The sequence below is a fragment of the Macrotis lagotis genome, chromosome 2 (genome assembly GCF_037893015.1).
Source record: "Macrotis lagotis isolate mMagLag1 chromosome 2, bilby.v1.9.chrom.fasta, whole genome shotgun sequence".
Lineage (NCBI taxonomy): Eukaryota > Metazoa > Chordata > Mammalia > Peramelemorphia > Peramelidae > Macrotis > Macrotis lagotis.
Genome location: NC_133659.1, coordinates 233,267,286 through 233,339,374, shown reverse-complemented (window position 1 = coordinate 233,339,374; position 72,089 = coordinate 233,267,286). Strand labels below are relative to the sequence as shown.

Here is a 72,089-nt window from a genome sequence, read left to right as displayed (position 1 = left end):
CAAACCACTTCAATATTTTTGCCAAGAAAATCTCAAATGGGGTCACAAAGAATCACGAACATGACTGAACAACTGTAAAACAAAAGAAATATTTGATGAGACAGACAGAGGACCCCAAGGGTTTTGAGAAAATGAATCCATAGTACACTGTTCCTCACTGGATTAAAAGAAAAATGAAAACTATGAGAGCAGGATTTATGGCCTGCCTTCCAGAAATAATTGACAGAATATAAAAACTAAAATCTTTCATGCAAGTCAAAAGAAAGAAAAGAAATAAGTAGTAATGCAAATACTTAGAAGTGAAGAAAATCCTGAAGAAACAAAAAGCAGCAACATTAAAAGGAAGCTCTACTTTGAAGAAAAATATATTAATCTCAAAGACAAGATACACAGAGACAAACTAAGGATTATAGGAATCCCTGAAGAACATGAATTATTTTTAAAATTTATTTACACATTACTAAAATATTCTTGTTTAAGAGTAAACATAATATAGAACATGATCATCCTCATCTCCTTCCCCTGTTTTACTCCACTAGTCAAAGTTTCAAAGTATGTTTTAAAATAAATATTCTGTTAAAGATTGTAAAAAGAGTAAACATAATATTCCTCCCCCACAAAAAAATAAAACCTCATGAGAAATAAAGTAAAAGAAAGAGAAAAAAAATGTGTTTCAGTCTGTATTCTGATACCATCCATTCTGTCTTGGGTAGATCACTTTCTTTATCATAAGTCCATCAGAGTAGTTACTTCCATATTTTTCCATAGTTGTTGCTGATTGTAATTCCCCACATCCATTCCTCCCTACTACCATCTATTATATTTTTTCCTCACCTTTCACTTTGTCCCTTTTCAAAAATGTGCTGTGGGGCAGCTGAGTGGCCCAGCAGACACAGCACCAGCCCTGGAGTCAAGAGGCCCCAAGTCTGCATCCCACCCCTAAGGTCCAGCAACCACCTAAACCCATGGTCCCAGACAGGCCACCCAATCCTAGCACCTTGCAAAAAGTAGGAAAAGAAAATGTCTTGTATCTAACTATCCTCTCCTATGATCTACGCTCTCCACTATCATCCACATTCCCCCTCCCCTCCCCCGTCCCTCTTCTTTCCTTTTTTCTAGGTGTCTATACCCTATTGAGTGTGTATGCTGTTTCCTCTCTGAGCCACTTCTGATGAGAATGAAGGCTCACCTCATTCCCCCCTTGCCTTTCTTCCTTCCATACCATTGCAAAAGCTATAAGAAATATCTTTTATATGAAATATCTTAGCCTATTCTACCTCTCTTTTCTTTTACTCCCAGTACATTTCCCTTTCACCCATTAACTCCATTTTTACCATATATCTTCAAAGTCAGTTCTCTCCTGTACCTCATCTATAAAAGCTCCTTCTCCCTACTCTAATAAATGAGGAGGTTCACATGAGTATTATCAGTATCATTTTTCCATGCAGGAATACATGCAGTTCATCATCATTAAGTTCCTCATAATCTACCCTTCTCCTCCACTCTCTATGCTTCACCTGAGTCCTGTACTTGAAGGTCAAACTTTCTGTTCAGCTCTGGTCATTTCAACAGGAACATGAAATTCCTGTTTCACTGAAAGTCCATCTTTCCCCCTGGTAGAGAATGTTCAGTTTTGCTGGGTAGTTGATTCTAGGTTGTATCCCAAGCTCTTTTGCCTTTTGGAATATTATATTCCAAGCCCTACAAGCGCTCAAGTAGTTGCTGCTAAGTCCTGTGTGATCCAGACTGCAGTTCCATTATATCACCAAGAAACAATAAAACAAAATAAAAGGAATGAAAAGATTGACATGTCATTGGAAAAACAACTGACCTAGAAAATAGATCCAGAAGAGATCATTTAAAAGCTATTGGACAACTTGAAAACCATGATAACAAAAAGAGTCTAGGCATCAACTTTAAAGAAATAATTGAGGAAAACTGTCCTGAAAAGCTCAAACCAGAGTGTAAAATAGAAATTGAAAGAATCTACTGAATACTTCCTGAAAGAGATCCCCAAAGGAAAACTCTGAGGAATGTAACTGTTAAATTCCAGAGTTTCCAGGTCAAGGAGAAAATATTATTATAAATCATCAAACAGAAACAATTCAAGGATCATGGAACCACCATAAGGAATACATAAGATTTAGTAGTTTCTCCATTAAGGGATCAGAGGGCTTAGAATATGATATTCTAGATAAGTGAATTAGGATGCAATCTTTAGGGGCAAAAAAATGGATATTTAATGAAAAAGAGAACTTTCAAGCATTACTGATAAAAAGACCAGAGAAGAATAAAAAATTTGACTTTCAAATACAAGGCTCAAGAGAAGCATGAAAACATTCTCATTATTAGTATAGTTGAGAGTGTCTATCACAGAGGGCATAAAAATGAGTTGAATAGGGGTGGCTAGGTGGCGCAATAGATAAAGCACCAGCCCTGGAGTCAGGAGTACCTGGGTTCAAATCTGGTCTCAGACACTTAATAGTCACCTAGCTGTGTGGCCTTGGGCAAGCCACTTAACCCCATTTGCCTTGCAAAAAAAAAATGAGTTGAATAAAATTACATAGTTATATTCCCGAAAAAAATGAAATTAAGGAATGAGGAAAAATAATGCACTGGGAGAAGGGGAAAGGGCAAGATAAAATGGGTTAAATTATCTGATATAAAGAATAAAAAGATTTTACAGTGGGGCATAAGTGGGAAGGAAGGACATGAACCTTAATCTCATCAGAATTAGCTCAAAGAGGGAATAACATACACACTCAATTAGGTATAGAAATCTATTTTACCCTATAGGGAAATAAAAAGGAGAGGGAATAAGGGGAGGAAGAACTGAACTAAGGATTGGGGGAGGCAATGGTTAGAAGAAAAATATTTTTGAGAAAGGATGGCATAAAAAGAAAGAGAAGGATAAGAGATGTATAACATAAAACTGAATGCCTTCTTGATGAGGGGTCAAAAGAGGGAATGAGGGAGGAAGAAATTTGGAACTCAAAATATTAAAAAATAAATGTTAATTGTTTTTACTTGTAATTAGAAAAATGTTTAAGAAATAAAATCTTAAAAGAGTAATGTTTCCACTAGAAGAGGTGCAAAATAAGGATAATTACTTTCAGCATTTTCATTTGATAGTATTACAAAGTCTAGCAATTGTAATGACAGAAAAAATATATTAACAATGGAAAGATAAAATAAAAAGACCATTATTTGCAGATGATATGACAATATGTCTAGAGAAATGAATCTACCTATTTCAACAAAAGTATTAGAGATTATGTCACAAAAATGAGAATGGTCTAAACAATCCAATAAAATGAAAAAAAAAAGAATGACAAATTGGACTAGAAAACAAAATCCTACTATCTGTTGTTTACAAGACATACATTAAAAAACAAAACCAGGGAAGGGGGTGTAGTGAAAATGACAGAGTAACAACAGGAATTCCCAGGAGCTCTCCCCCAGACCACTCCAAATACCTTTACATAATGATTCTAACCAATTCTAGAGTGGCAAAACCCACAAAAAGACTGAGTGAAATAATTTTTTAGTCCAAGACAAATTGGAACATCCATGGATAGTGTCTATTATGCTGGGGTTAGAGAGGGCCCTCAGGGCAACCCAGGCCATTCTAGAGAGAATCAGTTTCAGGCATCCATGAACAGCCTGAGGGGCACCTGGGTCCCTGGAAGTAGTGATGATTTCCAGACCTCTCAGTCCAGGGACTGCCAAGGACAATTTAGAAGATCAGCAGGAATACTCTGCTGTACTAGAATAAGAGCAGAACCCAGTCCAGCACAGGCCTCAATGCAGTCCCAGCTCTAGGAGAAGGTGTGTGGAACTACAAGTGCTTAGTCCATAGATTATGGGGTTGGGGGAGATTGCAGAGGTTTCTCTACTGTCTCTGAGGCAGGACTATATTACTTTGTCCATACTCAGTTCCAGGTCACAGCCTGGGGTCCCAGTCCCAGGAAAAGGAGTTTACTGCCAAAGCAGAGCAGGGACTCTCCTAAAGTTCTAGAGCAGAAGAAAGTTCTTAGGGTCATCCACAAATCACAGCACAGAGCAGGAGAGCAGTCAGAGTCTCTCATAAGACCTTGAAGGAATTGAAGTCACTGGAGAGTGTCCCTGAAAACAACTGCAAAACACTCAAAAGCTTGGGACAGCTTTTGTTCTCCACCCTGGAAGCAGAGTCCCATATTAACAGAGAGTTAAAAATCAGGTTGGGGAAATGAGCAAAGGACAGAAGAAAAAAATCCAACCAAAGATAATTTCTTTGGTCCTAAGGAGGATCAAAATACACACTCAAAATATAAACAAAATCAAAGCTTCTAAATCCAAAGCCTCCAAGAAAAATATCAACTGGTCTCAGGCTATGGAAGATCTCAAAAAAAAGATTTTTGAAAATCAAGTAAAGAAGGTAGAAGAAAAATTGGTAAGAGAAAAGAGAGAGCTGCAGGAAAATCATGAAAACCAAGTCAGAGGGGTGGCTAAGTGGCGTAGCAGATAAAGCATCGGCCCTGGAGTCAGAAGTACCTGAGTTCAAATCCGGTCTCAGACACTTAATAATTACCTAGCTGTGTGGCCTTAGGCAAGCCACTTAACCCTGTTTGTCTTGCAAAAGGAATTGCAAAAAAATACAAAGAAAATAACACCTTAAAAATAGGTTTGGGTTAAAGACAAATGATGAGAAGAATTGGCCATATGCAAAAGGAAATATTAAAACTCTTGGAAGAAAATAATCCCTTCATATATAGAATGGAGCTGAGGAAGCTGATAACACTGTGAGAAATCAAGAAACAATAAAACAAAACCAAAAAATGAAAATAACTAGAAGAAAATGTGAAATACCTCAATGAAAAAACAACTGATCTGGGAAACAGAAGAGATAATTTAAAATTTTTTGTATTACCTGAAAGACATGACCAAAAACAAAACCTAGACTTCATTTTTCAAGAAATAATGCAGGAAAACTACCCTGATATCATAGAAATGGAGGGTAAAAGAGAAATTGAAAGAATTCACAACAAAATATAGCATCCACTCCTATTAAAAACACTAGAGAGTGTAGGAATAAATGGACTGTTCCTAAAAATAATTAGCAGTATCTATTTGAAACCATCAACAAGCATTATATTCAATGGGGAGAGGCTAGAGGCATTCCCAATAAGATCAGGGTTGAAACAAGGGTGCCCATTATCAGCACTACTATTCAATATTATATTAGAAATGTTAGCATCAGCAATTAGAGAAGAAAAAGAAATTGAAGGAATTAGAATTGGGAAGAAGAGACAAAACTCTCACTCTTTGCAGATGATATGATGGTCTACCTAGAGAATCCCAAGAAATCATCTAAAAAACTACTGGAAACAATTAGCAATTTCAGCAAAGTTGCAGGATATAAAATAAACCCTCATAAATCCTCAACTTTTCTATATATGTCTAGCAAGAAATAGCAGGAAGAACTAGAAAGAGAAATCCCATTCAAAGTAATCTCAGACAATATAAAATATCTGGGAGTCTATTTGCCAAGACAGACTCAGAATCTTTTTGAAAACAATTATAAAACACTTCTCACAAAAACTAAATCAGATTTAAATAACTGGGAAAATATCAACTGCTCATCGATAGGGAGAGCTAATATAATAAAAATGACAATTCTACCAAAACTAAACTATCTGTTTAGTGCCCTACCAATCAACATTCCAAAAAATTACTTTAACAAGTTAGAAAAAATTGTAAGTAAATTCATATGGAGAAATAAAAAGTCAAGGATTGCCAGGAGCTTAATGGAAAAAAAAAGTACAAAAGAAGGTGGCTTAGCCCTACCTGATCTAAAATTATATTATAAAGCATCAGTCATCAAAACTGTTTGGGATTGGCTAAGAAATAGAGTGGTGGACCAGTGAAATAGACTAGGTGTAAAAGCAGGAGATGATTATAGTAATCTGCTGTTTGATAAACCCAGAGTCCAGCCATTGGGATAAAAACTCCCTCTTTGATAAAAATTGCTGGGATAATTGGAAGTTAGTACGGAAGAAACTTAGATTAGACCAACACCTCACACCCTTTACCAAGATAATATCCAAATGCTTACAGGACATAGACATAAAAAACAATACTATAAGCAAATTAGAAGATCAAGGATTAGTCTACCTGTCAGATGTATGGAAAGGGGAGCAGTTTATGACTAAGGAAGAGTTGGAGAACATCACCAAAAACCAACTAGATGATTTCTATTACATTAAATTAAAAAGCTTTTGCACAGATAAAATCAATGTAACCAAGATCAAAAGAAATGTAGTAAATTGGAAAACAATCTTTACAACTAAAGATTCTGACAAAGGACTCATTTCTAAAATATACAGAGAACTGAGTCATATTTTAAAAAAAAAAGCCATTCCCCAATTGACAAATGGTCAAAGGATATGCAAAGGCAATTTACAGATGAGGAGACCAAGCAATCCATAGCTATATGAAAAAATGCTCTAAATCATTAATTATTAGAGAAATGCAAATTAAAGCTTCTCTGAGGTAGCACCTCACACCTCTCAGATTGGCCAATATGACCAGGAAGGATAATGATCATTGTTGGAAGGGTTGTGGGAAATCTGGGACACTATTACACTGTTGGTGGAGCTGTGAACTCATCCAACCCTTCTGGAGAACTATTTGGAACTATGCCCAAAGGGCAACAAAAATGTGCATACCCTTTGACCCAGCAATACCACTACTGGGTCTATACCCTGAAGAGATGAGGAAAAAGGGTAAAAACATTACTTGTACAAAAATACTTATAGCAGCCCTGTTTGTGGTGGCAAAGAATTGGAAATTCAGTAAATGTCCTTCAATTGGGGAATGGCTTAGCAAACTGTGGTATATGTATGGCATGGAACACTATTGTTCTATTAGAAACCAGGAGGGATTGGATTTCAGGGAAGCCTGGAGGGATTTGCATGAACTGATGCTGAGTGAGATGAGCAGAACCAGAAAAACACTGTACACCCTAACAGCAACATGGGAGTGGTGTTCAACCTTGAAGGACTTGCTCATTCCATCAATGCAACAATCAGGAACAATATTGGGCTGTCTGCAAAGGAGAGTGCCATCTGTATCCAAATAAGGAGCTATGGAGTTTGAACAAAGTGCAAGGACTATTCCCTTTAATTTAGAAAAAAAAAACATATATCTTATTGTCTGATCTTGTTACCTCTTATTCTCTTCTCTTCTTTAAGGATATGATTTCTCTCTCATCACACCCAATTTGGATCAAGGTACAACATGGAAACAAAGTAAAGACTGACAGATTGCTTTCTGTCGAGGGGTGGGGGGAGGGAAGCAAGATTGGGGGGGAATTGTAAAACTCAAATAATATCTTCAATAAAAATAAATTTTTTAAAAAAAGAAAGAATCCACCTATCACCTCCTAAAAGAGATTCCAAAATGAAAACTGCCAAATTTCAGAACTCCCAAATCAAGGAGAAACAAGTTGCCAGAAGGAAACAATTCAAATATCATGGAGGTCTAGTAAATCACAAGATTTATCAGCTTCTACATTAAGGGCTCATAGCCCTCATAGACCATATATTCTGGAAGGCAAAAAAAAGGACTTGGATTTACAGTCAAGAATCAGCTACCCAGCAAACTTAACATCCTCTTTTGGGGAAAACGATGGACATTCAAACTTTCCTGATAAAATGACCAGAGTTGAACAGAAAGTTTGATTTTCAAGTCAGGACTCAGGTGAAGCATAGAGAAGATGGATAGGAAGGACAAAATATGAGGGACTTGATGTTGAACTGCTTGTATTTCCACATGGGAAGATGATACTGATAACTCAAAACCTTCTCATTTATTAGGACAGTTAGAAGTAACATATATATATATATACATATATGTGTATATATATATATATATACATCTCGACAATGCATAGTCGGAAGTTAAATTTGAAGGTATAATATATTAAAAAGATGAAGCTAATGGGTGAGAAAGGAATATACTGGGAGAAAAGGAAAGGAGAGGTAGAATGGGGTAAGTTATTTCACATAAAAGAGGAAAGAAAAAGTTTTTGCAGTGGAGTGGAAGAGGGGGAAGGTGAGGGAAAGTGAATGAACCCTTACTCTCATTGGAAGTGGCTCAGAGAGGAAATAACATACATATTCTTTAGGATATTGAAATCCATCTTCCTAGAGGAAAATAGGAGAGGAAAGGGATGGGAGAAAAAAAAGGACTCAGAAAGAAGAAAAGGAGTATAGGTAATAGAAGAGAGGAAAGGTTATGGGAGAGGGCAGTCAGAAACAACACACTTTTGAGGAGGGACAGGGTGTAAGAAAAGAGAATAGAATAAATGAGGGAGGGGAATAAGGTGCTAGCAATAGCAATTGTGGGGGAAAAATATTGAAGCAATCTCTTTGATGGACTTATAAAAAGGAATGCTATCCATCCCAAAGAAATAGCTGATGATATCTGATAAAGTACACTCTTTTTTTCTCATTTTATATTTCTTGAAGTGTTTCTTTCTTTGTGTAGGGGAGGAGATTATGTTTACTTTTACATGACTATTGTAGTAATGTGTTTCATAGATACACATTTTTAACCTACACCAAGTAACTTGCTTTCTCAATGTGGGAATGGGGTGGCAGGAAGGGAAAGAAATTGGAACTAAGGGTTTTGGAAGTAAAGAAGTAAAGGGTCAAGGAATAAAAAAATGGAAGAAGTTTGGGTTTGCATAAACACATTGTTTATTCTGTTTGAGTTGAGAAGACACCTTTTTGAAGACCATACCAAGACCATAAGGAATGCCTGTTACTTCACACCACTTCCAATTCATATTTACTCCATACCAGCTCACAGATTTGACTTCATTATGGCCATTCTTGTTAGGTTATTATAAGTTGGGTGGAAAAAACTATCCCTTTTAAATCGTTTTTGCATTTTATCCTAGCACCAGTTTCAAAAATGTCAAATGGGGAAATTCATAAACTTTTATATAAAGATAGATGATCAGGGTGGCTAGGTGGTGCAGTGGATTAAAGCACCAGTCCTGGAGTCAGGAGTACCTGGGTTCAAATCTGTTCTCAAACACTTAATAATTACCTAGTTGTGTGGCCTTGGGCAAGCCACTTAACCCCATTTGCCTTGCAAAAACCTAAAAAAAAAAGATAGATGATCTAAAATACATGTTGCAAATTAAAACAAATGAATTATTCCCCCCTCACACCTATCAGATAGGCTAATACTAGCAAAAATAGAAACTGAGAAATGTTGGAGGGGTTGTGGAAAAATTGGAATACAGTTAGTGGAGTTGTTAACTGATCCAACCCTTCTAGAGAGCAAAACTGTGCATAATCTTTGATCCCATAATACACTACTTTTTGTTGTGATTCTTCTTTCACAACATGTCTAATGTGGAAATATGTTAAATGTGATACATGTATAACTTAGATTACTTGCTGTCGTGGGGAGGGAGATGGAAGGGAAGGAAGTAGACAAATGTAGAACTCAAAATCTTACAAAAAGTGAATGTTATAAACTATCTTTACATGTAATTGGAAAAAATAATATTAAAATAAAAAACAGGTATACACAAAATAAAACTGAGAGTCTGGAAAAAAAGTTAATATGTACCAAGTGAATCCAAAAAGGCATAAGTTGCAACTATGGCATCCGACAAAGCAAACCCAAACTTTGAAAAAAATTTTTTAAAAAGATTTAAAAGGTAAATCACACTAAGCTGAAAGTAATGATTAAGCAGAAATATCTTCAATTGCCTTGGAATTCAATTTTAAAAAAAACTTAGCTACAAAAATATCTAGACAATGGCAAATTAGAAATAAAATATATAGATAAGCCTAAAAAGGTGAAAAAGAGGAGTTATTAAAAATCAGAGGAAAATGATCAAACTGGAAATCAAAAAATAATTCAAAGAAATGATTAAAAAATTAAAAGTTGTTTTTGAAAAGAATACTAAAACTTAACTAGCTTATCTTTTATAATTTAGCTTATCTAATTAAAAAGAAGGCAAAAACATCAAATCAATAAAATAGCAAATGAGAAACGTTAAATCACAAAAAAGAAACTCAATAATCAGAAACTATTATAACAATCACATACTAACAAATTGAAAATACAAAGAAGTAAAATAATTTCAGAAATATAAAATACAAAAGCTATCAGATTAACCAGACATCTTTAACAATCCTTCATCAGAAACTTAAATTGAATGACTTACAAGATAAAACCAAAGGAGGCAGAAAGCTCTTGTTTCTAATGGATTAACAGAAGAGTTCTATCAAATGTTTAAAGTACAATTAGGACCAATCCTATACAAATTATTCTCAGAAAGCACCATATTCTTTTTATGAAACAATTATAATCTTAATACATAGAGAGAAGAATAAAATATGGAAGGGAAATTCTAACTCAATATAATTCATGTATATTGATCCAAAAATTCTAAGCAAAATCAGTGAGACTATAAAGATTCATTCAAGAAATCATTGATTATGAATAAGTTAGATTTATACTAGGAAGATAAAGGATGGTTAATAGCAAAACCATCGATAAAATTAATCTTTAAAAATGAACCCCCAAGCCACATGATTATATCATTTTATGCAGAAAAAAGCCTGTGACTAAGCATTCATTAATAAAAAATAAAAAGTATAGACAGAAAACAGGCCTTTTTGATATAATAAAAATGATTTTAATACTAAAGTATATGAAATGAAGATGCACTAGAACCTTTTCCAATAAATATGGAATTAAAGCAAAGATTCCACACTATAATTTGATATCACTCTGGAAATAGCAGCAACTCACAAGAAAAAAGAAAGAAATTAAAGAAAAAAGAAAAGAAATTGGGGAGGCTAGGTGGCATAGTGGATAAAGCACTGGCCCTGGAGTCGGGAATACCTGGGTTCAAATCCGGTCTCAGACTCTTAATAATTAGCTAGTTGTGTGGCCTTGGGCAAGCCACTTAACCCTGTTTGCCTTGCAAAAACCTAAAAAAAAAATTAAGAAAAATAGATAAGAAAAAAAGAAAGTAATTAAAGACACAGCAATAAGAAGAGAGGAGATAAAACTGTCCCACTCTGTTGTTAGGATCACACACTTCAAAAAACTGAGGAAATCAGCAAGTGTACTGAGACAATAGCTTTAGCAAAATTAAGACCATGAAATTAATCCTTTAAAATTAACTTCATTTCTATATAATAAATTAAAGAAGCAATGATAGGGAAATTCCATTCAAAAATCAGTACAAAATTCTTCATGTATCAGGACATCATTCAGTCAGAACACACAAAAGTTTTATATAGATTAAAAAGTGCTGGGGTAGCTAGATGGTACAGTGGATAGAGCACCAGCCCTGGAGTCAGGAGTACCTGAGTTCAAATCGGACCTCAAACACTTAATAATTACCTAGCTGTGTAGCCTTGGGCAAGTCACTTAACTCCATTGCCTTGTGAAAACCTTAAAAAAAGTACTGCTTAAAGAAGTAATACTGCTAGGGGAAAAATGCTAGAGTAATATTCACTTCCCATGATTGAATTATGATAATATAATAAGAATTATAATATTTAAAAATCAATTTATACTTTTCATCCTATACCAATCAAATACCGAGTACATAGGCTCTATAACTTGATAAAATAATAAAATTGATTTGGAAAAAAAGAAAAGATCTAAAATATAGGAATAAAGGAAGACTATGTTGAAAACATTTTATAAAGCTGTATTTATATAAAACACTTATATTAAGTTAAAAAGAGAGCTATACCAATGAAACAGACAATGAAAAGGGTGAACTAGAAGCAACAGAACTTAATAACTCAGTATTTGATAAAGTAGAAAACAAAAATTATCAAGGAAAAACTCATTTGATAGAAATTGCCTGAAAAAGTAGAAAGGAGTCTGGCATAAATTAAACTTAGAACAACACTTTGCTCCAAATTCCAAAAATTATTAATAAAGAAGCAGACCATATTCCTTTCCCAATTGGTAGCTTATTCTTATATAATCATACAATAATATAATAAATAATTGTATAATATATATAATTATATATAATACACATATTATATATAATTATATAATAATATATTCTTATATAAAATATAGAAGCAATTACAAAAGAAAAATAGACAACTTTTATTATGTGAAGCTGAAAAACTTTTGCACAAACAAAATTAATGCATCTAGAATTAGAATGGAAGTGGTCAATTGGGAAAAATATTTGCTACGAATTTCTCTGATTTGGGTTGTTTCCATATACATGTAAATGTATAGGTGCATATATATCTACACATTTAAATGTGTATATGTGTATGTGTTTATAAATTTAATTATATATACATAAATTATTTTATACATGTATATGCATGTCAGTACATAAAATTGTTTCTACTGGGAATTGTGCATTTATATATGTATGAATGTGTATATATGTGTGTATCCATACATACATAGGCTTATATATAGTCACATTTATTTATGTATATATACATATATATATATATATTTATATCTGTATATATGTCTGTATGTGTATATATTTTTATATATACTCATATTTAAAAAGCAAATCCCAAACAGATAAGTGCTCAAAGGCTATAAACATACATTTCTAAAAAGAAGAATTGCAAAATATTGACAACCATATGAAACAATGCAATGACATTTGAGATATTCAGTAGAAAGACAAAGAGGTCAGAAGAGAGGTTAGAACTGGAGAAGTAGATTTGAGAATCAGCAGCACACAGATGATATTTGGATTATGAGGGCTGATAAGATTTACAAGCACAATAGTATAGAGAAGACAAAAGAAAAGAGGAAAAAGTCCAGGGAAGTCCCTCTTGGGACATTCATGGTTAGTGGGCATGACCTGGATGAAGATATAGTAAAAAAGCCTGAGGAAAGGTCAAATAAATAGGTAGAATGAGAACCAGAAAAGAATGGTGTCACAAAAAACCTAGAAATATGCAGATATTAAGAAGAGAGCAATCAATTGTGTCAAAGGTTGAGAAAAGTCAAGAAGGATGAAGATTGAGAAAATTCATTAGATTTGGAAGTTAGATCATAAATAAATATGAAAAGAGAAGTTTTGTTTAAATGAATAAAGAGTACTACAAAGAGTTAAAATGAAAGAAAGTGATGGTATCTGCTGTAGATAGCCTTCTCAAGAGTTTAGTCACAGAGATATAGGAATTTAGCTGGTAGTGATGGATGGATGGATGGATCAGACAAGGGTTTTTTGTTTTGGGGAGGATGGGAATGTTTGTAGGCAATATACTGGAAAAGATTGAAGTGAGAGAAAATGGATAATACAGAAAGGAATCTACTGGAGAAAATAAGATGGAAATGGATCACTTATGATGCAGAAAGATTTACCTTAGTAAGGAAAAGGTTCTCTTCTTCATATAAGACAGAAGTGAAAGGTGATAGTAGCAGAAGGCATAATGATGATTTGAAGTGAGAAGGAAAAGAGAAGCGAATTCTCTCTCTCTCTCTCTCTCTCTCTCTCTCTCTCTCTCTCTCTCTCTCTCTCTCTTTCTCTCTCTCTCTCTTCTTTTTCACTAAGACACTGGTGTAAGAGGGAACTATGGGAGTTGTGAGGCAGCTGAAATGGTTTGGAAGAGTCATTGTGCTTACTGGGGTAAAGAATTAAGATTTTTTTAAATTTTATTTATTTAGGGCAAGGGGGTTAAGAGTGGCTTGCCCAAGGTCACACAGCTAGGCAATTATTATTATTAAATGTCTAAGATCAGATTTAAACTCAGGTCCTCCTGACTCCAGGGCTGGTGCTCTATCCACTGTGCCACCTAGCTGTCCCTAATTAAGAACTGTCTTTTAGTAGTAAGAACCCAATTGAGGTTATATTGTATAAATTTGAATTGGGTCCAATCAGCAAATTTTCATGATTTTCTAAGGCTTTTTTTCAGCAGCAAATGAATAGGGTCAAGGTGATAGAGGATGAGAGTGATAAAAGGTTGAAGGTTGGTATGGCAAGATCATCAATATGATAAAGTGCTCAAAGGGACCATGTAGAGCCAAGAGATCAAGATGAGGAAAAGAGAAAATTATACATAGTGAAGGAGCCCGAGGGTTCCAAAGATTGAAAGTTAAAAGGAAGACAAAGAACAGCATTTGGTCCTGGAAAGCAAAGAGAGAGGTGGAATAAAAATAGGTTGCACTCAAATATGGGAATTTCAGGATTCAAGAAAACAGATGTGGAACATTTTGTGCATGATGGAAAGTTAAAGGGCAAGACTGTCTGGGTATGGTTGAGGTGAATAGAAGAGTAGGTCATGGAGAATGGATGATTTGAGGAGCTATAAGGTCAGGGTGCTTAAGGGAGTATCAATATATATGTTGAAGCCCCTTTCATGTAAGTTTAAGTCCCTTAGAAAACAGTTAATAGACTTTTTATTCAGTAGTGAATGGATTGCCTGAACCAGTAGAAAGGGTGAAGGAACTTTAGGGAAAGGAAATGATAGTGGAGACAATCTACTAAAAAAAGATTATGGAAGATCTGGGTGGAGATCTTGGTGAAGAGAAAGACTAGAATGAAGGAGAAAATAGTAGATGACTTAAAGGGATGGTAAAATAGATGGGGCATAAAAGACCCTCAGGATGAATACCTCGAATTTTGCAATTTTCTGAATAAAGTATGTCTTTGTCTTCAGCTAAGTTGATACTAGACTTGGATTAAAGAGAAGAAAATTCATGGAAGACTTAAGAATTTGAATTTGATTAAGCACTTGTGGTGAGTGGTATGGTAGAGAGAGTCAAATAGAATGAAATGAGAATATAGACAAGATCAAATAATATGAAATTTTAGCGGATCAAGTCTTCATTATTGAATGTCTTTCTCCAGGTTTACTCTTCAATATATGAATTTAGCAGTGAAGAAATTGGATAGTGGAAGTAAACTATGGTTGGGGGTTAAAAAGCTATGACTAGCAACAGTCCCTATTTCTCTTAGATAGGGACTCAAGAGCATGTAGCAGGGAAGAATTGAATTTGTGCACTAAGGAATGATGATTGGGAAGGGAGGAGAGTAGAGCAAGAGTAAAAATGAGAGAAAAGACATAAAGATAATAGCTACAGAACCAAAATTAAACCCAAGACCTTTAACTACAAATCTAGCATACTTCTTACAGAAAAATCCAAGTGTCTATGATCTATCTAAATTTTTTACCTTTTAGTCCATGGCAGAGAAACATAGCAGTAAAATTCAAATTGATCCAAACATCCTTCTTTCCATTGTCATTTACCAGAATGGTGGTTTCCTTTGCATTAAAAGGAAAATTGGATGTCACACCTTATTCTACTCTCCATATTCTTGATACTATACTGGTCTGTTCCTCACACAAATTTCCCAATTCCATGCATTTTGTTATTGTTCACTGTGCTTAGTAATTTTGTCCTCATTTCTGTATCCCAGCATTCCTGACTTCTTATAGGCCCACCTCCTACAAGACCTTTTTCTTCTTCCTTAATTTATAAATATTATTAATTTATAATGTATAAATAAATAAACCAATATAATGTTTGTACATTGTTGCTTGTTTGCATGTTGTTTTTCCTATTAGACAATTAGTTCCTTGAGAACAAGATTTATTTTGGTTTAATGTGAATGGCTGCTTCTTTTCAGTTTCAACATAACCTTAATTACTCATTCCCACTCATCTTAAATTTCCAAACATTTATGAAGAATTTTCAATTCTACCTTCAATGATATCAACTGAGTTTATCCCTTTATCTCCATTTAAAAGGTCACCCACAAACCCAGTTCATGACATTTTTGCCTTTCATCCTTTTGTTATGTAGTTATTTTGGTTTCTGAAAGGGTCAGCAAAAGACAGTTGTATAAATAACACTGACAAAATCAGCTTGACAAGAAACAGCCCCTCAGACAAAAATGTTGAAGAGACACAGAATGTTCTGAGGACTTAAGAGAAAACTTCCTATCTGATAAATGTACTGAGAATATCTATTTCAAGACAGAATACTAAATTAAAGATAGTTACAGTGAATTGTGGTCCTTTGGTTCATTAACAGAGGACTATTTTAAATTACATATCTGGTAAAATATAAATAAAATAATTGCTTGGGGAGTTATAGGAAAATTATAACTTTGGATTTTACCTGGCTACAAAACAACTTGAGTTTCATTTTCTAAGAGATAAGTCATTGCTTATATAGGGCTCTTGATTTTAAGGCTTCAGAAACAAAGGGATAAGATATGAGCAGATGAAAAAGGAAATAGGGGAGCAAGCTAAGCACAAAAGGAGCAGAAGAATTAGGAAAAGAAGAAAAAAGAGGTGAAGAGAGGCAGCTTAGGTAAATCAGAATACTGAATCTGAAAGTGGCTAACTTGTTAGTCAAGCTGCATTTGATTTGCTCATTGTTCTATAAAAAAATGATTCCCTGAAACCAGTATTGCCCTCTTAATATCTTCAGAAAGAGGAAACCTTTAACTTCCAGTCTGGAAAAGAAAAGGAAACATGATCTTTGAATTTACTCTACTGTAAACTGGGTTAAAGAGGTGAGACTGGGCTGAGATATAATAAGAGAAAATAGAATCATTTTCTATTTTACAAGCTAACTGGGGAAAGAAATATAGCATGACCATATCACTTTTTTCAGTTTGTAAGAGAAATTCCTCAGAGAAACAGCAGATCTGAGGAACTTTGCAGTTATCCAATTTGAGGGAACTACTTATCACTAAAATAACTTAAGACTCTCTCAGTGTCCTGCCAAAAACAGCTATGTAAATAAGTAAATGTTATGATTATACTTGTTTTTATTTTTTCATTTAGTAAATATTTTATAGTTAAGTTTCAATGATATTATTGTGATTGAGTTTGTGTAAATGGGAGCATACCAATAGGGGCACGTGAGCTCAAGTGATGAGTAGTAGGAATATATGCCTCCTGTATCAGACTTATCCCTAGTACTTCTAGAGGATTTGAGATTTAACTATATAGTCATTGCTGAAGTTGGGCTCCTGATAGGGAAAAATAGCATGACCTGCCAAAGAGAATGCATGTGGGGTAATCAAACTAAGCCTGTCCAGAGAGTGAGAATGAGATTTGAATGCCATGTTGGATATGCAACACTGTCATAATGGAATGACTTTGTACCCTGACATTTCAGAATGTACTGATAAATGTCTCTCTGAGAGAGAGAGGGAGAATAAGGTACCCAGAACATACTTAAGTTTTATTTGTATTATTTATTCATTCTTAAGTGTAGACAATCAACAAAACAATAAATCAACCCAGGTGGAACTTTTGCCGGTGCCTGAGATCTAAATGTACATACTGCAATTTTAACAATCAGAGATTTCAAGATACCAGCAGACATAAAGATCAGGCAGGTTCTGAATTCAAAGCTGGCTTTGAATATAATCTTGGTGACAATGTGGATCTGTTGGCAAAGAACTATCCTAGCTCAATGTGAACAATCTTAATAAAAGATTGCCTACAGGTGAATTTTTTGGTAACATCAACTCATGAAGATAATCTATTATACCAAAGTATACTCCGTAAGTCTTAGAGATTATATAAGTTGTAGTTGTTTTTCTCCATTAAAGTCTTACTCTTCATATAACTTCATTGTGGAATAGAGTGGTCCTAGGTTCTCAAAGTCTATGTCAATGAACACAAACTTCTTTACATCTTGCCAAGTTAACAAGGTTGTCTTGTTTTGTTTTTTAAGATTTTTTTTTGCAAGGCAAATAAGTTTAAGTGGCTTGCCCAAGACCACACAGCTAGGTAATTATTAAGTGTCTGAGGTCAGATTTGAACTCAGGTATACCTGACTCCAGGGCCAGTCCTCTATCCACTGGGCCATCTAGCTGTCCCCAAGTTAACAAGGTTTTAAGGATTATTCTGTGAAAATATTCTTGCCTCTTATCTGATCCAGGTGCAAGCCTAATTAAGTTTGGAGAAACCTCATTAAAATATGGATCACAGGGAAGGCTAGGTGGTGTAGTGGATAGAGCACTGACCCTGGAGTCAGGAGTACCTGAGTTCAAATCCGGCCTCAGACATTTAATAATTACCTAGCTGTGTGGCCTTGGGCAAGCCACTTAACCCCATTGCCTTGCGAAAACTAAAACAAAAAAATATGGATCACAGATGATAATTTTTAGCCATAGCTCACCACAAATAAGAAAATGGAAATGGTTTATGATTAGATTTTTTTGAAGGTGACCAGATACCACCTTATGTGTTTTTCTCAATGGATTTTTCCTAAAGACTTGTCCCACACAATTATTTCTATGATCAGACTAGTAATAGGTGGAACTGTAAATGTATTTCCAAATACTTTGTGGTTATTGGAAATGGGAGAATAAGACACCTGGATCTCTTTGAGAAGAAAATCCCCTTGGATTTTGAAAAAAATAGGAATTTAGTAAAACAGGGCCTTTAAAAATTCTTCCACTAAAAAAAATAAATAAATAAATAGAAATTCCACTATATTATATGAAGATTTAAAATTTGAAGACTATTTGTAAAAATTATAAGCATTTCCAAGTATTTTGCAGTTTAAAAATCTTTTATGAAAATTGTGACTGAGGAAAGTTAGAGTAATGGAGTCAGTTTGTTTTCTGAAAAGTCCTCATGGAGTGACAAGGGATTTTAGCATTTTAAGAAGTCAGAATGGAGGTCTTCATGTGGAGACAAGAGATTTTAGTATTTTAAGAAACCAAAATGGAGGTTACCAGATGGGGCTTGGATGTCTTCAGGTTTCAAGAAAATCAAAATGGAGATTACCACTTGTTCAAACTTCTTTTTTTTTATATTAGGAAAATAAATTCAGGTGTTACTAAATTTATTTTGATCACATTTTAAGTAAAATTTATTGTTGTTATTGTTAAACTTGTTAGTGGAAGGTTTTAAGCCAAGTTATGTAATTTGTAAAAGAAAAAAGGGGAATCATCCCCTCCAGGTCATAGTGAAAGTTACTTGATTGTATACTGTAACACTTGCTTCTTATAAGGCAAATGGTATATGAATGTCAATTGCTTTTTATTATCTATTTAATTAGATTACTTCATAACTTAACATGCTATTTATTAGGAAATCCAATGTTTTTGAGACAATTTTCTGTAAGGAAGTCTGAACATGCATTTAAAAAAATGTAAGCCAACTGATTTGATAATTTAAAGAAAAATGAATGACCTATGTGTTGTAACTCAAATTTGAGAAATTATAAACTTCCAGGTTTTGTGTCTATATTTGAAAGAAAAAAATGAAAATTATTTGGTTACTGTGGAAACTGAGAATCAACTGAGTTTTGAGGGGCTATTGTTTTATTTGAATGCTTTACATGTTATAGAATTCTGGCAGAGATCCTTACAAACAGGGGGTGTAATTCACAAGTTTGTTTTTATCTAAAGATAAACTTGTATACACAAACCTGCAATACCTAAGGATATATTCCTATATGAGTTACTATGGAGATTTACTATGGGATTACTTCTAGTGATATAGTTACAGATAAAAAATTTATTAAGTAAATTTTAAAGATCTGGTAAAATTTTACTATAATATGGTAATTTAATTAGGAATATTTTTCTCAGGTTTAGAAAAATTTCCTCCTTCCTGTTATACACCCCTCTTATCGAGGAAAGGTGATATTTGAAAACTTTGTGATGAAAGTTTATAAAAGTCCCTTTCTGTGGAATTTTCATCTTTAAACTAATTTATTATATTGATAACAATTTTGTCCAAGCTTAATTAGTGAGTTCTTGGGAATTATATTTTTAAAGTTTTTGTTGTTAGATTAACTGTTTTAATGTATATTTTGATTTGAGTATTGCTCTCAGAATGTATTTAAAGACAAAACTTATTTTGGGGCCTTGAGGATGTGTGGAAGGTTATTGTTTAAGCTTCATATCTAGCTCTACAATATGAATATGAAGATATAGTCATATTGTTAAAACCTAAAATTGGTAAATTTACATCAGGACAAAAAATTTGAAAAGGAAGAAATTTTTTTTAAAAATGTATGTTTGAACTGGGTAAAACTTTTCTTTTGCTTATTGGAATTCTATGAAAGGAAAAATAAATATATCTAGCTATAAGTTCTTCTCGGTGAAATTTACCATTTGGGGTAGGAATTTTGGGGACTATAATGGATTTTGTTTTGAAGTTTGGATTCAGATATAGTTCTCTGATTTAAAAGCAATGCCATAAACCACTCAGAGAGAATATGATCATGAACTGTGTTACAGGTGGAGGTCTCTGTCTAGGAAAAGCCAAAAGGACAGTTTTTGGCCTCAAGCCAAGGAAGAGTTCTACCAGGTCAATTTCCCTATTTATGCTTCTCTAAAAGGAATGTTTCCTATCTGTTTATTTCTTGAGTCTGAGATGGAAGGGTTAGTGCATGGCTGATTGTCAGATATGACTCTTACCTAAAACCAAACAGCATTAAGGATTTTTCATCTAGGATGATGCATTTTCATCAAAGACTTTTTTGACAGTGTTATAATCATGTCCCAGCTTTGGGCTAGTAGTCAATAGAAGACAAAGGTACAAGCACATCATTCCCTGCTAGGGTTCCCCTATATTTTTAAAAGACCTGGATTGGGGAACCACTACAAAATATGTTAGATATGTTGATTCAGTTACCCACTGGTTCTAATCTTTGCTGAGGTCATGAAATATTGTTTCCCTGTATTACTCTTCTTCTTCAAGTCTCTCCCTTATGTGGGACTACTGGTTTTTGTCCTTAGAGACACCTATATTTCTCCCACTATTAATCACTTTTCTTTTACTCATTTTTGGTCCCTATTTGGTTCATTTTGTAATATTTGCTTCCTCTGAATTAGAATGCATCTCCATCTTGTGGCCCTATCTGGATATCAACCTGGATATCCACAACTCTGGAACCTACACTCCTTACAGATTACCTCCACCAATCTCTGTAATCATCTTGACTCTTCCTCAAATGGAACCAACTAAGTAATAACAGCACTATGTCCCCTTTTCAACTGAGTAATTTCAGAAGAGATGTTCATCTCAATTCCCAAATGAATTTGGTCCTAAATTGTTTGAAAGGGAATGTAGTAGAGGAAATACTGGACAGATAAATATGTTCTATAATCTGTTCCTTCTGTGCTGAACATATCAAATAGCCAATCTGATCTTACATTAACATTGATCCCCAACCTATCGTCTAAGCTACTGAGATAAGGTCAATGACCTTTTTAGTAAAGTATCTTGCCTCATCAGAAGATGGCAACAGGAGAGGACTGTCTCTTAGGTGCTCTCGCTCATAAACTAATAAACCGATAAACTAAGGACTCTAACTAAATTTTCAAGAGACAGAACTCACAGAGGGATCTAGTGAGGCAGTTCTCCAACCCAAGGTAACCTGGAAAAGAGTGGAAAGGCTCCACTCCATGGGGTTGGAGGGGTGGCCTGCCAGAATGAAGGAACTTCAGCCTCCCGGAGGCAGCCCCAGAGTACTGGGAGCCAGCTAACAGCAGCGAGGGCAGTTTCCTGAACTACACCCCGGGGAGCATCAGGCACAACTTGGGGGATCAGCGGGGGTACCTCTGCCAGAGCAAGCTTGTGAAGCCCAGCCCTCAGGGCACTCAGCAAGCAACTGAGCCAGGCAGCCCAGATCCAGGAACTGGAAGAAGAGGCAGTAAGCAGGAGCCCCCAGGGCATGAGTACTGAGCCTAGGGAGAGGAGTGGAGAGTGATTGCCGAGCTCTGTCCTCTGTGCTTGGAATAGGACTCTGGGGTTATGACCACATTCAGATCCTGATAGCAGCCTAGGCCCCCCATAAAACAGCAGGGTACCCCCACCTCAGCCCCATGGCAGAGAGATGGACTTATGGTCATTCACAGACCAGAAAGGAAGACAGTGCCTCACACACTGAGATCCTTGTTGGGTTGTGTGTCCCTATAACACTCAAAAGCTCAGGAAGCACACCAAAACCAGGCACAGGTTGGAGAAATGAGTAAGCAGAGAAAAAAAGAGGACCACCATTGAGAAATACTTTTCCTGTGAACCCAAGAAGGATCAAAACATTCAATCTGAAGATGAGGAAGTACAAGCTCCTGCATGTAAAGACTCCAAGAAAAACAGAAACTGGGCTCAGGCTATGACAGAGCTCAAAAAAGACTTTGAAAATCAAGTGAGGGAGATAGAAGAAAAATTGGGAAAAGAAATGAGAGAGATGCAGGAAAAACATGAAATGAAGTCAGCAGCTTAGTCAAGGAGATCCAAAAGAAGACTGAAGAAAATAACATGTTAAAAACCAGCCTAGGTCAAATGGATAAAACAGTTCAAACAGTTATTGAGGAGAAGAATGCTTTAAAAAGCAGAATTAGCCAGATAGTAAAGGAGATAAGAAAGCTCTCTGAGGAAAACAAATCCTTCAGACAAAGAATGGAACTGAGGGAGGTTGCTGATTTTATGAGAAATCAGGACACAATACTTCAAAACCAAATGAATGAAAAATTAGAAGAAAATATGAAACATCTCATTGAAAAAACAACTAATATGGAAAACAGATTTAGAAAAGATAATTTAAAAATTATTGGAATACCTGGAAGTCATGATCAGGAAAGGAGCCTTGACATCATTTTCAAAGAATTACTACAGGAAAATTGTCCTGTCTTCCTAGAAGCAGAGGGCAAAATAGAAATTGAGAGAATCTATCGATCTTCCCAAAAAAAAGATCCCCAAAAATAACAACCCCAAGAAATATTATAGCCAAATTCCAGAACTCCCAAGTCAAACAGAAAATATTACAAGCAGCCAGAAGAACACAATTCAAATATTGTGGAGCTGTAGTCAGGACCACACAGGACAGGATTTAACAGCAACTACATTAAAAAGCTCATAGGGCTTGGAATATAATATTCTGGAAGGCAAAAGAGCTTATAATGCAACTGAGAATCAACTACCCAGCAAAATTGAAGTCCTCTTCCAGGGAAAAAGATGGACTTTCAATGAACCAGGGGAATTTAAAATGTTCCTGTTGGAATGGCCAGAGAAGAACAGGTTTGATCTTCAAATACAAGACTCAAGTGAAGCATAGAGATTGGAGGTGAAGGGAAAAATATGAGGGACTTGATGAACTACATGTATTCCTGTATAGAAAAATGATACTGATAATACTCATATGAACCTTCTCATTTAATAGAGCAGGTAGAAGGAGCTTTTATAGATGAAGCACAGGAGAAAGCTGAATTTGAAGATATATTGTGGTGTAAAAATGGAGTCAATAGATAAAAGGGAAATGTAATAGGAGAAAGAAAAAGGAGAGGAGGAATAGTCTAAGATATTTCATATAATAAGATTTTTCTTTATTACAATGAGCTATTGCAATGAGATGGAAGGGGGGGAAGGGAAGGGGGAATGAGGGAATCTTTGCTCTCATCAGAGGTGGCTAGGAGAGGAAACAGTATATATATATATATATATATATATATATATATATATATTATATATATATATATATAATATATATATATATATATATATATATATATATAATATATATATATATATATATATATATATATACTCAATGGGATATAGACATCTGGAGTAAGAAGGAGAGAAGGGGCACAGTGGGAAGGGTGATGGAGGAGAGCATGGACCAGGGGGGGAGAGTGGTCAGATATAACACAATTTCTTTTTTACTTCTTGCAGGGGGCTGGTATTGGATGGCCTGTCCAGGACCACTGGGTCGGGTGAATGCTGGGCCTAAGGGGTGGTATGTGGGCTCACAGCCTCTTGGCCCCAGGTCTGAGGATCTGTCTGCTGCACCACTCAGCTATCCTACAGCAGAAACAGAGAGAAAGGAGAAAGAAAATATAGTACATGGTAGTGGAGAAGTGCAAATAGAGGGATTTGTGATCAGCAATGGCAACGGTGGAAAAATATGGAAGTAACTTTTGTGATGGACTTATCATAAAGAATGTGATCCACCCACAACAGAGCTGGTGGTGTTGGAACACAGACTGAAGCACATTTTTATTATTATTTTTTTTTTTTGGGGGGGGGGGGTTGCAGGGCAAATGGAGCTGGGTGGCCTGCCTGGGGCTGCACAGCTGGGTGAGTGTTGGGTGTCTGAGGCTGAATTTAGACCCGGGCGCTCCTGGTTCAAGGACCAGTGCTCTGTCTGCTACCTGGCCACCCTTACTATTATTATTATTATTATTATTATTATTATTATTATTATTACTATTTTATTTGATTTTGGGTCTTTTTTTTTTGTTTTTTGCAGGGCAATGGGGTAGGGGAGGCTTGCATGAGGTCACACAGCTGGGTGATTGTTGGGTGTCTGGGGCCAGATTTGAGCTCAGGTGATCCTGGCTCCAGGGCAGATGCTCTATCCACTGGGCCACCTGGCCACATCTACTACTACTACTATTGTTATTATTATTTTAATTTTTTCCTCTCACCTTTACTTTATCACTCATGTGGGTCTATATTTTTGGGGGAGGGGATATTATGTTTACTCTTAAACAAGAATATTTTAGTAACGTATAAAAACATTATTTGTACAAAATAAGAATAAATAAATAAATTGGCATTAAATAACTAAAATAAATAAATAAAATCTGCCTTTAAAACAAAAACAACAAAAAAAAATCACCCTCAGTAGAACCAAGAGAACTTTGTACACATTAACAACATTATGAGTTGATCAACCTTGATGGATGCAACTCCTCTCAGCAGTTCAGAGATCTAGGGCAACCCTGAGAAACCTGTTCTTGACAATGCTATCCATATTCGAGGAAGAAAAACAAAACAAAGAAAAACCTATAGAATCCAATTGAACACTATGTTCATTCTTTAGAAATTTCTTTTATGCTTTTCTTTCCTATCTTATGATTTTCTTTCTTTTCCCTTAGTCCAAATTGCTCATACAGAAAATAATCTGTAAACATGTTGAAAACAAATGAATATGTACAATGTTCACCCAGGGAGGGTGGAAGGGAATTATGTAACTTAAAAATATACATATGCATGTGGATGGATGTTCAAAAACTTTCATAAAATATAATTAAAAAAATAAAATATCAATTGTGAAAAAAAAGCTCAGCTTCTACTCAGTTGAGTTGTTTGTCTTCCTTTGGAAAACTAGTCCACTCTTGGGGATCATGATCCCAAAAAATAACTTCTCATGCTCCTATACCTTACCTTACTATTTATTGTGGCAGATATGTGTTGCCTCTGCTGTCTCCCTTAGCTTCTGCTAACCATGACAATAACTAAATAAACTTTGCTTATTTAATAAAATGAAATTATCAAGGAAAAAATTCTAGAACAAGAGGGTAACATAGAAACTGAAAGAATCTACCACTGGTCTCCTGAAGGAGATCCCAAAATGAAAACTCCCAAGAATATTATAGCCAAATATTATAGCCAAATTCCAGAGTTCCCAAGTCAGGAGAAAATATTGCAAGTAGTCAGAAGGAAACAATTCAAGTACTGTGGATTTGCAGTCAGGATAACACAAGATTTAGTAGTTTTTACATTAAAGGATTGTACAGTTTAAGATATGCTGGAAAACAAATAACTTGAATTACAACCAAGAATCAACTACCCAACAAAATTAAGCATACTCTTTTGGGGGAAAAGATGAACCTTCAATGGAATAGAGGATTTTCAAAGTTTCCTGATGAGATAACTAGAGCTGAACAGAAAATTTGATCTTCAAATATGAGACTCAAGAGAAGCATAAAAAGGTAAACAGGACAGGAAATTCACTTAGTGACTTTGAACTGTTTGTTTCTACATAAGAAAATGATACTGATAACTCAGATGATCTTCCTCATTATTACATACAAAAGTAGTTGTCAACATACATCCTTCTGTAAGCTTTTGAGTTTCTCATTTTTCTACCACCTTTCCTTCCTTCACAACTCCCCATGTTGTAAACAATTTGATGGTGAGCATGAAAATTGTGTTTAACACATTTCTATCTTTGTCATGTTGACAAAGAAGAATTAGAATTAAGGGGGGAAGGTATGAAAAAGAAAGAAAAATCATAAAAGAAATTTTTAAAAGTGAACATAGTATTTGCTCTGCTTTCAGATTCCATAGTTTGTTTGTTTTCCATAACAGGTCTCTCAGCATTGTCCTTGATCACTGAATTTCTGAGAAGAGTTGCTTCTGTCATAGTTGATCATCTCACAATGTTGATGTTAATGTTAACCAGTGTTCTCCTGGTTCTGTCCACTTCACTCATCATCAGTTCATTCAAGTCTCCAACTCATTCTTGATTGGAGAAATGCACATTTAAACAATTCTATAATACTACTTCATGTCTATTAGACTGGTTAATAGGACAGAAAAGGAAAATGAAAAATGTTGTAAAGGACAAAGGGAAAATGTAATATTAATGCATTGTTGATGGAGCTGTGAATTTAACGTTTTTGTAGAGCAATTTGGAACTTTGACCAAAGAGCAAAGAAAACAAATATAAAAACATGCATACCCTTTGACCTAGCAATGTCACATCTATCCATAAAGAGATGAAAGACAAAAAGGAAAGGACCTACATGTACAAGGATATTTATAGCAACTCTTTTCTGATGACAAGGAATTGAAAATTGAGGGAATAACCATAAGTTGAGGAATGACTGAATGTGATTATGATGGAATGTATTCTACTACAAGAATAGGATGTTCTCAGAAAAACCTGGAGAGGCTTGCCTGAGCTGATACAAAATAAAATGTAGCAGCAATATTGAAGGATGATCAGCTGAGAATGTCTTAGCTATTCTCTGCAATACAATGACACAAGCAAATCCTATAGGACTTATGATGAAGAATACTATCCCCAGAGAAAGAACTGATGGCATATGAATACAAATTAAAGAATACTTTCTTTTTCCACTATATTTTTCTTGAGGTTTCTTTTTTGGGGGGAGGCTAAGTTTTCTTTGACAATATGACTATTAAGGAAATATTTTCCATGACTATTCATTTTTCTTCAATGTTTTGAGGAAAACCAATAATTCTCAAGTTGCCCCTCCTTGATCTATTCTCAAGGTCAGTGGTTTTGCTGAAGAGGTTTATTATATTTTCTTCTATATTTTTCTATTTTTTGCTTTTGTTCAACAGGTTCCTCCTGTCTCATGAAGTCATTAGTTTTTGTAGACTTTTTTAAGAGAGGAATTTTCTTCATTTACCTTTTGCACCTCCTTTTCCAATTGGTCAATTCTATTTTTGAAAGAGCTTTCCATTTGGCCAATTGAGGTTCAGAGAGAATTATTTTCTTTTTGCATTTGCCCAATTGAGGATCTGAATTATTATAATTTTGTATTTGTCCAATTGAGGATCTGAGAGAGTTAATCTCATTTTATATTTGTCCAATTGTATTTTCCAACGATTTGTTTTCTTGTTGTAAGGTGTTAATCTTCTCTTGGGTTTCTTTGTGTTAATCTTCTCTTGGGTTTCTTTTCCCAAATTTTCAAATTAATTTTTCCTTATTTCTTCAAGGAAGTCTTTCTGTGCTGGAGACCAGATCATATTCGCTTCAGAGGTTCTAGGTCTCTCTGAGTTAGGGTCTTTTCCTTCCAAGAATTTTTCTATGGATCCACCTTTCCACTCACCTTTCTTCATTTTCCTAAGACCTTGAGTTGGGGGAGGGGCTGGTTCACAGAGGTTTGGTATTGGGATCCCTAGAGGCTTTACTTATTGAGTCTAATTTCTCCAGTTGGCCAGTAGGAGGTGCTGGTTGCTTTCCTTGGAATGTCTGTGACCTTGATTGAGACCTTCTCTCTTGGCCTAGAGGGAGTGATTGAAGCTGTTAAATACTTTTGTTTTCAACAATAGTGGGCTCTACCCTGGGGTGAGGTCATCACTCTCCCTATTGTCAGCCAAGGTAGTTCTTCTGCTCACACACCTGTGCCTGGGGCAGAAGGTCTGTAATTGTGCTTGTTCTGGGAAGAAACCTAGACTCAGAGTTCCTCTGAAGCAGAGGAGCCCGGGGATGATGTCAGCAGCTCTCCTGCACCAGAACTCTCTCCCCAGCCCTGTTGGCAAACTCCCAAGCACAAATGCCTCTGCTCCCTAGTTGACCCAAGCCCCGGAGGTTGACCAGGCTCTAGCCCTGCCACTGAACAGGTCCAGTTCTCGGGCTCCTGCTGCTAATCAGGCTGATCCACCATTGACTCACCCAGGACTGTGGAAGACAAATCCTGAGGTAGATGTTCTTTTTCCTAGCTTTTCTTTCTGGGTTTTGTTGATCAAATTTCTGTTAAGAGGTTTGTTTCATATCATATTATATATGGGGAAAGACCAAGAGACTTTAGAACTGTGCCTAGTCTTCTCTCCACCATCTTAGCTGGAAGTTCCATAACAATACATTTATAAGCTAGCTCAAGTTGCTTGCTTTCTCAGTTGGGGGGGGAAGGTGCAGAGGGGAGGAAGGGAAAGAATTTGGAACCCAAAAGTTCTAAAATGAATGTTAAAAGTAGTTTTCACATGTAATAGGGGAAAAATAAAATACTAAAAAAAAAAAAAGAAAATTCCAATAAATGTGTGTGTGTGTGTGTGTGTGTGTGTGTGTAACCAAATAGTTTCCAGACAGATTCCATCCATTTTCAAGCCAGCATCTAATTGTGACACAATATTAGAATAGATATATAGATTCCATTTCAGGCACTTACTTACAAGTGACAGGGGCAAGTCAGCCTCTCTGGGTTTCAAGTTTAAAATAATGATTAGATTATGACTTTTAGCTCTATATCTCTGAGTTTATGAATAATATTCATGATAACCAAAAAAGAAAATTCTGTCTCTGTTTCACACTCAATATATGATATATATTATATATGTCCATATACATACACTCACACAGTACAGAGAGGGATGTGTCTGTGCCTCAGCGGCTGCTGCTCCCTGAACTCATCTCCAATGGTAGGTTCTTTTTCCATAGGGCAGCTGTTACTTTGTGTCATAAGAATAATTCTGAGGGTATGCCATGTTGCTGATGAGCCACTGGAGATGTATTTTCCATTTATAATCAGTCTGTAGAATTAATAAGCTTTTAATAATGACATCTGCTAAATTGTTATAATTTTTGCAAACATTTCTCACCAAAAACCTGGGATACACTTTCCCCATGACAGGAAGGTATACATATAGAAACTCATGACAAAAAGGGTTAACTCACAACTTCTGGTCCTGGAAGTTCTTTTTGCATTCTTGAGATCCTAACACTTCTCTCTATCACAAAGGAACACACCTCTTGAAGTTTCTTCCTTGTTCTGATTATTGTCTTTCTACATTCATCTTTCCTAGGTGTATCTGTATCTCTTGGCTGGATTTGTTATTTCCTATTAGTTCAGTCTCTTTAATAACAGGGTGGTAATAAAGTGGGTGGTAATAGAGAGAAGAGAGAAAAACTCAAAATCTCTTCTCCCCCCACCCTAAGAATGTTTGTGGTTCTAAATTGAAACTGTTAGATTCTAAAATGGAATTCTTCTGCCACTGGACAGATGAACTGTTGAAATTCCTTCTGACTTCATTCAAAGTCCCCCCAGAGGTTTGGATAATTTGGTTGTTTGGTCAATTATGAAGTTTTCTTTTAGATCCAAAGAACTTTACACCTCATAAAGGGATCACAGGACATAAATTCACTTTGTTTACAGATTTAAAATTCATCTTATATAACTACATTTTATAATTACATTGGCTGAGCCAAGGTAGGGCAGGGTAGAAACCATTCTCCCTCCCTTACATGTATATAATATACATTTAGATCTCACTATTCTTTAATATATCACTACTTCAAGGATCTATGATTCATTGCAAATTCTTTCTCTAATTCCAATCCTGTACAGTTCCTTAATGATTATAGCATCCATCATGCTAGAGCTTACCTACTAATTAGCTTTGCCAAATTTAGTTAACTTGCTTTAAATTAAAGGTATTCAGTCTATCATTTATCTTGTACTTGAATTCTTTCTATCAAGCTAACTTTCATACTATAATGAAATATTGGGCTAAAAATAAAAGATTTATGTTTTCGTCATAATGGTATCTTTAGATCTTACTACTGAATGTGGTGCTTTTTTAGTTAGTGGAGAGGAGCTTAGGAAAATACTGACTATGCTTTTTTTTTAACACTTTTGAAGCTAATCAACCATTCTGGATTGTAAAATTAGCTTTCTTTTTATAGTCATTATTAAATAAATCACTTGCCCAACTTTTCAGATGTTTATAGGAGAGAGGTTTAAGTCCCCTTTCCCCTGCTATCTGATATCTGTCATCTGCTTCTAATGTACCTTATACCCTTTTTTTAAAGAAGGGTAGGGGATTCACTGATTATTTATAATAGAAAGAAAAGGATTAAATATTTACCTTGCATAAGGTACTAACTTCAGGTCTTGGTTAAACAATGTAACTCCATGGCTGGAACATTTTAAGGGAAGGCACACGATGGAAAATCCACTCATTTCCATCTGTGCAAACTCTGGACTGCTAGAGGGTGGCATCTAAGTGAGCTGGCCCAGAAACCAGCTTCACATAAACAGACAAGTCTTGATAATAGAAAGCTGTACAGATATTCATTAAAAAATAGATTTCTAGGGGAATTAATGATGTTAGTCCTCTCTAGTATTTCAAGTGCTCCCTGGCAGTAAAGAAAGCATTTTTACATCCAGTGTTTTAATTCACTAAGAAGTTAGTTTGTATAAAGTACTAGATAGGACTTGAGTATCCTAACCTTTTTTCATACTACTTAAAAAGATGCTTATGAGAAACTGGGTTTAATATTTCACTTATCAAGTTTCTAAAAAAATTTATAATTATTTTAAAAAAACTTTAAAAATATGCAAACAATCATATATTAAGTAACCATGTTTTATGGAATAACACAAGATTAATTATTAAATATTTCAATCTAATATCTTAATATTTTCTCATCCTGACTTTTCTTTGCACTGTTACAGGAATTAGAAGAGTGGCAAAAGGAAGTGATGAAAGATAAGATAGTTATGAAGGGTGCTTGGTTAACATCAGGAAGAGGGATGCAGATAATATGGCAATGAGAGACACATCCTTACCAGAATTTTTCTTATTAGATCCACTCACCCTTCTCCACAATAATAATAGGTAGAAAGAGTCTAGAGACTCATATCAGTTCCAGAACAAGTGAAACTAAGATAAGTACTATAGTGTGTGTGTGAGGAACAATAAAAAGCTCAGTTTTACTAGATCGTAGTGTATATGAAAGAGAATAATAGGCAAAGACTAGAAAAGTAGGATGTGACCATGATGTGAAGTGTTAAAAGCAAAACAGAAATTTATTTTTGATTCTGAAAGTAATAGGGAGCCAGCTGAATTTTATTATGCATTCTTTTATTGTTATTACATTCTATTTATAGGGCTACAGAAGATAATGGATAACAAGCTGGTCTCAGAGACAGGAAAATCTGCTTTAGCCCCTCCTTTCTGACACATACTTACTGTGAACTTCAGCAATTTACTAACTTCCTAAGTACCTAAGGCATTTCTCTCAAATTGTAGCTGTATAATTGTTGTTAATCTGATTTGCTTAAGGGGGTTTCATAAACCAATGAAATCGCAGATTGGACCAAAAAATAAGTTCTGTTTATTTCTTATTGATTCTATGTCAACAAGTAAAATCACTTTATGTTTATAAGCATGTTTGTGTGCTTTCATGCTCCTTTGTATTAGGACCACATAAGTACAATTCACTAAAATACATTCAATTCAAGGAAGAGGCAAGATGTGTCAACAAAATGGAAGCTCATAAGTGTTCTGATTTTAATCCATAAATTCACATACTTTTAGATAAGTGGTTAGTAATGCTCCACAGAAAGAGGCAGAATTCAGAAATAAAAATGCATCTAATCCCTAAAAAAAGGAGAGAGCTTGGAACTTCTCTAGAATTTTTGACCAAGTACAGGGTATGCATATTATCAAATCTGTAGTGTCAGTTACAATTTACATAACAAGATCAAGTGAATGGCTGTCAGTTGTTTAAAAACAAGAATAACAAAAAATAATTGTAATTAAAACTACAACTGTAATAGACTTCATTAGATTTCTCATCCTTTGCCTTCTGGTGTTTAAAGCCAACTTCCTGATATGCATGATGATGTATATTTGTGGACCCTGCCCCCCCACTATTCTATGACTGTTTTTCTGTCTACTTACTACACTGTCTACACACAGTAGTGTGGAGAGGAAAACTTATAACTAGTTACTGAATCAGAACTGAATGTGCATTAAAATGAGATCTCTACCTGTGTCCATCTATCTGTTTATCTAACTGGTTCTCTCTCTCTCTCTTGCTCTCTCTCTCTCTGTCTGTCTCTGTCTCTTTGCAGGAAAGTTTTTTTTGAGCAAAACCCCCATTAAACCTACATATGGAAAGTCCCTCTTACTTGGTCACTATATGTCTTCAATCACATTCTGCTTTTGTTTCTTCTATCAACTATTTTGGTTATCATTATTTGGTTACATATTTCTAATAATGCTTGTTCTTCATTTTTGAAGAAGATCAAGACATGGAGGGGGTGATGCCATGACAAGCACATGAATTGGATTTGAGTGAAGGGGTGTTGTGCTGTCACCTGCCTCACTTTTTTCCTCCAGATCCAACTGGATAAAATGACCAGATATAAATCAGGATGACTGAAGATGTCTCTGGATGTGAGGAAATCAAAGATAAGTGATTGACTAAGGTCACACACAGCTATCAAACATCACAGATACTTGTCTGAGGTCATATTTGAACTCTCATCCTCTTGACTCTAAGGACAATGCTTTATCTACTGCACTACCTAAATATTGAAACTGGAATAACATTTTTAGCTTCAAAATATCCAAGCAACCAATAGATGCCCAACCATAAGAAGATCATCTAGGAACCTATTATAGCTGCAAATCAGATGCTGCATGAACCTCCACATATTTGGGCTCTGGATTCAACCTCTCAACATGCCCTCCTATCTGATATCAAGGCCTGTTAATTTTACTTTTTTAAAAAATTATTTTAAGAAAGATTTTATTTATTTTGAATTTTACAATTTCCCCCCAATCTTGCTTCCCTCCCCCACCCCCACCCCCAGAGGGCAGTCTGTTAATCTTTACATTGTTTCCATGGCATACATTGATCTAAGTTGAATGCGATGAGAGAGAAATCTTATCCTTAAAGAAGAAACATAGAGTATAAGAGATAGCAAAATAACATAATAAGATAATGTGTTTTTTTTAATTAAAGGTAATAGACTTTAGTCTTTGTTCAAACTCCACAATTCTTTCTCTGGATACAGATGGTATTCTCCATCACAGATACCTCAAAATTGTGCCTGATTGTTTCAGTGATGGAATGAGCAAGTCCATTAAGGTTGACCATCACCTCCATGTTGCTGTACAATGTTCTTTTGGTTCTAGTCATTTTGCTCAGCATCAATTCATACAAATCCTTCCAGGCCTCCTTCACTTATGTTTTAAGGGAGAGTTCATCCCATTCATATTCAAAGTTATAATTACTAACTCTTTATTGCCCTCCACGCTATCTTCCCTCTGCTTGTATTTTCCCCTTTTTTCCCCTTATCCATATTCCCCAGAATTTTATGTCTGAATACCACCACCTTCAGTGTATTTGCCCTCCTATATCCAACCCCCCCCACTTTTTCCCCTTTCCCTTTGCCCTTTCTTCCTGCCCTTTCTTCTGTTGGCTCCCCTTTTCCTCCCTGCTCCCTTTTCCCGATTTTAATACTTGAAAGGTAAAATAAGTTTCTTAACTAAGTATATGTATGTAAACTTTAAGCCAAATCTGATGAGAGTAAGATTCAGGTAGTTCTCACCTCCTCCCCCCATCTCTTTATTATCCCCCTTTTTAAGGATGTATTGTTTTTAAATCATTCTATCTGAGTTGCAGAAAGATCATGAATGTCCATCACTTCTGCCTAAGTATATGCTCTTTAATATAATTACAATTATTGAGAGTTATTAGAGTCTTTCTTCCAGGTAGGGATATAACCAGTTTCATCTTATTGGATAGCAGTTTCTCAAATAAGTCATGAGTGTTCATCACTTCTGGCTAAATATATTCTCCCTAATAGTTACAACTCTCAAGAGTTATTGAAGTCTTTCTCCCAGGTAGGGATATAGTCAGTTTCATCTTATTGGTTAGCATTTTTTTTCTTTTTTTAATCCCTCCTCCTTTTTTTACCTTTTCATTTGTCTCTTGAGTCTCCTGTTTGAAGTCTAAATTTTCTTTTAATCTTTGGTCTTTTCATCAGGAAAAGTTGGAAGTCTCCTATTTCATTAAATGTCCATCTTTACCCCTGGAAGACAAGACTCAGTTTTGCCAGATAATGAATTCTTGGCTGCATTCCAAGATCCCTTGTTTTTTGGAATATTGCATTCCAGACCCTTCGATCCCATAATGTTGATGCAGCCAGGTCCTGAGGTCCTGTGTAATCTTTACTGTGGCTCCTTGGTATCTAAATTGTTTCTTTCTGTCTGCTTTCAAGATTTTCTCTTTTATCTGATAGTTCTGGAATTTGGCCACAATATTCCTTGGTGTTTTCATTTTTGGGATCCCTTTCCAGAGGGGATTCATAGATTCTTTCAATAACTATTTTGCCCTCTTGTTCCATGATGTCAGGGCAGTTTCCCATCACTAAATCCTGTAATATTAAGTCCAGGTTTTTTTTTCCCCCCTTCAATGTTTTCAGGAAGACCAATAATTCTTAGATGATCTCTCCTCAGTCTATTCTTGAGGTCAGTGGTTTTGCAGATGAAGTATTTTACATTTTCTTCTATTTTTTCAATTTTTTTGTGTTTTTGTTTAAATACATTCTTGTTGTCTCATGAAGTCATTGGTTTCCGCAGACTCCATTCCTTTTTTTTTAGAGAAGAATTTTCTTCATTTACCTTTTGTAAACTCCTTTTCCAATTGATCTATTCTATTTTTGTAAGAGTTTTCCATTTGAGCAATTGAGATTCTGAGAGAAATATTTTCTTTTTTGCACTTGTCCAGTTGTATTTTCCAAGGATTTGTGTTCTTGTTGCAGGGTGTTAATCTTCTCTTGGGTTTCTTTTCCCAAATTTTCCAATTGATTTTTAAACTCCTTCTGATTTCTTCAAGGAAGTCTTTCTGTGCTGGAGACCAAAGCATATTCTCCTCAGAGGTTCTAGGTCTCTCTGAGTTAGGGTCTTTTCCTTCTAGGAATTTTTCTATGGACCCCTTTTCCACTGGCCTTTCTTCATTTTCCTAAAAGTTTGTTCACAGAGATTTGGTGTTGGGATCTCCTGAGGCTTTACTCACTAAGTTTAGTAACTCCAAGTGGGCCAGCCAGTAGGGGGTGCTAGAGGCTTTGCTCACTGAGTGTAATAATTCCACCTGAGCAGTAGGGGGTGCTACTGGAACTCACCCTTCTGGTAAGCCCCAGCCCACAGTCAACACCTCCACTCTCCATTTGGTTCTCGAAGCATGAGTCCCAGAGTCAAAACCTCCATGGCTGATCACAGGTTAGTCCTGCTGTCAGCCTTTCACCCAGTCCTGTCCTCCCAGCAGTCTCTGCTCTCTGTGCCCAGCTCACCCATGATCTCCCCAAATAGACCTTGAGGTAGATGTTCTTCTCCTAGCTTCTCTTTCTGGTTTTTGTTGATTGGCTTTCTGTTATGAGGCTTGTTTCATATTATAAATGAGGGAAGATCAGGAGACCTTAGCACAGGGCCTGTCTTCTCTCTGCCATCTTGGCCAGAAGTCCTAATTTTATTTTTATAACATCTCTCTAATATGCCTCTTTCTCTTTCTCCTATGAAATTGTTCCCATCCTGGTATAGGCCCTTAGCTGCCTATACCAGGCTATACCTGCCTCAACTATTGCAATAGTCTCTCACACACATACACACACTCACATACACACATTCACATACACACACTCACATACACACACATTCACATAAACACACACAAAATAAACTTGAATGATTTTCTATAACCTGAACATGAAATGTAAATCTCCCCCACCTCTCCAGTTATCTTATACCTTATATCCCTTCCCCCATAACCCTGACCTCCTTGCTATTTCTAAAACAACTTTAGAACAAGATACTTCATCTCCCAACTTCATATTTTCATTGTTTATCCTCATATGGAATATTCTCCCTTATTTCTACATTCTGGCCTTCCTGGCTTTCAAGTCCAAGCTAAAAATCTTACCTGTTAAAAGAAGCCTTGGGGCAACTAAGTGGTACAGTAGATAAAGCAATAAGCATGGAGTCAGGAAAGATCTGAGTTCAAATCTAATCTTATATTCGTACTAGTTATATGACCATGGGCAAGTCACTTAATCCTGTTTGAATAGAAAACCACTTCAGTATCTTTGGCAAGAAAATATCAGATAGGTTCATGAAGAGTTATACATGAATGAAATGACTGAACAACAAGAAGCTTATCCTGATCCCTGTTAATTCCTTCCCTCTTTTGATTATTTTCTACTTATCTTGAAATAGCTTTAATTTACTTATTGTGAAATAGCATATGGCTAATTACATGTGCTCTCCCCTATTAGAGTGTGAGCTCCTAAGAGCAAGGACTATCTTTAAAATACCTATATTCCTAGCACTTAATACAGAGCTTGGAAAGTTTAACAAATATTTATTGACTATTGATCAGGTCATCAAATCAGATACATCAATACTTCCAAAGATTCTATGGTAACACTGAGGTGTAAATATTTTCTAATATTAATGCTATCATGTTCCTATCTGGTGTTTCTCTCTCCACCACTATTTTTCAAACAGTATTAAGTGCTATATATAGTGCTATATATAAAATCACTTGTTATTTTTCTGTGTGTGTTCAACAAAGTCTGTAGCCCCAAGAAAAATGACTACTGAAAGAATTACTGCCAACATATTAGAGTGCTTCTCTGAGAAAGAACAATTTGTTGCTAACTTGGAGGGGGAAAATGAGCTTACACACAGTTGGCATCAGTGGAACAAAAAAGGAGTGAGTGGCTTTCAGAGATTTGTTGTACAGCATTCTATCTGCTCATCTGGGTAAGAACATTTGCAAGTCTGATGAAAGATTGGTTTGTTGAAATGATGGGGAAATATAGAAGTCAATAAATGAAAAACATGAGCTCCATAGTTTACCAGGAGGATTGTTCACTCATTTCTAATAAGTCAAGCTCATGGCACAATTGCCACTTGCCATGCCACCACCATCATCAATACTTGTGCTCTCATCATAGAAACCCTGATGAGGTCGAAGAAAAATTTTATGAAGACTTGGAAACTCTTATCATCAATGTATCAAAAGAAGACAAGCTTATAAATTTAGGTTACTTTAAGGCTAGAGTAGACTCAGATTACCAGACACAGTAGGGAGTCTTTGGAAGGAATGGAGCTGGAAACAGCAACAGTAATGTCATTTACTACCAAAGACTTCTTATCATGATCACTGACTCCTGTATAATTAAATGCATTAAAACTTCCTGCATGCACCCTCACAGCAACCATTGACATCTAATTGACTATGTGATTGTAAGGAAAAGAAACAGGGTATGAGATTGCTGAAGGCACTGTGTGGTGCAAAGTGCTAAACTGAGTGTAGATTTATGCTCTTCAAGCTAAATAGTCACATTGAACCAAAATGTTGGCCCCAAAGCAAAATGACAACCAAAAGAATTGTCAACTCATTTGTTGTAGAAAGTTTGTTGCTAATATGGAGGGGTAGTTGACCCTACGTAGACTTGACAACAGTAGAGAAGAAAAGGAGAGGGTAAATTTCAGAGATGTGGTGTATAGAATTACATTTGCCCATCTGGATTGGAACAGTCTCAGACATCAAGACTGGTATGATGGTAAAATGCAAAAGCTAAACAAGAATTCCACGGGTTTACCAGGAAGATAGTTCATCTACTTTTAAAGGGGCATTCAATTCCATCAAAAGTAAAGTATAAGTGATACTAAGAGAGATGCAGGATTCTTGGTTCAGTAAGGCAAAGCAGATAAAATTTAGTTTTATGCAGATAACAACAATCCAAAGTACTTTCATGATGCCCTGAAGGCTATCTATGGGCTAAAGACCTAGCATGCATCTCAACTACTCAGTGCTACTGGAACCGCATTGATTAGTGATATGGACATGAAGCTAGAGAAATGGTCTATTCTTAACAGACCATCATTAATCAAAACAGTAACCAATGACCATTTACTTCAAGTTGAAGTCAATCTGAACCCAGCTGAAGTTCCAACTAAAGAAGAGATTTTGAATGTCATCAGGTTCCTTTCATGCGGCAAAGCACCTGGTACTGATTCTATTCCAACTGAGATTTACAAGGTGGGGAGTCTATTGCTCATATAAAAGCTGACTGAAAATTTCCAGAATATAAAGGAGTTATTCCCCAGGAATTCAAGGATACCTCTATTGTTCATCTCTATAAAGGTGAAGGGAATAGATTGTCCTCTGACAATCACAGAGGTGGTTCTCTCTTTGGCATTGTTATATGCCTGTGACAACTGAACAGTTAACCAGCAATTTGCCAGGAAACCAAATTGTTTCCATTTGAATTGTTTTAGAAATATTCTGACAATCATCTGACAAAAATAAGGTACCAAACACTGAGGTTTCTCCAGCTAACCTGCAAAACATTCAAACTCTACTGCAGTGAATGCAACTCAGATAGACTGGCCACATTGTTCAAATGTCAAATTTATGTTTGTCTAAAAGATTATTTTATAGAGAATTCATTCAAGGTAGGAACTCGCATGGAGGTCAGAAGATGTAACACAAGGGTACTGTCAAGATCTTTCTAAAGAACCTAGGAATCAATTGAGGCTTCTCTGATTTGAGAAGGAAAATGAGAAAGAGGAAACACAAGTATTGCTGCTGCCTTGTATAAGAGCTGGCTTGGTTAATTTGGCTGGAGTTGATCTGAGATGTTTCTGTTCTCTGTTCTGTTCAAGCTCTGTTCTGAGGAGTTAAAACAAAATAGAGTAGAATGAATGATTTGTTGGGTTGGTCTGTTTCTTCATACACTTTTTTCAGCAGTCTTTTTTAGAGATTTTAAAAACACTTTATTTAATAAAAGTTAAACATACAAAACTGAAATTAACACATTTGTCATAAAAATCATCATCTTCCATTAATAGGAAGTACCTTTTTCTATGCGTGTCATTCTAAACTATCAGTTGCATATATTAGCTTGAACTGAATGCAACTCAGGTAATTGTGATGGTCACTTGCATCAATGAATGCTGACAACCTGATCTAGTAACAAAAATTACAAACTCAGCTACATGAACATAATATACAAGGGAATTATGGTCAGATTAATGCACAAGAAATACAGTAGAATTTAATGGTGAAAACATTCAGAGTACTCTTGTTCATTGATTCAACCTTAGTCTTTACAAATATAATATCTACAATGTATACAGGGTTATACATTAGCTTTTTTCCCCTCATATAAACATTACACATCCAAAGGTGGCACCACTACCAGAAGTGAAAGTCAACAAAGGAAAAAAATCAAACAGGTACAAAACTTATAAAAGGTGTCTGTCTTCAACATGGTTTCTCACGCAAAATAAAGTCTCAATGAAAAGTGTTAAGAGGATCGAAGTAATTTCAGAAAAGGCTAGAGACTCAAGAAGTTATTGGGGTGGGGTGAGGGAACTTCACAACAAACTTTGCCATCTACAAATGGACCTGTATCTAGGCATAATTTGATGACAACAATTAGGGTATAAACCAAAATTAAAACAAGTTGGAAAGAACAAATCTGCTTGGCAGGATGGTGATTTACCATGAAGCTCCAAAGACTGATGGAATACATAGCAAATTGAAAGCATCTGAAAGTTGCAAGTTATGACTTGGAAAGGGTACAACTCTTAGGTATGTGGCAAAGTCTGATATTTGGAAGGCAAACACTTCATCTAAGTGCTGAATTTAGTCAGCTTCTGTCTACAAAAAGTTGCATTACAGGATAAATTCTGGGGGGAATGGTAGTAATGAAGAAAGTCAACTGAAAAGTAGTTATCAAATGCAATTTCTTCAAGTCACATTCTATTGTTTGAAGTCAGATAATGATGACAATGGTCTCTTCCTTACTATCTAAGAAAGACTTTACCTTTAGAAAAATATAAGGATAAAAAAGATAAATGTAAAGCCCTGCAGAGATGAAATCCACCAGTTTCTCTAATTACTGAGGCATCAAATGCCTGACATTGTATTTACAGGTATCTTGATACTGTGTCATGGGTTTATCGGCAATTCCACAAGTTCCTACTCCAACTTTGCCAGTAACACTCTCAGGTGAGGCAAAAATACTCCTTTTTACCTGGCCTTTTTTGTTTTTAGAATAGGCTCTATTGTTGAACTGTTGCCATTTCACCTTCTGATCCTCTCTTTCCTGTTCAAGTTCTTTTATCCTCTGAGCTTTTTTCAATGCTTTCTTCTTTTTTTATTCTCGTTGCTGGACAATCATTTCTTTTTTTGACATGGGCTTATTTCCACTGTCCTCTTTTGCCTTCCTTCCTTCTTCTACTGGCTTCAAATTGAGTAGAGGTGTGACTTCAGCATTACCATAACCCGCAAATGTGATAGCAGCAGTTCCATTTTCTTCATCTATCTCCTCAATCTCTGCTTCATAACACTGTCCATCCTCACTCCAGATTGCCATACACTTGTCCCCTACTTTCCAGGAGTGAGTAGGTTAAGCAGAAGCAAAACTCAGAACTTGCAAGGGTTTGCGAAGGTGGAGTTGAAAGAAGGTCTTTGGTTAGTTCTCTAACTTGTAAATCTTTTTTCCATTTTAGCAAATCTCCATTTTCTCCATGTCCGGATAATGTTGCCTCAACTTGTTGAAGCTGAGCCTTGGAGCTGGCCAGATGCTTTGCTAGATCTTCAGACATCTTTTACGGGGCCGGAGCCGGGGCGGCGGCGGCAGCAAGAGGCGGGGCACCGAGGCCGGACGCTGGCGACGGCGGCAGCAGCGGCTCTTTTCCTCGGAGGCGACGACTCCAGCTGGGGGCTGAGGAAGGTGTCCTATTTCAGCAGTTTTAAAAATTAAACTAAACTTTCTGCTTGCAAGTATTAAAATGTTCATAGCCAGATATAGTCTGATGAGTTTTAGAGTTTTTATCTTTAGGGAAATTGCTAATTACATTAAGAGACAATGTCTTCTATTTTCTAATAACCGTTTTTAAGGTTTATTGCAAATTTATAGATCTACTAAGTGCAATGTCTGAGTAGAGAAGAGGACTAACTAGTTGGAGAATAGTGAAGATTAAGGCAATAGTGAATAGAGAACAATTTTGCAGCATGTACACAGCTAATCCTAAGCTCCAATACAAGACTATTCTTATGGGATCATGCTACATTTATGTATTTATGCTTGGTTTTCCTCAAACCTATATGATTCAAATACATCCTCTTTTTTTCCTCTGATACTGCAAAATACCCTGGTGTAGGTAATCATCATTTTATATTTGAACTGTTTCAATAGCCTTTTGGTTAGTTCCTTTGCCTCAAGTTTCTACTCACTCCAATTCATTTCTAGTCAGTCCTCCACTCAACTATTAAACTTATTTTCCTATTTTGAAAGTTTTCCCCGATTAAAAAATTCCAGTGGCTTCTAATCACCTCTAGAATCAAATATGAATTCCTCTTTTCATTTAAGACCCTTCACAATCTGACCTCTTCTGAGCTTTTCAGCCTTCTTATACCTTATGTTTCCCCCTCCTCATACTCTGCAATCCTTTTCCTCTGGCATCCTTACTTATCCTTGAAAAGAAACTCTCCCTCCTGACTCCATGAATTTTTAGTGTCTTGGAAATCTCTCCCTCTTCATCTTTATCTCCTGAGGTTTTTTTTTTTTTTGTCTTACTTCAAGATCTGGGTAAACTCTCACCTTCAAAAAGATATCTTTCAGACAGCTAGGTGGTGCAGTGGATAGAGCACTAGCCCTGGAGTCAAGAGTACCTGAGTTCAAATCCGTCCTCAGACACTTAATAATTACCTAGCTGTGTGGCCTTGGGCAAGCCACTTAACCCCATTTGCCTTGCAAAAACCTAAAAAAAAAAGATTATCTTTCCTGACCCTCCTTAATGCTAGCTTCTTCTTTCTGAGATTATCTCCAATTTTTCATATATAATATACATGTATGTGTGTATATAAATATATGTGTAAAGAACTTAATTATTAGACTATTATCTCTTCCATTAGACATTCAGCTCCTTGACAGTTATTTTTTTGACTTTTCTGTGTATTCCCAGCACTACATTGTCTAGCACATAGTAAGAACTTAATAAATGATTGTCAACTGAGTATATTTTTGAGTATATTTTCCTTTAATAGGGAATAGCCCTAGTACTCTGAGTAGGAGTGTGGCTTAGGACTGATTATTGTTTTGTTGATTTCTACAATTAAGATCTGGAGAAATTGTTAATAATGAAGATTCAACTTAAAATGTATGATGCATACTTTTTTTTGGAAAGTTGGTTGTTAAACATTTACCAGGACACCCCCAACATGAAACATTTTGAACTTAACACTGTGGTAGTTGTCTAGAACATAGAACTACTAGTGTGAGAGCATTTGAAATGAACAAGATAGCAAAAAGAAAATTAATAAAATGTGTTGACACATGTACTGGGCATGTGTATTATATTGTGGGAGTATGAAAGTGTATTATTACAGTGTAGAGGTCCATATCAAGGAATATCTAGCATCCCACACTTGTTACATTGCAAGAGTTGTAAACAGATCTAAAGTTACAGAAGCACTAAACATTAAGGATACAAAGAGAAAAACAAGACAGCCCCTACTGAACCAATAAATAATAAACATGTATTAAGCAGGTACTTGAGAGTCTAATCTCTAGAGTTTCAAATACTAAATGAAGGAAGAGTTGCCATAAGAAATAGAAAGGTCTAGTTTTTCTAAGTTCACCCTGTAAAAAGAGTTGAAAGATCCAGAAGGTATTGTTGAGAAAGATGGTGGGACTCTGAAACACAGGACTCTTAAGTTCTGATCTAGATCTAACAATTTGTGTTACTTGTTACGTACATTTTATAAAGGGGGGGGGGTATGCTCTTAGAAACTTCTAACTTTTAATATTCATAACCTCTACTCATATCATTAAGGAATTTCATTATTTGATACCACCCAGGATATTTCAGCCAATTGACTTGTATGTTCATGACTCCAAAAGTTCAAAAAAAAAGGGGGGGGGAGAGATCATTTTGTAAAGTTTTATTGATGTGTTTTCTTTTTACAATACAAACATTTATATACTACCCCAATTCCATGAGAGTTCTCTTGTAACAAAGTAAAACAATTAAGTAAAGCTAACAATATAGTGACCTCATCTAAAAGTGCATATTGTGTTCTCCTTCTGTAGCACCATCCAAGACTCTCTATTTTAATTTTTTTTTTAATTCAGGAATCAACTATCAGGTATTTATGGTATGTATGATATCCCAAAATGTTCTAATAAAATATAAATGAAATGTAATTGTTAGGGAAACGTCAGAAAATTAATGATATTCAAATTCTGAGCTGTGATTGAGATAAAAAACTTTTTGAGTCTATAATTCACTTTTGTTTTGAATTTTTACCACAAGGATGGTTATCTGAATTATTATGCAGTCAATAGTCCACAGGTCAAGAAGAAAATGGTTTGAGAACTGCTGTAGGTGAATGTCTGTCCCTGAGAAAATTGTGGGGATGACCTTGGTGTGGCCTATTGTAGTTGCCTCTTCACTTAATTTCCTGATTGTGTCATTTACTTTTTTTTTAGGTTTTTTTTTGAAAGGCAATGGAGTTAAGTGGCTTGCCCAAGGCCACACAGCTAGGTAATTATTAAGTGTCTGAGGCCAAATTTGAACTCAGGTACTCTTGACTCCAGGGCTGGTGCTCTATCCACTGAGCCACCTAGCCTCCCCCCGTTTATTTTTTGAACAGGAAATTTCTCCACCTGGTTAATCCTGAGCCTGGCTTTTGATACTCTGTGGAGGATGCAACATAATTTTGATAGGTGAATCATTTATTTTTTTTTTGCAAGGCAATGGGGTTAAGTGGCTTGCCCAAGGCCACACAGCTAGGTAATTCCACCTAGCCCCATAGGTGAATCATTTGAATATTTACAATAATATGTTGCAGAAAAGCTTGTAACTTGTCTTAATTACAATTTCATCCTTTAAAAGGTGGAGGGACTAACAAGGGAAATTGGAATTTGGTACCTGATTTCAAAAGAAAAAGAAGTAGTCCCTGGGATGAAAAATGATAGGAATCCATCATTAAGTAGAGCATAGCACTCTTTCTGATGAGGGCATGTCAAGCTGGCTGTTCCTGTGCCAGTGTTTCCCATGCTACATAATCAATTGCAAAGTTCTTAAGAGAGATCTTCAGATTATGTTTGTATCACTTTTGCTGACTCCTCCCCACCCCACCTCCCCAGTGAATGTTTGGCCCTGGGTGAGTTCTCTATAAAAGTCCTTTTGGCAAGTGTATGTTTGATATTTGAACAATATGACCAACCTATTGGAGTGGCGATCTTTGTAGTGACATTTGAATGCTTGCCAGTTTAGCTTGAGAAAGGATCTCAGTATCTGGTACCTTATCTTGCTAGTTTAAATGAAAGTGAATTAGTTTACTGGCATACAAATTTTTACAGGCATACAACACTGAAGTCAGCACAATGGCTCTATAACTTTCAGTTTGGTAGTCAGTCTAATATTTTTTTTTCTTTCAGAGTCTCCCAAACACTGAACTAGCTCTCCCAATGCATGTGTCAACCTTATGATCAATAAGGTACCTCCCTGGAAAGTATACTGCCAAAGTAAGTGAACCTATCCATAGTATTCAAAACTTCTCCACTTCCTGTAACCAATGGTTCCAAACCAATGGTGCTGACTGTGTTTTCTTGGTGTTCATTGTTAGGTCAAAATCAGTACAAGCAGCAGAGAATCCACACTTTATTGCATCTCAGTTTCAGAGGCTGCATCAAGTGTGCAATCATCTACAAACAAAAATGCACATACTCCCTCCTTTTTTGTCTTCTCAGGCTGAAGTATTTACCATCAGTTCTATAGCTGACCTTGATGCCCTGTTTATTGTTAATGAAGGTGTTGATAATATGACTGAAAACATCATACTAAAAAACATGGGAACAAGAACACAGCCTTGTTTCACTCTCTTAGTGACTGGGAAATCATAAAGCATCATCCACTATCCAGAACCAGGACAAGCATGTCAACATGAAATACTTATAAACTTCTCTGAAAAATCAAATTTTGACATTATTTTCCTTAAGTCCTCATGATTGAAGGTATAAAAGGCCTTGGTCAGATCTACAAACATTGTACTCAGTCTTCTGTTCTGCTCCTGGTATTTTTCCTGGAATTATTGAGCAATAAATACCATATCATGTATTCCTTCACCCTTTCTGAAGTCACACTGATTCTCAGGTAGATATCCATCTTCCAGGTGAAGGACCTATCCTTAAGTAGGACTCTAGCAAAAAATCATGCCAGGGGCGGCTAGGTGGTACAGTGGATAGAGCACCAGCCCTGGAGTCAGTAGTACCTGAGTTCAAATTCTACCTCAGACACTTAATAATTACCTAGCTTTGTGGCCTTGGGCAAGTCACTTAGCCCTATTGCCTTGCAAAAAAAAATTAAACAAATTTTTTTGAAAAATCATGCTAGAAATGTCTCAGAGAGAATCACCCTTATGGTTGTAACAGGACAATATATTCCCTTTACCTTTATAGAAATGGACAATGGAGGTATCCTTGAATTCCTGGGGAATAGCCTCTTTATGTCTTATAACCTGAAATATTTCAGTCAGTTTTTATATGAGCCACAGACCATGTACCTTGTAAATCTCAACTGGAACAGAATCCATACCAGGTGCTTTGCCACAGGAAAGGAACTTAATGACATTCAAAACCACTCCTTTAGTTTAAACTTCAGCTAGAGACAGATTGAAGAAAATGGTCATTTCAACTTGAGGAAAGTGGTCTTTGACTTCCATTTTGAATGATGATGATCTGTTAAGAACACTATGGAAATGTTTAGGCCATCTCTCTAGGATCCTGTCTTTATCACTAATCCATGTGGCTCCAAGAGCATTGACTAGTGAAAATGCATCATAGATCTTTGATCCATAAACAGGGAATCATAAAGCAATTTGCATTGTTACTCTTTGCATAAAACTGAATTTCATTTGACTTCTTACTGAGCCGAGAATCCAGATCTCTCTAAGTTTCATTTGTACTTTACTTTTGATGGAATTAAATGCTGCCTTCTTAAAAATGGATGGACTATCTTCCTTGGTAAATCCTGTGGAGTTCTTGTTTTTCATTTGGAGCTCCTGCATTTCCCCCATCATTTTCATCAAACCAGTCTTTTATCAAACTTGCAAGTGTTCTGACCGAGATGAGCAAAAGCAGTGTTATACAACATATCTCTGAAAGCTGTCCATCTCTTTTCTGCTCCACTGTTGCCAATTCTGTGTTGGCTCAACTTCCCCTCCAAGTTAGCAACAAACTGCTTCCACTCAGAGAAGTAATCACTTGATTTTAATTCATCCCATAGTGATTTTTCCCACCTTGGAGCCACTACTTCAAATGAATTTGAACATTTAGGTTAGAGAGGCTAAATCTGTACTCCTTTCAGCACTCTGCACTACACATTGCCTTCATCTTTCAATTATATAGATTATGTCAGTAGTTACTGAGAGGGTGCATCATTGTATTGTGTTTAGTGTTCATGATAGGATGCACAAGTCTTCGGTAGTAAGTGGCCATTGCTATTGTTGTTTCCAACTCCATTCCTTCCAAGGACTCCCTACTGTTGGTCAGGTAATCTGAGTCTACTCTAAGTCTTAAAGTCACCTAGAATTATAAGACTGTCCTCTTTTGATACATTGTTGTTATAGGTCTCCAGGTCTTCATAATTTTTTTTCTTTGACCTCATCAGGGTTCATCATAGCATAGATAACTAGATGATGGTGGCATGGCATTTTCCTGCAAGTAGCAATTGCATTGTCATGAGAATTGGTAGGCATACAAGGTTGTTGAATAGATTAATTTTGATACAAAATCTATCCCAACTTCATGGTGCTCTACTTCTCTCCTGTCACTCCAAAAATGCATGTCTAGCTCCAACTTCAGTAAGGTGGCCTTCATTTGACAGTCTTATTTCACTCTGGACTGCTACTTGGATGTGATACCTGCCGAATGCAGATTCTAGCATCAAGAAGTGTTCATTCTTTCAGGTCTTTCTGCCAGGAGCAGAACAGAGTTCTGTGTGTCTATGAGTGTGTGCAAATTTCATGCACCAATAATGAATGGAATTATTTTAGAAATTTTTGTATATTTTTTGGTGTTTCAACTCCTGGATAGAATCCCCACATGCCATGGTAACCAGACTAATGTTGGGTAAGCAATTTTTAGTGCATCTTTTCTAGCCCCTTCCTCATACCAGGAGGGAGAATCTTCACATGCTGGGAGAAGATAACCCTTCTAAGTCATCAGTGGGTTTGAGGTGCCTTCAGATTCAGCCAAACCTGGTTTAGCTGGTCTGTTGAAACAGTTCACTGGAATGTGGCCTCTCTGAATGCTACAACTTCTTGGAGTTACAGATAAGAATTAGGTGGCTCAGGTGGACATCAAAAATGGAAAGCAGCCCTGGAAAGGGCTCAACAGTCCTCACAGCAGAGGTACTAGTCTTATTTGAGTACCCCCTTACCTCTTGAAGCTAAGTCACTTATAGTGACATATGTGCTCCGATCCTGTCTAGTATACCTCCCTTGATTAAAAAAAAATCCAGAGATTTCTGGATAGTCCTTGTGTCTTTTCCACCATGATAAATGTGGAGTGCAGGAGACTGTGTTAAAGAAAATTGAACAACAGAACTAATGGTGCCTGCTCAATATATTTTAAAGTTATGGTCTTTCTTTCTATCTGTCATTCATAATGGAACTCTTCAGACTCTCACTTGGACTTTCAGCCAGGAGGAGAAGGCAAAAATATCTTCTCTTCCTAGGAAATTAGGATAGCTAAAGTTAGTACATGTCTTTATCTAGATAACCCTGGGATTAGATCTCAAAGCTCAGGTTACCTTTTTGTGTCTCTTTTCCTCAACAAAGACAATTGAACAGGAATCGGGAGATGAATATTTCTAGTATTGGTATTAAATAAATCTCATGTGTTTGAGATGTTGGGAGGTCTAGGTTCTAGAATTCTGTTACTCAATAGGAAGTGAGAGGTAGAGTCAGAGTTCTGAGTTTCTATATACTTCCCAAGATACTTGCTGACTACATAATTCTAGAAAAGCCTATTACTCCCTCTCAATCTCAGTTTCCTTTGAAAATGGAGGTAATTAATTGCCCCTTTGTCACAACATTGTTGTGAAGATCAAATTAAATCAGATACTAAATGTAAAGTACTTTTTAAAACTTAAAATATCTAAATTCTAGCTAATGGATTTAAACAACTTCTCAAAGGAGAAAATGAGCAGGGAAATGTATCCAAGCCACAATTGGATCTTTTGCAAATTGTTTAGATAATGGAAACCTAAGGCAAGGGTGAAAACTTTGTCTAGAAGTCACATAAAGTATTTTTATATTTTAAGTATACTTCCCAGGAGAATTCAAAGGGATTTATGTGTTGCTGATGACGCTTTAGATATCTATCTATGCTTGCCTGCGAAGTTTGTTTTGCTGTTGTCTTTATGTTTCTTAAAGGTTGTAAAGGGACAAAAAAGACAAAGAGCCTGACAAGGAAAGGAAATTATTTTGTTCCTTTCTGTTTGTTTTAAGGGAAGAAAGAAAAGAGATGACAGAAGGAATAAGTTAGGGGAGAAAAAAACAGAAGGGAGAACACCTACTTTTTTAAAATTTTGGTTAGGATATACCAGAAGGGGAGCATGTAAAAAAGAGTAAGGGAAGTAAATATCTCATGAACCTCACTTTTATTTGAAATGGATAAAGGATAATTGAACATATTTTGATTTAGTTTGACTTAGAAATATTTGAAATTCAACAGAGGAAAAGCAGAAAAAGGAAAGGGGAATTAGGGATAGTACAGCTAAGGAGAGAATAGTCACAGGTAAAACAAATTGTAATGTCAGAGAAAAGGACATAATATGGGGATTAAAAGAAGAGTGGCAAAAGTATATTAACCAGGTTGATTTAAGAAACTTGAAGAGTAAGATAAATTACTAATATTTTTATTCCATTCTTTCTTTCTCTCTCGTCCTCCTTCCATCCTTCTGTGTGTCAGTGTCTCTTTCATTGTCTCTGTCTCTTCTCTGCCTCTATCTCTCTCTCTCTAACTCTGTCTTTCTGTCTCTCTGTCTGTCTGTCTCTCTCTGTCCATCTTTCTGTCCCTCTCTCTCTCTGTCCCTCTTTCTGTCCCTCCCTCTCTCTCTCTCTCTGTCTCTTTCCGTCTCTGTCTCTCTCTGTCTCTCTGTCTCTCTCTGTCTCTCTCTCTGTTTCTCTCTGTCTCTCTCCCCTGCACCCCAAGCTTTCTTTCACTTATATAAAGTAGGTGATAGGATCAAAGAGAGAAAAAAAGTGAAAGAAGATATGATGTGTTAAACACAATGAACACTCATAATCATGAATGTTGTTTACAAAAGACACAATTGAAAATTAAAGACATAAAAAACTACAGTGAAACTAAAACATAATCTATTAATCTTCCAGAGACTTACTTGCAGTCAGGACAGTAATCATGATTTCAGACAAAGCAGATGTAAAAATTGTCATAGTAGAAAATGATATTGTGCTTAAAGTTGTTATAAATAATGGAATCATATGGATACTAAAATATTTTGATATTCTCTTTCATTGTTAAAACTACAATTTTTTCTTCTCATGTTTAAAAATGAAAAAAATGTAAACAAAATCATTTTAGGTAAAATCGGAAGAAAAATATCTACTAGAAAATATCTGAAGAAAATTTCACTAATAAATTTCTTATATTCAAGACATATAGGGAATTGTAACACATATATAATAACAAGGTCTATTTCCAAAAGACAAATGGTGAAGGATACAAATAAGCAGTTTTCAAAAGAAAAAATAAATGCAAACTATTGATAATCAATCACTGCAAAATTTACAAATTAAAACAAATACTATTTTTGTAATCCAAACCATAAGCACAATGAGATATATTTTCAATATCTGTCATTTATGGTGAAATGGTACAGAAGCCCAGAAGGGGTTATAAATGGCAATTTTGTTGCTACTATGTTAATTTTAATACATTTTACTAGCAAATTTCATATATCAGAAGTTAAGATTTTAATATACAATCTGCTTTTTCTAAGTTCATGTGAATTTGTCAAGTCCATAAAAAAACTTAACTTCTGATATATGAAATTTGCTAGTAAAATGCAGAGATTGTGAACTTCAGTGACTATAAGGACAGTATTCTCAAAAGAAAAAGGAAAATTTAGAAGGGAAGATGGGAGGTAAATAATGAGTTCTATTTTGCTCATTTTGTTTTTGAGATTTTTAGGGGAACAGAATTCAAAACATTCAGGAGTCTATACAACTAAAATTTGATAGTATTAATAGGAAGCAGGGATAACATATTGGAAAGAAATTCTAAAAACATAGAGGATGTAAAGGCAAATGAGGCATTGCTTCAAGAAGTCCTGAGATGGAAAAACAGGGAATTCATAAGCCAAGCTGTATTTTTAAGGATAAGTACAAAAAGTGGAAACAAGAACTTGGTGAGAATTAATTCAAAGGTGTGATATATATATATATGTATGTATATATTACAGTCAGAAAAAAAAACATCAGTTTTCCTAAAGCTCAACATAAGGTAAGGTTAATGAGGAAAGCAAAGAACAAGAAAGATTATTTGTTTCCATTTTAACTCTTCCAGGAAACAAGAAAAGATCAAAGCAATGATAAGATATCTGCTCCAGGAGAGGGCTATGATGATTATAGATAATTCAAAAAGGCAGAACTACTCACCCATTATTTTATTTCTTCTTTCCCTACCAAGGCAAATGATCTTTGATCCAAAAAAGATAGAGTAAAAAATGGTATAGCAATTTAGTGATTTAAGGTTTTCAAAGAGCTTTACAAATATTAACTTACCAACAGCATGGAAAGACAGGTGACAAACAAAAGTTGGTGGAATGGAGGTGAGCAACCACCTATCTTCTATCTGTTCTTTTCACCAGATCCAAATGAACTACATCTTAGGCTACTTAAAGAAAAAAATGGTGGAGGTGAAAGTTCTTAATTAAATTATAAAATTTAATTAATTTATTAAATTAAATATTATTAAAACTATTCAGAACTATTGAAACTATTCAAAAATGGAAGGAACTTGTCCAGTATCTTGTAGAATACATACTTATTGTGACATGGCTTGTGAAAGATGGCCTAAGATTCCTGTTAGAATACCAATTCTGAGAATTTAGTCTAAATTAAATGCCAATATGGGAACCTATTTCTTTTTCATAGTGCTATTATGTTATCCTCATTCAACAGTTATGTTATGTCCAAGACAAGTATTCTAAGTTATCCAGACTATGATCACTCATAATTTCCAAGCAAATCAAACAAATACATAGTCTAGAATCCATCATCATTTAGTATTCAGTCAGTCCATAAACATTATCAAGCATTATATGTGTTATATAATCTTCTAAACACTGGGAATAAAAACATAAGTAGAAAGAGATTGTCCTTGTCTCAAAGAGATAACATTCCAGTGAACAAAGACAATAGTTAAAAAGAAACTGAAAGAAGGTAGAGCCAAAGGTAGTCAGTGTGAAAGCATGATAAAGAAAGTTTAAGTGAACTCTGGAAAAGAAAGAGACATTCACAATCTCCATTTAAGAATTTTCTAGGAGAAGCCATCCAATCAAAGATAAAGGATGAAAGACTGCAAGGTAGTTCCAAAGTGTACATTCTGGGACGGATATGAGTTTCCAGGATGAAGAGGTTTCTGGGACATGATTAAGGAAGTCTGGAGCATAACTTAGAGAGGGAAGGATGATCTTCCATAAACAGTACAAATCTATTTAAATCTCACACAAAGAAATCTTTAGACAGAGAAATAAAATGATAATTTTCTCCTCTTCCCCCTCCTCCTCTTTCTCTACCACCACCACCACCACCTCCTCTACTACTATTATCACTATTAATGGTACTACTATTACTCCTGCTACTACTTCTACTACTACTACTACTACTACTACTACTACTTATAAATAGCAAAGAGTGTTATGGTTTGCAAAGAGCTTTATAAATGTTTGACTGAAGCAAATTGAAGCTAAGTGACTTGCCTAAGATCACACCACTAGCAAATGTCTGAATTGAATTTAACTTCATATCTCCCTGACTCCAAGTCAAGTATTCTATCAATTGTAACATCTATATTAGATTCAACAAAACAAAAAAGAATGACAGATTGGCTAAGAAAATAAACCCCCGCAATCTGTTCTTATAAAAATCTGAGGAAGACATTCATAGAATGTCAGTGTGGATTTGAAAGAAAATTTATTATGTACCAAGTAAACAAATTGTTTAAAGACGAAATCAGGAGTTGCAATTGTATTATCAGAGAAAGCTCAAATAAAATTTTCCACATAAAAAAATAGACAAGAAAACTACCTTGCTGAAAGGAATCTTAGATAATAAACCAATATCAGTAATAATTTTATATTCAGAAAGGAAAGATTAACTGAATTACCAAACATAACAGTGACAATGAATTTTAATCTCTCAGTTATCAGAAAGATAAATGAAAGGGGAAATAAAAGAATTGCATAAATCAAACAAATTAGTGGGAAAAAACCAAACAAATAAAGAGCACACTATCTCAAATATATACATATATATACATATATATATATATATATATATATATATATATATATATAGAGAGAGAGAGAGAGAGAGAGAGAGAGAGAGAGATTTTGTGAAAAGAAAAGCAGTCATGGACTTAAAGTCTAATAATGTTGAAGCACACATGTAGAAAAAATATCTGGTCAAGGCAATTCACAACTGTGGAATTGTAGAGCCCTAATGCCCTTTCTTTCTCTGGGGGTTCCTCACTGTGAGATATGTCATCAACAATGGACAAGTTCTATTTCTTATATGGGTTGCCTCCTTATGGAATCTCAGCTGCACAGATCAATGCTCTACTAGTGGGTCAAGTAGTTCTCTTGGCTGTGGAGCTGGCTCTTCATTGGGTTTGCCTGCTGCTGGCCTGGACTGGACTGGTTATTCTGCTGCTGTGGAATAGTTGTTGTTGCAGTGGGCTTATCAAGCCACTAGGCTCTCCTCTTCATCTTTGTTGTAAAATCAATCTTCTGGACTCCCTGAGCTCATTTTTCAGTGAACTAGTCTTCACCACTTTCAGACTTTGGTTTGGCTAAGTATGACTGCACTCTTTCCAACTATAATGCTATTATGCTCTTCCAGCAAAGGCAATAATAGTCCCTAGTCTAGAGTTGAAAGAAGTTTCTCTTTGATTTCTTCAAAACCTAAGATATTAAGCTAGTCCTCCCAGGCAAAACAAATAGGTAATGAAGAGTCAGACACAGGGAGTGGACTGAACAACTGCATTCACTTATTTGAACACCTCCCCACCTTCCAGAGGCATATTTCTCAAACCCAGCCTGTTCTTCAGCAGATAAATAACTGGGGCAGTTTTGCTGTCTTGGTGCCCTTCTCATGAATGGTTGACCTATTCCAATCTCAGTCCTTTCTAAGGGGACTTTCTTCACATCCAAAGGGCTTTCATTTTACATTTTAATGTCTTTTTTTGATCCTTTCATCCTTCAGTTCTTGAAAAAGAGAAGGCTGAGATTATGTGATTCACATAGATTCTAGAAGAAAAATTTAGGAGCAACTGGAGGTTGTAGAGAGTCTGGTTGGAAGGAATAACATTCTAACAATTGGAGCAATTCACAAATAGCATACCTGCCTAGAGAGATAAGAGGTTTTTCAAGCTAAAGTTGGAAAGCCATTTTTAAAGCACATTTTCAAAGTTCTAATTTCTAAGTTTCTATGATTTTGTAGCTTGGGCTTGAGGATCAACTCTAGCACTAGCTGTGTGATAAGTTGGACAAGTTTCTAGATTCACTTTCCTCACATGTAAAATGAACAAATACTTACACTATCTACCTGAGAAGGTTCACTATAGATGATAGATAGAAACCTCAGAAATCAACCAGTCCAACACTCTCACTTTACAGATGAGATTACACTTGAAAGAAACTTGCCAAGTTAAGAAGTCATGGTTTTCATTCTACTAACTCATCACTGGACCACATTCAAACTTTTTTTTTGTTTAGTTAGGACAGGATGGCAGATTGAAACAAGCACTGGACTTGGGACACAAATACCTGGGTCCTTGCTCTATCATGAACTTTGTGATCTTGGGAAAATGCCTTTACCTCTCTGTGTCACATACTTCTCAGCACCAGAGTTATGGTCTTTCAATACTATATCTTGGAATCCTCCTGGGGAACTTGAATATTTACTAAACCCTTTCTCAATCTCACTTCTGATAGCATCTTTGTCTACCATGTCATCTGTACTCTGTATGGTTATACTCTAGATTATACTATTTCACAAATTTATGCAACCTCTAAAAATACTGAACTTCAAAATTCAACTCTGACCTCACCTTCTTATCCTTCCCATTCTCTCACTCACTCTTATACCTGATATTTACTTTTATCATGACTTCTGACTCCTTGATTAATCCTTGTTCAAGTCTATCTCCTTAATCTAATTTTATTTCCATACCCAGCCTTAGTCCTATCCATTACTTTATTCACTAGTCAACAAATAGAATCTTTGTCCTCTCTTTGGAAGATCTTCTAATATTCAAAACCTCATTTTCACAAACTTCTCACTGATTTATTCAGTTCTGTTCCCAAGTAGATATAATCAAATAAAGCTGTTTTCACTCTCTACAGATTTGTGGAGCACATCTCAATTGAGTCAATGCTGCTGCTCAATAATTATCTCCCATATTATCAGCTTTCTATCTCATTCTTCTCAGATTGTTTCAACTTATCCTTCCTCAAACATATCTCTATAGTCCATACTTACAGCATTTACTGAGAAGATTGAGGTCATTTGAAGAGAATTCCCCGATTTCTCCTTCTTTAATTCTCAAAATTTATCTACATTATTACCTGCTTGTTCCTCATTCCCCTAGTCACAGAGAAAATATTTTTATTTCTTACTAAAACAAATTTTTCTATCTGTATTCTGGGTTATAAACTCAGTTACTGCCTCTAAATCCTTACTTGGATAATCATCTCTGAAAATTTTAATCCTCCTTTCTCCACTTGCTCCTTCCCATTTGCCTAAAAGCATGTTTATATCACCTCAATGATAAATATACATACTCATTAATGATTAAAAGTATTATGGATATAAAATGAAATAAGCAATTATATTGAAGCATAGATGAAGAACCTTTACACTATGCTATGCTATCTCTCTATTAATTCTGCCATTGATCCACAGTAATCTTGAAGTCCACTAAAATCCAAGGGTTTTTTCCCTTTCTAACGAACAGTTGTCCAACTTCTGTCTTCTATTAGGGCAGTTGATTGTTTTTGAGTCCAAGTATCAATTCTTGAACCCAGGTCTTTCTGCTTCTATATTTAATAGCAACACAGTATAGTAAAAAAAAAAAAGAGAGAGAGCAAACTTTGTAGCCAGTAAAACTCAGGTTTAAGTCAATTCTCAGTACTCTAGATCAGAGATATCAAACAATAACTTGGACATTGTGCTTTCAGCACTTCCAAGTGTAACCTGAACCTATATAGATTATGAGTTAACGTGCACCAGAGTGTGCCTAAATATGACTGACAAGAAGGAGCAAATAGGTAGGTATCTTTGAAATCTCCCCTTTCCCCGAGGGAGACTGTTTCCTTCCAGAAAGACAGAGGGAGATTAGAGTCAAAAGGTAAACCACTTCTGTTCTCCTCAGAAAAGAGATATAGTTCTGGAATAATATCTGTTTGTCTGTCGCACTCCCCCATATTACTTGCCTAGGGGAAAAGAAGGGATGCACCAAGTTATATCTTAAATCTTGACTCCCTTCCCAAATGAATGTCAGTTACATTAAAAACTATCAAAATATATGCAAGAGATGGACAGGAGAGAAAGACTATAGGCAAGTCAGGTACTTACCTCATTGAGGAAGGATGGAGAATGTCCTCAAGGGATCAATACATAATACCCACCAGAAACTTAATTGTATGATATTTGAATCGTATAAACTTCAAATGAGAGAGAGGACAGGAGAGAAGGAAGGAGGAGGGAGATCTAAAGGGTTTCCTTTCCTCCCCATGTTGCTGTTGTTTACATGGCTCACATGTGACCTGAGGTTAGCATGGTTTGACATAATCTTGAGTAAACCATGTGGACTATTGCTATCACTACCTCCTTTCCAAGATGTTCACTATTTCAAAGCCAATTCATTTGTTGTATAAATTTCAAACTGTTCTCTTTTTTCCTTCTTGAAAATTAAAGGTCAACACTTGTCTTTCCCCAAGTCTGTGGCACCTTTTCTTTTTTCCACAAGCTTTGAAAGAGCACTTACATTAGATCTGATTCCAAGTCTCCTGCTCTTTTCTATTATCATACTGCCAGCCAAGAACCAGTCAAAGAGGAATCCCATCTCCCACCTTCACACCTCACCTTCCTGACACGGAAAACACCTCAACTTAATGAGCAAATCTGGCATCTGTCAACTTTTGTAAGCAAGTGTTTCACATGGTTTACAGAAAAGTAAACAGAGTTCTGAGTAACAAAAGAGTGGCATTTATGCATTCTTTGATTCACTTTAGAGGATGGTGTAAACTGACTTTTTAACCAAGCATTAGGCTAGATTTGGGCCCAAGCCATTCTGTAATAAACAGTGACATGGCTATATTAAAATATTTACTTAATGTGTTGAAGTGACTTATAGGAAGAGTGGCTACTACATAGAAATCCTAAGTATTAAGGCGTCAGGTGCCACAGCCAGCATAAATATTCTGTGTGCACTTGTTTATAGGAAAACCCCATCTGGATTTGGGTAAAAAAGGAGGCACCCTGTTGACCTCAGTTTTGCTATTGGAAAATATAACATAAGTGTTCACTCATCTAGAATAACTTCAGTGGTTAAGTGCCAAATGATAGATGGGAAGGGATTGGCTTTTCTCAATAAAGTCCAGGCTCTCCATTCTGAAGGATTTAATCAGAATGACTTTGGCATTTAAAGACTCTTAGAAAAGATATGCAGTGCAGGATAGTCCATGCTTAGCCCAATTTAAGTCAATGAAAAACAAATATAAGCCATATCTGGGCATCCAGAGCCAAGCATGGCAGAATCTAGAAGAATTTGTATCTAATACAGCATATCCCTATACAAAAGTCCACAAATATTGGGACCTGAACACCATATGAAGTGGTGGACAGGCTGAATATCTTAATTATATATTTATTGATGATGTGGCGACTACACTTAATGTCTAAAATAACAATAGCAATAAAAAAATCTGGCAACTTTGTTGAACTAGTGGGAACCTTAATGTTGATTCAATTTCAAATTAATTTGAAAACACAAAAGTCTATCTGTTGGTTTGTTTTCATTCATACCAGATAGCTTCAAACATGTTAAGAAACTGAAATTGATTTGAGACCTTCTAGCTTCTATGCCTCCTCTGCACAGATTTATGTCCCCTGTGCTTGAATTTGCTCCTTCCTTGTCTCCACATGTTGGAAAGCTCAACTTGAAACTTAATTCTAATGAGTTCTGCACTGGAGTCTGAAGGAGAACAGTACTGTCTTTCCATTTCTTAGCCATGTGAGTAAGAGACTTTGGAGCCAAGGCAGGGTATGAAGTTCAGAAGCTCCTGGAACTTTTCCTGAAACCACTTTATTTTTTTATCTATTTTTTTTAGGTCTTTGCAAGGCAAATGGGGTTAAGTAAGTGGCTTGCCTAAGGCCACACAGCTAGGTAATTATTAAGTGTCTGAAACCAGATTTGAACCCAGGTACTCCTGACTCCAGGGCCAGTGCTTTATCTACTATGCCACCTAGCAGCCCTCTGAAACCACTTTAAATGAAGCTTCTATACAGACCTTAGAGTTGCAAATTTCACCCAAATAAAGAGTGAAATAAGTCTTCAACTCAAGATATAGTGGAGGAACTTCAGTAAAGTCTGTCTCTGATAGGGAAAAGGGAAGTATTGCCCAGCATAGACTGGAAAGCTCAAAAGTCAGTGGGAGGCTCTTAGCCACAGAGCAGCTCAGGTAAAGGCTCATTAAGGCAGTGTGACAGCAGGCCAGCAGCAAGGGTCCAACCCCAGCTGGGAAGACAAAGTTTGAGTCCTGGGGATACTAGTGTTACAGACAGCATCTGTCTAGGCAATACCTTGGCAAGCAGTAAGCCAGGGGACCAGATTCTGGCCCCAGTACAAAAAAGCTTGGGACTATACTCCCTTTACCCTAAGAGCAGAGCTTAATAATCAAAATGAGTAAAAAAAAGCAAAAAAAGATTAATAATCATAGAAAGCTACTATTCTGATAGGATCAATAAAAATGCCATTTTAGAGGAAAGCAGAGACAAAGTGATGAAAAGTGAAAGGAGTTTATAAATTGATCATAAATCCAAAAAGGCCTTGTGGAAGAGCTCAAAAAGGATTTTAACAAAGAAGAGAGGAGGAAGAAAAATAGAGAAAAGAAAGGAGAGCCATACAGGAGAATTATGAAAAATTGACTGAAGAAATCAACTCCTTTAAAAGTAAAATTAACTGACTAGAAAAATGAATATAACTCATCAGATTAACCAAATAGAAAAGGAAAACAACTCATTTAAACTAGCCATGTGAACTCTATATAATTTCCAAAATTCCTTTCAGTTCTGGTATACTCTGGCACTATGAGTGAACACTTGGTTCTGTAAATATTGTTAGTTGGCTTTTAGTAGGTAATGACTGATGAATTTACCAAAGCTACAAATAGATAGAATAATGAAGCTAATCCCTTGTTCTAGTCATCTTCCTACATTTCCTTTTTATTTACTATATCTTCTCTTCACTCCTCAAACTATTCTTTCTCTTTTTCTCTTGAAAGGCAAGGTATGAGTTAGGTCTCTTTCTTGACTATCTTAGCCAGGGCTTCAAGTTTTCCTTTCTCACTGTGTCAAAACCTCTCTGGGTCTCAGTTTTGAAACTATTTGGGGGGAATGCTTTGTGGCCACCACTTTAAGTTTGAATCTATTCTCCCCAGGGTAAGAGGTGGTAGCAAAGAATGTGCTCCTGGTATAGGATATTGTTATACTTTGGTTCTGCTATTTCTTTTCAGTAAATATCCTTTAGTAAAAGTTAATTGATGGGGGCTGCTAGTTGGCATAGTGGATAAAGCACCGGCCCTGGAGTCAGGAGTAACTGGGTTCAAATCTGGTCACAGACACTTAATAATTACCTAGCTGTATGGCCTTGGGCAAGCCACTTAACCCCGTTTGCCTTGCAAAAGCCTAAAAAAAGTTAATTGATGTTAGCGAGTTTTTGGAATAGTAATTAGTGTTTGGTATTGTAGAAAACATATTGAATAGAGATTCGTGAAATACCCCAATCTCCATAGTCGGGGTTAAGACATCAGAGTTCAACTTTGCAAACTAGGGAAATGAATACTAGACTGAAGTTCTAAGGAATAAGAGACAACCTTCAACAGCATGTACACTGGGGAGGAAAAAAAAAGAGGTTTTTGTGATTTGATCCCATTCCACTCTTCTTTCATTCCTCAAATTAAATCTAGAAGACTATGTTCTCTGTTAATTTAATCCATTCAATTTGAGGTACATTAAATACCTATAAATACCTATAAATAAGCTGCTAATTTTCAAAGGATACAAAAAAGAAATAAATGGTCCCATATCTCAGAGACTTTAAATTCTGCTGTTCAGTTCACTTCAAAAAATGTATCCCACGTACACCAGTCCCAGTTTCATATAGCTTTATTCTTATAAAACATAACATAAGACTGCCACTTCTATTACTAACACTATTTCTGGCAATAAGTACCTTCTCCTTTAACTCCTTTCAAAAAATCAAAGACTGCTCTGTTAGGAATCATTCCTGAAAACTCGAGTTCAAATTCTGCTTACCATAATAGCTATAAGATCCCTAGCAATTTACTTAGTCTCCTTGAGTATCAGTTTGCTTATCTGTTAAGTGGGGATATTAACTAGCTCCTCCCTTACAGTGTTGTGTGAATATTAAGTGAAATAATATGTATAAAGTGCTTTGCAAACCATAAATCACAATATAAATATGAGTTATTATCTCATCTTCCAACTTTGCTGCCATCCCAACTATCTGATTTTATTAGTATAAGGAGTTCCTAATAAGGAAATCCATTCTGTCAATGCAGATTACTAACTATTCTGCTATTTATCTTTTTATTTGCTTATGGCAATGAGTCATTATGAGTCAGAAGTCAGACTTAAATGCTCATCATCCTGACTCTAAGGCTAGCCCTCAGTCTACTTCAACTCATCCTGCTAGTAGTATAATGGTAAGAGTCATTATAATGACTCTTAGTTAATTATATGTTAATAGTACAACTAGAAATAAATTTATATTCACTTAGTACACATTCATTCATTGATAGACCCTAAGAAGAATTTGAGAAATATAATCAAGGTCAGGTTTGCCTTGGATTAAATTAAGTAAAAGAGAGGAAACCCTCTTCACTCTCCTTTCACCCATCATCCAAGAGCAAATTCCTCTGGATTTGAAGTTCTTTACACCCTGGATTATTTCATAGCTTTTCTAAATTCATTGGTTAGTGGGCTGTGTTTTTCATGTAGCCCAAAAAGTATGACTTTTCCTTTCTTTTGCTTTGTTTCTGTATTTATGACTTGTCATTTTCAACCAATCACAAGACATTTCATGTGTGGCATCACCTACTTTTCAAGTGATCAAAAGTTATTTCAAACTGATTAAGGGTTTTTCTCCACATATTTTGCTGAGATTATAGGAAAAATCCTTAACATCTATTCTTTAACTCTTCTGATTGATTGAGAAATTGATTGCTGTCAGAGTTTAAAACACATTCTCTTAAACTAATAAAAATATTTGGGGCACTGGGTAAAGATATTTTGACAAAGGACACAGTCCTTACCTTTAAGGAGTTCATTATCTAAGGACAAACAAACAACTTTAAGATTTAGAATAAGGGGGCAGCTAAGGGCACAATGGATAAAGCACCAGGCTTGGAGTCAGGAGGTCCTGAGTTCAAAAACGGCCTCACACTTAATAATTGCCTAGCTTTGTGACCTTGGGTAAGTCACTTAACCCCATTGCCTTGCAAAAACAAAAGATATGGAAAGAGTTCAAGTCAATGAATTGAGATTTAAATCTATAATTTCTGAATTCAAATCCATCAACCCATCAATCAAATCCATTACATATGAATATTTCTGAGAGGGGTTGTCTTTAAAGATAGTTTGGATTTTTCTCCTTCATTTTAAGGTGTTATAAAGAACAAAAGTCTATATCTATAAATCAAAATCTCAAAATGAGAAATATACCTGAGTACCTCCCAATTACATATCCTAACACAAGTGCCTATTAAACCAACTCTCACAAGTATTGGGAATAAAAGGAAAGGCAAAAAATAAACAGTTCCTGACTTCTAAGATCTTGAATTATGAAGAGAGAGTTAACATGAAAACAACTTTGTACTTACATAAAGGGGGAAAACAGTGAAATTGTTGGAGTTGGAGTGGGGAAGGCAGGAAAATGGAGTGATCAAGGAAAGTTTCTTGCAGAAAGTTAAGGATCTGAACCAAATCTTAAATAAAGTGAGAGAAGCCAGGAGATGGAAACAGAGCAAGAGCATTCCTATCATACAAGACAAATAAAAAGGCAGTGTCAGGAGATGAAGTGTTGTGTGGCAGAAACATCAATAAAGCAATTTTTTGGATTGTACAGGAGAATATGTGCAGGAGAGGAAAGCATAAAAGGACTGCAAATGGAGGAAGGGCTCAGGTTGGAAAGAACTTAAAATCCAAGTATTTTATATTTTATATTGGAGCAATAGAGAGCCATGGAATTTATTGAATAAGGCAGTGATAGGCAGAACTATCTTTTAGGAAGATAATTTGGAAGCTCAATGGAAGATGGAATGGAGTGGGGAAAAACTTGAGGCAGGGAGATAAATTTACAGTAGTCTAGGTATGAGATGAGTAGGGCCTGAACCATAGTGGTATCAGTGCCAGAGGAGACAAGGGAGAATGTAGAAGATAAAACTGACAGGACTTGACAACAGATTGATTATGCAATAAGAGAGGAAGGGAAGAAACAAGAATTGATAGTTTGGATGAATAGGAGAATGGTGGTAACCTCAACAATAACTGGAATTTAAGAAGTGGAGTGGGGGGAGATGAATTCAATTTTGAATCTGTTAAATTTAACGTGTCTCTGAGATAGTCTATTTAAGATGTCTTAAAGCTAGGTGCAGATGTGAACCTAGAGAGCAAGAGAGATTAGGATTAGACAAATAAATCTGAGAGATATCTGAATAAAGATGATTTTTAATACCAGGAGAACCGATGAGCTCACCAAGTAAAATAGTATAAGAGGACTCAAACATGCCCTGGGAGGAGGGGTTGGAGAGGGGGGCTCTTCTTTTAGTAGGTATGATGTGGATTAAAATCTACCAAAACAGAGAGGAGTGGTCAGACAGAAAGGAAAGAGCAATGCCAAAAACCTATAGAGGAGAGGGTATCAAGGATAAAAGGGTGATTGATAGTGTCAAAGTCTGGAGATAAGGTCAAGAAAGTTGAGAATTGTGAGAGAAAAAAAGATTTGACAATGGAGAGACTATTTGAAGAGGTCAATTTCAGTTGAATGATGAGCTCAGAAGGTACAAAGAGAAGAAAAGAATGCAAAGAAATGGGATAAAAGAACCTATCATAGACAACTTTCTCAAGGAGTTCAGCCACAAATGAGAGGATGGAAAGAAGTCAGTAACTAAAGAGATGAACTCATTAAATAAAGGTTCAGGGAGAATGGAGGAGATATAGATCTAATTGTACAAAACAAAGAAGTATGAGGAGACAATATTAGTAAGAGGGGGGGATAATAGAGGAAGTAACCTGTTAAAGAAGGTGGAATGGGTTGAAATTATTTGTATACTTAGAAGAATCCCTTGGCAAGGGGAAAGATCATCTCTTCCTGTGAAACAAGGATAAAGGAGGAGATAGTGGCAGACCAGTATGATAGGAGATAAGTGATAAGGAATGAGGGGAAGGGGAAGTACTTTAAGAATCTTCAATTTTTTTTCATTAGTTTTATGCGACAAAGTTCTTAGTCGAGAGGGTGCTTTATAGGAGTCTGGATGAGTGATGAAAAGAATTGGAAAAGAAGGTGTGTTGAGTAAGATAGCAAATCAGTTAAGCAGGTATAAAATGATTGTCTTGCCATAATGAGGATACAGGTGAGATTATGTTGTTGCTGTTTCATTTGTTTTTTTTTCCAGAGGACTAATGACATAACAAGATGTCTTGGCTTCTGTGTAAATTGAATTCTATTGAGATAGAGTTGTGCAAAGTTCTCAACCTTGCTCCCTCTTCCAGAGTCATTGAAGTCCAGTAGCAAGACAAAAGGCTGGACAATTGGTGATAGCTCAAGATGCTGTAAATGATCTTGTAATCTTAGATGTCTTACCAATCTCTAAGGGTTCCAAAGCAGTGACTTTCATGGATATTGGAACAAATTGTTATTATTCCCCCATTCCATCAGAGGATATTTTCATATGCCTGGTGTAGATATCTCTCAACTCATCAACAAGCTTTTAGCTCATAATTACTCTCAATCTACCTTAACTTGGTTGCCTAGACAGTTTTAGAGCAGTGTAGATGATGCACATACTATAACTTCTTGGAATCACAGGTGAGACTTGAGGACCAGATGGACACCAAAGATAGATAAACACCCCTAAAAACAGCAAGTCCTCACTACAGTGGTGCTAGTCTTCCATGATTTTTAATACCAGGGGAACTAATGAGCTCACCAAGTAAAATAGTATAAGAGGACTCAAACATGCCTTGGGAGGAGGGGCTATGGGGGCTCTTCTTTTAGTAAGTATGATGTGGATTAAAATCTACCAAAGCAGAGAGGAGTGGTCAGACAGACAGGAAAGAGCAATGCCCAAAAACCTATAAAGGAGAGGGTATCAAGGACAAAAGGGTGATTGATGCCAAAGTCTTAGCAAGAATAATAAGGACCTGTAGTAGAGTGCTCTCTGTGCAAGTAGAGAAAAAGGAGCATATAGGATAGATGATATGAAAGCAAAAAAGGACAGAACTTGACAAAAGAATGGATATGTGAGATGAGTGATTGAAGTGCATAGGATGAGAGCAAGCTTTTGAGCTTGAGTAAAATTCGTGGTGCTCTAGTTCTGAGGAGGGAAGAGTTTTGGCAGAAAAATAACATGTAAAAATTTTAACATACTGAGTTTATGATGTCTATAGGACATCTTAATTCAAGAAACCTAGTAAGCAGTTGGAGAGTTGAGACTGGAATGTAAGAGACTATATATATATATGTAGGAATCAAGAGAGAGCTAAGCACCCAAGCTTAGCAGACATGACCTGGATGAAAATCCAGCAAGGGAAACAACTTAGGAGTAGTCAAAAAGATAGAAGAAGAAATGTCAGTAAAACCCAGTATCAAGAAGTAGGAAATGAACAGTTTCAAAGGCTGAAGAGAGGTTATGAGAACTGAGAAAGATGAGGATTGAGAAAAAGTCATTGAATTTCACAAGACATCACTGGTAACTTTGTCAAGAGCAGCTCCAGAGGAATGGTATAGTAAGAAACTACTCTACAGGGTTTAGAAGAAAGAGAAGGGAGAGGAAGAGCGGACAGCTAGTGTAGCTGGAGATAGTGAGGAGTTTAGCTTCAGAAAGGAGGAGATATATAGGATTATAGCTATTAGGGAAGGTCAGATAATGTGAGACTTTTGAAGGATGAAGGAGAAATGAGGGTATTTGCTCATGACTCAAAAAGGAATGAAAGGGGAACCCCAGAGGCCCTCTTTAAACCAGTTTCTTTTTTGAATCAGAATAAAAATGAGTAGTAACAGATTCTATGAGGGGAAAAGCCATTGAAACAGTCTTGTAATACTTCCAAGTGGAGGGAAAAATCATAAATGTTGTGAAAACTTTACCAGTTGTCTTTTCTTTTGTTAGAAATTTTGAACAGGTTAGAACAAACAGAATAATTTCTATTAAGTAAGGAGAAATTGTCTATAAAGTAAGGAGAAATCTCTTGGTATGAAGCTCAGGGAATCAGTCTCCTTATTTTATAGCCACACCTCATATTTCAGTAGTAAAAGATGTGAAATCCTACAGAAGATAAGCAGTAGTAAACCATTTGCTTTGCTAAATGGCAATGCAAATAACATGAAAGTAACATGGGAGATCATTATGAATAAATAGTAATGTATCATTAGGATAGAATGTGTATCCTGTAGACTAAACTTGCTTCTTCATGACAGCATTAGTTTGGATGCTCTCCAAAAGCTCTCTAGAAGAGCCAGAAAATTTAGGGAAAATGGGAAAGCTACATACAATGTTGCTGCCTTAAAAAAAAAGACTTCAAAGAATAAATTAGTGGTACTGAAACTTTCAAAAAGGTTTAATGCTCAAGTCCTGACCAATAAATGACTTAAAACTATCAATAGTTTTATTATCACAGTGGTTTGAAACTGGTCCTAGTATGAAATGAAAATGAAAAAAAAATTTAACCCCCCCCAACAATTTTTGCCCATTATGCTGTAGCCTTTGACTGCGTCAGTGACTTTTTTCTTCTCTCTTCTCTCTAGATTTTTGGGACTCCACTCTCTCTCTTGGCTCTCCTCCTATCTGGCTGCTCCTTCTCAGTTTCCTTTGTTAGATCTTCATCCTAATCATGCCTGTTAATTGTTGGATGTGTCCTAAGGTTCTATTTTGGGATCTATTTTCTTCACCCTTTGTACTGTTTCTCTTGGTGATCTCATTAGCTCCCTTAGATCCAATCATCATCTTTCCAAGAAATTATCTTCAAAGGTAGAACTAAAAAAAAATTGATGCAATACTATTGCATTTCCCAGACTTACAAAGTTTCAAACCACATGTACAAGACTTAATGTTAGAAAAGTATTTTTAACTGTTTTGAGAACTTTCTCGACAGTTATTCCAGAGATGTAGATTCTACTCAGCATTTGCTTCCACAACATAGTAGTGGAACCTTGAAATAACAACTTTTGACTCTTCTTGTTTTTGTAAAATAGGGGTATGGTCAATGATAGTTCATCCCTTAAGAATATATGCAACAAGTTTCCATGTGAACTACAGATCATGTGTAGGTCTTTTTGACCAAAAGGATGTCTTCAATTGCCTACTGACACAGAACTTTTAGTCCATAAAAAAGGACTCCCCTGGACTTCAAAAAGCCTTATCCTTCCCCATCATTATTTGGTCATAGACAAATCATTTTACATTTATGGACTTAGATTTTTTCCTTCAAATATTACTTTATTTTTTCCAATTTCATATAAAGATGATTTTTAACATTCTTTTTTTCACTTTAAGTTCCAAATTTTCTTCCTTTCTAAGACAGTAAATTATTTTAATAGTTTATATATGTATGATTATGTAAAACAATGATGTGAAAGAAAAAATAGGCCAAAAGAAAAGAACCATGAAAAAAATAAAGACAGCAAAAATAGTATGCTTTGATCTACATTCAGACTCCAGCAGTTCTTTCTCTGGATATGGATAGCATTTTCCAACATGAGTCCTTTGTAATTGATTTGGATTATGGTATCGCTGAGAAGAGCTGAGTTCTTAGTTAATCAACAACTATGTTGCTGATACCATACACTGTGTTTTCCTCATTCTGTTTATTTCACTTTGCAGCAGTTCGTGTAAGTCTTTCCAGGTTTTTCTAAATTCTGTCTTTGATTCTTAAGCTACCAAGTAAGAGATCTATTCCAAATGATATCTAAGGTCTGTCTCACTCAACAGGAGAGAGTTGAGAGTCCTCTCAAAGGAACTTCAAGCTATTAAGAAATCTGTGCCTCCTGGATTCCAAAATTCAATCTTCTTTCCAAGACCTCACTTTTTTTTTGGCAAGACAATGGAGGAGGGGGCGGGTTAAGTGGCTTGCCCAAAGCCACACAGTTAGGTAATTATTAAGTGTCTGAGGTCGTATTTGAACTTAAGTACTCCTGACTCCAGGGCTGGTGCTCTATCTACTGTGCCACCTAGCTGCCCCAACCTCACTTTTTTTTTTAACATCACATACTGGAAACCTAGTCTTCACTCCTAAGCCCTATCTCTGATAGGTGAGCTTTTAAATCTTTTTGGGGGGGTTGAGACCTCCCCATCACTTTCTGACACTGTCCGCACTATACTTTCCTCTCTAATTTCTCATGATCATCCCTCTCCCACCCTTTCTTGTTTGTACCTTTTTTATGCTATATCTCCAATTAGAATCTTTCCCGTTTTATACTCAGAAACTAGAAAGTCATACAAATAATCTGAGTTCATCTCATCCAACCTTTCTGGAGAGCAATTTGGAACTATGCCCAAAGGGCAACAAAAATGTGCATACCCTTTGATCCAGCAATACCACTACTGGATGTATACCCTGAAGAGATGGTGAAAAAGGGTAAAAACATCACTTGCACAAAAGTATTCATAGCAGCCCTGTTTGTGGTGGCAAAGAATTGGAAATCAGTAAATGTCCTTCAATTGGAGAATGGCTTAGCAAACTGTGGTATATGTATGTCATGGAACACTATTGTTCTATTAGAAACCAGGAGGGATGGGAATTCAGGGAAGCCTGAAGGGATTTGCATGAACTGATGCTGAATGAAATGAGCAGAACCAGAAAAACATTGTACACCCTAACAGCAACATGGGCACAATAATCAACCTTGATGGACTTGATCATTCCATCAGTGCAACAATCAGGGACAATTTGAGGTTGTCTACAATGTCTACAATACCATCTGTATCCAGAGAAAGAACTGTGGAGTTTGAACAAAGACCAAGGACTATTACCTTTAATTTAGGGGGAAAAACTGATATCTTATTATCTGATATTGCTATCTCTTATACTTCATGTTTCTTACTTAGGGATATGATTTCTCTCTCATCACATTCAATTTGGATCAGTGTATACCATGGAAATAATGTAAAGACTGGCAAATTGCCTTCTGTGGGGGGTGGGGGAGGGAAGTAAGATTAGGGGAAAAATTGTAAAACTCAAAATAAAATCTTTAAAAAAATTATAAAAAGTAAAGTAAATAATCTGAGTTCACCAAACCAATTCAGTCTTGAGGATAATCTCAATACCTTTGAAGGAAAAAATAATCTAACTTGAATGAAGGGAAGAGCTAGAATAGTGATCCTACATTATTCTTACCAATTTCAGACCTATACAAACGTCTTTGAACCTTTGACTAATTTGTGTTTATTTGTTTTTTAGTTTTTGTTTTAGTTATTTTTTATAGGGCTTTGAACAATTGCTTGCATATGCATTCAACAAATGAAGGTTCAATTGAATGTACCAAATAACAACTACCATAAATAATTATTATCACATTAAGTATAATGATAGTAGTCTATATTTTATACCACATTATTTTGTAGACTATTAATAGAACAAAAGTTCTTTAGATCATCATGCTATTCCTATGAGGTACATAATGAAAGTACAAAATTTGTGTGAAACATTTTGTTTACTGAACAGGCTTTTTTTCCCAATCCTAGTGGCACTAGGGTTTTGGGCTTGTGGTAGCTACTTGAAATACTTCATTTAGCCAATAGATGGTAATACAAGTTCAAACTGCCTCCAGATTCCTTGAACATCTCAAATTCCTCTGCTGCAGCAGGTCTGGTATAGCTAACCAGGTGGCTAATCAGACTCCCCCTGATTTTACCATTGGTTTTCTTCCAGGACCAACTAGGTCTTATCTAGATATAAGGGCAATCAAAGAATTATTTATCACTTTCTCTTTGCTCAGTTTGTCCCATATTCCTTTTAAAACATGAACCCAAAGACTACTCCATCACATAAAGATTAAATGCAATATTACAGTGAGAAGGAAAGGAATAGTTTGAAATCTCATGGCATTGCTGCTACCATCTGATATCTCAGCTCTCTTACCCCTCTTTTCCAAAAGCTATATTCCTAAAGGATTCCCCCCAAGTAATGTTTTTCAAAGATAAAAGAATAGGATGGACTCTTTTTACTTTAGTACATTTGTCTTCAATTGTCTTTATGTTCCCTCTTGTTACTTCAATAACACTTAATAGTGACATTCCTGTCCTCCCCATAGGTACAGCCATAGTTCAATGCCTTTATTGGCCTAATCAATTTCTCCCAGAATTTCTGCAAGTCAGGTCTTAATAACTACCAGCTCCATCCCCTGGAAGAGAGATGGTATCCTATGAGATAAAACAAGATAGAAAGTAATGCATTGCCCTTTTAAAAAATGTTATGGGGACTAGTGATCTAGCATAACCTTACCAGTCTTTCTAGCCACCCTCTCAATTCACCATCTTTTTTATCTCAAAATACAGAAAATGCAGGGGGAAACCATGTGCCTGTAGCCTTGAGAAAGGCTATTGCAATAAATGATATACAAAATTATCTCCATTTTACAAATTAAGAAACTGAAACTCAAAAGAGGTAAAAAATGTCTGCAAAGCTGCATAATTGTTACTTGGCAAAGTCAGGCTTTGACTAGAGATTCAATGTTTCTTCCACTAGACTGGAAGATGGAGTTTCTATTTATTGTCTGGAAAATAGTAGAAGTTCAAAGGAGTTAAATAAAAGATGGAAAATGGGAGAAATGCCATCTCCTAGCCTTTGAGCAAATCCAAAAGGTTTCTGTTTGATGTTGGTTTCTATCTCTGGCCACTGTGCTCAGCCAATGACAGTGTTGAACTTCTGGGGAATAAGAAACATCTAAGAGAGTCTAAATCTCTGTAGCTTCCTAGTTCTCACTCTGTTTTTATTTCATCTCTCTCTCTTCTTGTGGTGTGTATATGCTTTAAAAAAAATGAGCCTTGTTTACTCTGGCTATGAAACTCATGTAACATAAAGCAAGATTTTTTCTTTTTTATCTGCTAACACTCAGATGAACTAACCTGACCCATAAGAATGTTGGCATATTGGCAAAGCAGGCCAATGGCCTGTTTAGCATGATTATCTTTATGAGTAAGCACAGTTTAGTCTAGTATCCTTTTTTTGTAAAATATACATGGTTTCCCCACCCACCCTCTCTCTCTCTCCTCTCCTCCCCCCTCCCATCTCTCTGTGGGTTTGTCTCTATCTTTTTGTCTTTTTCTATCTCTCTTTTTCTCTCTCACAAACACATAATTGCTGGGAATTAATATGCCCAGTAAATTACAAAATCCCTGAGCAAACCATTACCCACTCTGCTACCCTGGTTTATTTATTTGACAAAAAGGGTTCTCTAGTGCTTTCATGGTACCTACTCTTGTATGCAAGTTTCACAACTCATGAAGACATCCTGGAAGTATATTCATGGCCTCATGTTTCTGGTTTCTCAAGTTTTATTTTCAAAATTCATTTTGTAAATCAACAGGTTCCATGTTGCCTTTTTAAGATCTCTATAAAGAAGGGTTTAAATGAGCTTTAGAAAAAGAAAAAAAATCAGAAGCAGAAATAACTCATCAATTGATAGCTTTTTCTCAATTCTGTGGGTGTTGGCACATGTTCATAGTTGGAGAAATTTAATTCCAATATCAAATGAAATTCCAGAATGCTATGTCAGCATGGCTGCAGTAAGACAGAATCATGACAAAAACATATGCATAGTATTTGTCACTCCTTATTGTATGCTTTCATTTGCCAATACTTTTGCTCTTTAAAACATTCATAGAAGGCTCAAATCAAGATCTAAGGAGGTAAATTCTTACTCTCAGTTTGACTGTAAAAAATGTCTTGGAATGATTGTGGGAAATTGAAGGTGTATGAAGACAGAAGAGCCCAGAATTCCCACAAATATCCCAGTAAATTTCTAAAAATGCACCAGAAAAAAGAAAACCCAAAAGAATCTCCTCCAGTCAATGTAAAAAATGGCTTCTAGAATCTTGCAGATAAGCTGAGTGAATACAAGTCAGGGCAGATATAATGTACAGTAGAGAACAGCTGATCCCTCAGTAAGAGGTATGTCTGGAGAGAAACCCAGACCCTTTACAAGAGATGGGCCCCAAGAAGTGACCATTGCAGGACAAAATGAGATAGGTCCAGATCAGACCAGATAGGACTCTTGCTTGACCCAGCATCCAGAAAGCCTAAGACCATCCATCATCCAAGAAGAAATGAGTAATTCCACAAATCCAAATAATGCCACAGGGAAAAGATTGTCCAAACTACAAGGATTACAAAAATACATGGAAGAAATAGCTAGACAGGAAAGGAAAGGAAAGAAAATTATTACTGTAAAAATTAAAACCTTAATATGTTAAGTCTTTGTCAAAATTAAATACTGTAAAAATTAATATGGCAAGGGACAGCTAGATGCCCAAGAGATAAAGTACTATCCCCGGAATCAGGAAGACCTGAATTTAAATCTGACCTCAGACACTTACTAGCTGTGTGATCCTAAGCAAGTCACTTAATTCCAAATGCCTCAAGGAAAAAAAATTAGTGTGAGCCAAATAGAAAAAAAAACTCAATGAGACAATCAAAACTAGTAAAACAGAAAATGGGGGGAAGGAGGGAGAAAATGTGAAGAACAAAATATCAAAAATAGCTGAGATGGAAATATGTTAAGAGATCCTGAATCATCAAAATCAGAATCAAAAAGAGAAAAGGCTTGAATGTCCTATTTCAAGGAATCTTAAGTGCCTAGATCTCTTAAAATGAAAGGAGGAAACTGGAAAGAGAACAGATGTATTGATTATCAGTAATAGTAATCAAAATCCAGACCTTCAAGGTCAAAAGAAAAAATTATAAGTTAAAAAGTAAGAATTTAAAAGAACGGTTCATATGATTAA

General features: G+C 35.8%; 1 pseudogene; it reads right to left on the bottom strand.

Moving 5' to 3' along the window:
- Positions 1 to 40,170: 40,170 nt before the first annotated feature.
- Positions 40,171 to 40,911, bottom strand: LOC141511483 (survival of motor neuron-related-splicing factor 30 pseudogene; annotated as a pseudogene).
- Between the last annotated feature and the right edge of the window lie 31,178 nt (positions 40,912 to 72,089).